Source organism: Artibeus jamaicensis, unplaced genomic scaffold (assembly GCF_021234435.1).
Source record: "Artibeus jamaicensis isolate MK-2021 breed Jamaican fruit bat unplaced genomic scaffold, CSHL_Jam_final contig_233, whole genome shotgun sequence".
Lineage (NCBI taxonomy): Eukaryota > Metazoa > Chordata > Mammalia > Chiroptera > Phyllostomidae > Artibeus > Artibeus jamaicensis.
The window spans coordinates 2,084,325-2,152,274 of NW_026521486.1; the positions used below are offsets into that span (position 1 = coordinate 2,084,325).

General features: G+C 65.0%; 1 protein-coding gene across 2 annotated transcripts; it reads left to right on the forward strand.

Moving 5' to 3' along the window:
- Positions 1 to 6,791: 6,791 nt before the first annotated feature.
- Positions 6,792 to 51,603, forward strand: WNT7B (Wnt family member 7B). Of its 2 annotated transcripts, none has more exons than XM_037160788.2 (4): positions 6,792 to 7,339; positions 29,607 to 29,833; positions 43,343 to 43,614; positions 49,168 to 51,603. In XM_037160788.2, exons 1-4 carry the CDS (start codon positions 7,269 to 7,271, stop codon positions 49,645 to 49,647), a joined length of 1,050 nt encoding a protein of 349 aa, XP_037016683.1. In that variant the 5' UTR covers positions 6,792 to 7,268; the 3' UTR covers positions 49,648 to 51,603. The 2 variants fall into 2 exon arrangements, with proteins under 2 accessions (XP_037016683.1, XP_037016682.1); XM_037160787.2 differs by lacking the exon at positions 6,792 to 7,339 and adding an exon at positions 11,254 to 11,603.
- The last annotated feature ends 16,347 nt before the right edge of the window (positions 51,604 to 67,950 follow it).

A 67,950-nucleotide genomic window follows, 5' to 3' on the forward strand; every position in this document is an offset into this window, starting at 1 on the left:
AGGTACAACGGCACACCTCTATCAGCCACCTTTCACTCTGAGGTGAAGAGACAGGTTCTGGAAAGGCAGAGCAATGAGCTGGCAGTCATGGATGACAGTGTGGCCTTTATACCAGCCCTGGTTTATCTATATTTAGACATCCCTTAAGGGAAGGAAAAATACACATGAATCTTATTTAACAACTGCTATTCTGAGTTTTACTATAAATATAGTCAAACCTAATCAGAACTAACGTATCGAGAAAAACACTTACGGAAGAGAAAACAGCAACCCATGTGAAAGCCAGAGGCACAGTCCTCTTGGGGGCCTGTGTGCCCTGCCAGCAGGACGCCTGGGCAGGATGCCCGGGAGGTGACCCTGGGGGCAAGGGCTCCCAACTAAGCTGAGGGGCCAGGGTCACCCCTCCAGACCAACAGCTGTGAAACTGAAGCCCTGGAGGGGCCCATAACAGTGTGACGAGTGGCGTAGGAGGGTGTCAGGCAGTGGGGGCGTGGGGAGGACGGGGACTAGAGTCTGAAGGGATGCGAGGAGCTGCCAGTTGTCCGCCACTGTCCCTGCTCCCCGGTCAGGGTCCACATGCCCACGTGTTCTGCAAGCTGGAAGCTGGTCCTGGCCATCAGCCCAGCCTGCACCGGGGGTTTTCAGCCCCCGTGCGTGGCCACAGGCCGGGCCGGCGCCGGTGGGACGCGGGAGGCAGCAGTGTCAGTGGGGCGCAGGCAGAGTGACGTGGATGCTGTGCCACAGGCTGGAGAGGAGACTGCTGTGCCTGTGACCCGCTAACCAGGGCCTGGCAGAGCAGGCCAAGCCTGGGGATGTCCAAGCCAGAGGGTGGGCTAGACCTGTCTGCCGCACGCCCAGAAGCCCCGTCCTAACAGCTCAGACCTGTGGTTCTCAAACAGCCAATTCTGCCCCCAGGGGACATTAGGCAACAGCTGGGGATGCTTTGGGTTGTCACGAGTTACCAGCATCTAGTGGGTAGAGGCCACACATGTCACAGTGCCCAGCAGGGGACAGCCCAGCTCCAAATGCCTCTGGTGCCACCAGCCCTTGAGGGGCCATGGCTCAGCCCGGCAGCCCGGGCATGACATCAGCCCTTGCCTAGAAGGACAAGTTCCAAGGCCTTGGCCTGGCTTGCAGCGTCCTTTGTGGCTGGTCCAGCCTAAGGGCTCAGAGGTCAGCAGTCAGAGTCGAGGTGTAAGTGGTAAAGGAAAGGAGAGGGAAAGGACTTCCAGGTGGGGAGGAATGAGGAAAAGGCACAGAGGTAGGACTGAACTGTGGACCAAAGGCCAGTGGCCCCTCCAACACTCCTGCCCTTCAGGGCGGGGCGGGTCCCCCGACTCAGCAGAGGAAGATCACGGGCTGGGCCGACGAGGAAGCGGCACCGTGAGCCGCGCTCTCCCTCTATCCCAGCAGGCACGTCCGAGGCCAGCCTCCCCGCCCCGAGCCTGAGTTGTTCTCTGCCTTCAGGGGCCGCCTCGGTCTGTGGGCGCGGGCCCACCCGCCATGAAAAGGAGGTCTGCTGGGTCCGGGGTCGGCTGCGCCAGCTGCTGCGACCGGCGTCTCCGTGGGTGGGCAGGACACAGCAAAGGTGGGCCTCTGTCTCCTGCAACACTTCGACAGTGGTTCCTGGGCTTCCTTCCGCTCCTCCGCCTTCCCAGCAGCGGCGATGGAGGCAATGTCGCCCACCTGAGTCTGAACACCACAAGATGGAAGCCCTGTCGCAACTGGCCGTCTTTCCTCCACAGGGGCCGACCCGGCCCCTGGCACCTTTGGGGCAAACAGCAAGTTCACTCACAAGGTGCCCCTGAGCCTCTGTCAAATGCTTCCCCTCCTGGATTCATAACCCCGCGGAGGTCAGAGGTCAGAGGTCAGAGGGTAGCCTGTGCATTGCATTCTTGGTGTACTGATGCCGACTGTAGCGCACTCCTGGTCCTCGGGGCTCCCCGACACCCGGTGGAACCTTGTTGGGCTCTGGGGGCTTCCCCACGGGGCTTCCCTTTCTCCCCGGCAGGGCCGAGCTCCATCTGCCCTTCTCTGGGGGAGGCTGCGGCTGCAGCCGGTGGTCGGTGGTCAGGAGGGCCCCCCGGGGGCTTTGTCTCAGGCTCCTCAGGAACTCCTCCATCTCCCACAGCCTCTGCTCCCAGGTGCGCTCTGGTTTCACTTCCCCAGGGGATGCTCTGCCCCTCCTGCCGTGAGCTGCCCCTCCCCCAAGGGCACTTCCTCTGCAGACAGGGCTGGGAACCTCCGGGGCGTGGGGCAAACTCGAGTGTGAGGAGGCTCTGGGATGTGGACTAGGTACGTCCCACCCCGAGTGCACCTGTCCGAGAGAGGCCGACCCACATGCTGGCTGCGGAGCCGGCAGGGCGTTTACCCAGCAGGTTCTTGGGTCTCCTCCCCAGGCACTTTGGAGAAACGCTCAGGGTCAGCTGGTCAGGCAAGCTTGAGACATTCCACCCAGGGCCGGCTATGGGAGCCCCGTCTCTCACGTCTTCCATCATTCCCTGGGGCCCGTAAAGTCAGGTCTGTACCCCTCGGCCCACCAGGCACTGGTCCTCTCTGTCCACGCCCCGCCCCTCTCTGTCTCATCTGTCTGCCCCACAACCACACAGAGCCCTGGTCTGCGTGTTCAAATGCTGCTGTATTTGTTCTATGTTGCCACGCAGGCACTACCGCTCACAGCTCAGAGCCATGTCCGCTCGCCACACCACCGCCCTGGGCGTCAGAAGTCCAGCGCGTCCCGGAGCTGAGTCCTCTGCTCGGGGCCTCACAGGTGGGCCCAGGTGGAGACAGGGCTGGAGCTCACCTGGGGCCCCGGAAGAGCCCAGGCTCGTTGGAGCAGAAGCTGGGTCCTTGCAGCCGCAGAACCGAGGTCCCCATTTATTTCCTCAATGGCTCTCAGCTCTGAGGTGCCGGCTGGGCTCCTTGACCTTCAAAACCGCCCGCCCTGCGCGTCCTGCCTCTTGGACCTGCCTCTGCCCCAACCAGGGAAACTCTACTGTCAAAGGGCCACCCGGTAATCCCCTTTCAGTGAAGTCAAAGTCAACTGCTCAGTCACTCAATCCCACCTTTTATCACCTAACAGGACACAGTCCCGGGCAGTCTATCCTCACAATCCGTCCCTGAAATCAGGGCAGGGCATCTCAGGGGCCTTCCTTGCCAGGCTCCCCCGGAGGCACCTCACTACCTGAGCGGCTTGCCCTGGGCAAACCCTTGTCCCCCAGCCTCTCCCCAACTCAGGGACCCCACTGAACTAGCACAGGCCCCTCTTCCGCAGAGCCCGCACCCGCGCCGAAAGAAGCCCGGCTCTGGGCCTGAGGGGTCTGGGCTCAGGTCCCAGCTCCACCGGCTGTGTGACCTCGGCCCAGCTACCTGTTCTGCCTCCCGGTTCTTGTGGGAGCCACGGGTCTAGCAGCGTCACTTCACGGGGCTGAGTGAGGTCCACTGGACAAACATGTGCTCTTTATCTGGGGGGGGGCTCCATACACAGAGTGGGAATTGGGGGGGGGCGCAGGAAAGGACTGTCAGTGACACCAGTGATGAGAAGCAAGGACGATGCAGGAGAAGGGCAGCAGGGATGGGGATGGAGGTGAATCTCAAGGCTCAAAGGGGTTGGGGTCAGACGCCTGGTCTCCATGGCCTTGCCACGCAGCAGGTCACGGATGCCAGCTGTCTCCTGGAAAACCATTTCTCCACTCAACAGCTGCTGACTGAGCCCTCACTAAGGGCCAGATTCAATCTTACCCTGGGGCTAGAGCAGGAGCCGAAGGGGACATGAGGGTCCCCACGGAGCTTAGAGACTGGTGACAGGCAGGACACCAACAATGACACATTGCTCTCTCGGGGTCCCAGAGGGAACAGCAAACTGTTACAATAGAGAATACCAGTACATGGGCGTTTGGGAGGAGGGATGCAAGGGCCCTTCTGATGTGGGACATTTGAGCCGGGGCCACACAGAACCAGGGACAGAGCCCTGCTCTCGAAGCCATAGTACCTGCGAAGGCCCTGGGGCAGGAACTAGCTCGATGGGTTTAAGTGACACAAGGAAAGACAAGGACTCTGGAGAGGAGAGGACAAGTGTGTGCCATGAGGTCGAGATGCCAGGTGGAACGAGCCCCAACTGATTGGTTCCCCGCCCGGTGCCAGAAACGTCCAAGCGCTTTCACGTAGAGTAACTCATTGTAAGACTCCAAGGCTGTGTGGGTGCCATTGTCACCCCTGCAGGGAGCTGGGGAACCCCGGGCTACAGACACAGAAAGCTCTGAGGTCACACAGGTAGGAAGTGGCTGGGCCCTGTTGAGCCCCACTGAACCCAGAGGTGGCTTAAGACCCATCGGGGCCCCTCGGGTGCCCTGACTCCGGACACTTCTACCCTTTGGGCATGGGCGGGTCTCCCCATTGAGTGGGAACCAGAGCCCCACCCCTGGCAGAAGGGTCCCCTACTCCCTCCCACCCAACCTTCCCCCCACCTTCAGCACATGCGGGACCCTTGGAGCCAGAGCCTGGCTCCGTCCTGTCAGGGAGACTGGGGCTGTGGTCCCATTTAGGAGGAAGGTCAGGTGGGGTCCCGCAGACCCCAGAGCCCTGGAATCAGCCCTGGGAACCCAGGCTGCGGAGAACCCAGGTAGAACCCCATGTGTGCACGTGCAGGGAGCATGTGCATGCATGTTTGAATGTGTGTACATGTGCGTGGAGCATGTAAGTGCATGCATGTGAGCACGTGTGTGCGCGTGTGTCAGACGCCTCTGGGAAAATGAACCTGGTGAGGGGGGCCAGAGTTCACCGGAGCTGTCCTTGAACCTAGCGGGAGACACCCCAGGCCTTTCTCGGCGTTGCGGTTCCCCTCCTCGGCCGGCAGAGGGCAGCAGGACACTGTGCAACTGCGTCCCGGGAGCGTGGCCCTGAGCGGCAGACTCGTGAGGGACCGACCCAGGCTTTCCGACCACAGACTGGGAGCCTCTCAACCGCCGGCCCCACCCGCTCACAGCCTGGCCGGAGCGGACCCGGTGGTGATGCGGGTCCCTGCGTCCCAGCCGGAGGTGGAAGCAGGCTACCACTGCGGTCACAGGTTATTTAAGCCCCGCCACACACCCACCGCTCCTGATGATTCGCCCCAGGAACTGACAGCGAGACTGAGGACGACAGCGGTGGGGTGCGGCGTGGCCGCCGGACGCGGCGACAGGGCGGGGACACGGCCCGCCCCGCAGCCCCGGCGCCGCGCCCGCAGTCCGCCGCCAGGTGGCAGCATCGGCCCGCGTCCCGAGTCCCGCGGAGGCTCCCCGCCCCCACGGCGGGCTCCAGCCCCGGCGGCCAGGGCTCAGCCCTGCCCGACCCGCCCGTTTCCAGAGTTCAGCTTTCTGTCGCCCAACTCCGGGCGCTGGGGAGCAGGGGACACTCGGCGATGAGGCTGCGGTTGTCACTTCACTTCTCTCTGCGCCTCAATTTCCCTGCCTGTGTTGATCTCCAGCGTCCCTTTCATCTGGGAGCGCTGCCCGTCCGCCCCACTCCGCACAGCTGCACCAGCCTCCGCCCCCCAACTCCGATCGGGGGCCAAGGAAAGGCCCGCGCCCGGGTCATGGCAAAGGTTCAGGGGATTGAAAGGATTAAGAGGGGATCAGAGGCAAGGGGTCGAGCCGGACCGCGGCGGTGGGGTGGGGGCGGGGTGGGCGGCAGGCTCTGAGCTCGAGGTCCCCTGAGTCCCGCTAGGTGGGAGCAAGGGTGACGGGCAGCAACACCCTCCCTCACCCCCATACTTCCCGGCTGGTCCTCCGGGACTAAGGTCCCCCCAGTTCCATGCACCCGCCCAAGAGCTGCTGCCCCGGAGGCCCGAGAGCCCACGCAGCCGGAGAGGACCCAGCCAGGACCGTGGCTAGGCGCCCCCGCGTCCTGCCCCCTCGGAACCGACAGGGCTTCAGGGGCGCAGGGTCTCCGGGGCCCTTGGCGGCCACTCCCTGCAGACGGAGCCAAGCCCGAGCGCTCCAGGTGTGTCGGGCGCCGCGGCCGTTGGACCTCGCGCTCTGGGCGCTGAACGTGAACACGGAGCCCGACCCTGCACAGGAGACGGACCCCACACGCCGCAGGGGCCAGGGGCGGGGGCAGGAGGGAGGCAGGGAACCCTCGCGGTCCAGGCGCTTCGCCCAGAAACTGGGAAGAGCCCTCAGCATCCTCCACTCGGCCTCTCTCGTGGCTCTTAGCCTCAGGGCTGCAGCAGGCCATCTGAGCCGCCCCCTGCATCTGGCGGGGCCTGCCCGCCCGTCCCTCCCCAGTCCCCACGCTGCGCTAGCAATGCTGGCAGGTGGAGGCGACCCTGGTGCTGAGGGAGGGCTCTGACCGAGGTCTCCGGGGAAGGCGCTGCAGCCTGGGCTGAGGGTGTGGCTCCGGAGGACCCCGTGTGGATCACTGCTGGGGGGAGGGGAAGCGCGCCAGAACCGCGATACGGCTGGGTGGTCTCTCCCTCCCCCACTAGAAACTGGAGGCCGAGTGGCCACCACGATCTGCATTGTCCATTCCCCAGCCCCCCCAGCCCCGCTCCCGCGGGTGCAGAGCAGCAGCCGCCCCCTCCGCAGGTGTCTCTTCCAAGCTGCACCCTCCCCCGAGCGCCCCCCCCCCCGCGAACCCAACCCCCCTCCCCCAGCCCAGTTTTAGTAGGACAATCGGAAGGGAGCCGGTCTGCAGAGGGGGGTCCGGGGGGTGGATGTGTCTGTGTGTCACGGGGGAGGGAGGAGAAAAGGGAGGGGAGAGCCGTGGAGCGAGGGAGAGAGAGAGCGCGCGCTGCGAGCGAGGAGGGCGGGCGGGAGGCGGATCCTCCTACCTGGGGCGCGCTCGCTCCCTCGCAGCTCGCTTGCCGGGGCCGCGAGTCACCTGGGGAGGCCGACAAGTGCGGACACATTGGCCGCCGCGGCGCTCGGCGAAGCGCGCACGGCCCCAGTCGGCTGCGCCCAGTACAGGCAGCGCCTGCCCAGCCACCGCGCTCGGGCCCGGTCCCTGTCCGAGCTCGTGGGGCCCCGCGACCGCTCAGCGGTGCTCCGAGGTTGCGGCCCCCAGCCTAGGTCACTCCCCCGGGCGCAAGCGGCGGCGGCAGCGGCGGCGGTGGCGACCCGGGCTCACCATGGTGGCAGCGCGCGCCGAGTGCCCGCGCGTCGCCAGTCGCCCTAGCCGCAGCGCCGGCTGAAAGCGGTCCGCCGAGGCCCCCCGCCCCTGCCCGTTCCCCGCCCCGCCTGCGCGTCCCCACCGGCCGCCGCTGTCTATGGCGCAGCCCCCCTCCCTGGATCATGCACAGAAACTTTCGCAAGTGGATTTTTTACGTGTTTCTCTGCTTTGGCGTCCTCTACGTGAAGCTCGGGTGAGTAACACCGTGGGTAGGGGCCGCCGCCGGGGGTCGGGCCGCCGGCAAGAGCCACCTTCAGGGCGTCCCCGCGGGAACGTGGAGACTGGATGGGGCCGTGGGCGGCCCTCGAGGACCTGGGGCCGGCCCGTGTGTTGGATCCTCGCTCAAGCCGGGCACAGACGCAGCCGAGACCCTCGAGCGTCAGGTTCTCCCGAGGGGCGCCCAGCTCGGGGCTGGAAGGGGGAGAGCAGGGCGCGCGGGCGGCCGCGGGCGGGCTGGCGGGTAGCGGGGAGCGTGCCCGGCGCGTACTTTCACCTGTTTGGGTTCCAGGCCCCGGGGGTGGGACGCGCCTTCCCTCCGCGGGCTGCGCTGGGCGCTGAGCCCGGCCGTTCGCTCGCCGCCTGGAGGGCGCGCCGGGGCGGGAGGCGGGGTGCCGCGGTCGGGGAGGCCCGGGCTGGCGGGGGGCGCGCTCCTCCGCCGCAGGCGCTCAGGCCGGTGCACCCGCCACGGCCCTTCGTCCCTATCCATCACTCGGACGTGTTGAAATTACCTTGACAACTTGTCCGGCTGGCTCGGGATGGGCTGCGGGGCCGGCCCGGCCGCCTCGGGCTCGGTCCGGGCCCCGAGCCCCCGCCCTCCCGGGACTCTCGGCCCGGCCCCCTCTCGCCGCGCTCCCTCTGGCGCGGCCCGGAGGGCGGGCGGGCGCCCGGCGGGCCGCGCTCACAGCAGTAGCTGCTCCGAGTCGTATTTCCACATTCCTGAACCCAGCCGAGTCCTTACCTGTTGAGCTGCGATCTCCTTTAGACAGAATCTGTCTCGGCCTCGCTCGAAGTGGGGGTGGGGGGGCGGCGTGACCGTAAGGGGATGAGGTGCACCTCGCCGAGGGCGCCCACGGCCCTGCACCCCGCCGCTCCCTGCGCGCCTACTGTGCGCCGCCAGCGACGGGAGGTAGGTGGATCCCGGGCCCGGGCAAAGCCGGAGGACAGCCCCGAGGGAGGGTCAGGCTGGTGCCGCGGGCAGAGACGCGGCTTCCTCCGCCGGGAGATCGAAGCTCCACCGGAGAATGATTTCGTGGACTGCCCCTCCGTCATTTCACTGTTGGAGAAACTGAGGCCGGAGACGTCAGGGCCAGGACTGGAAGCCCTCTGCCCCAGCCTCAGTTCTGCAGACCTGGCTGGCGCGCCTGCCGCTGCTGGTGGCTGTCTTTTGTGGGCCGCGAAGGCTGTGTCCCTGGCTGTTTGTTTCTGGGAGGTGAGAGCCTGCGCATCCAAGGCTGCTGGGGGCGGGGAGCGGGGAAGGCACTGCTTTCTGGGGCCTCCAGCAGCCCCTGCAGCTACCCTTCCTGTGCCCCCCAAAGTAGTGGGCACCCCCTCACCAGGCTCTCTCTGCAGCCTGGTTCTCAGCGCTGAGGCCTGGTCCCCTCCGGGTGACCCTGGAGTTAAGTGCCCTTTCTCTGCCCATTTTTAAGGACTAGGATACCCAGCAAGGCGGGCCAAGCCACTTGTCCACAGGCGTTGGCGGCAGAGCCGGGCTGGGGCCGGTTCTGGTCTCCGCCACGGACCACTCTCCCCAGGCCACACTCCTCAGTAAGAGCCCACCGTCTGGAAGCGGCTTGCAGGGGACTCTGGGAAGCAGCCCCAACACCCCACTCCCACACAGCAAAGGGAGAGGCAGTCAGGGCTCAGCCTAGACTCCGAGCGCCGCCTCCCACCCCCACCGTCAGCCTGCTCTTCCCAGTGAGGGGGCAGCAGCTCTGACCATCCTGGACTGCGAGGCAGCCAGTGTTCGAGTAGGGACAGCACCCACCCCGGGTGCCCAGGCTCGAGGGCCTGTCTTCTGGGGGCGCCTCCAAGAGCCAGCTGGTGGCCCAGGCTCTGCCCTCTGCTTCTGTCAAGGAACCCTGGAGTGGGGATTCTGTACCCCCTCACCCCCACGTTGTGCCCCTAAAGCACACTCTTATTTTGGAGGAGAGGAGGAATGAGGTCTCCACAAACACACCTGCAGAACCACACCCAGGAAACCCAGAGAGACATCATGGGAACTACTGGGGGGGGGGTGGTCAGCCTGGGCCACCACCTCAGCCCCACCCACCCTCGATCTTGTGAGAGGCAAGCAGCTTGCTCTCTCTGCTGTCCTGGCTGCACAGGCAGAAAGGGGAGGGGAAGCTGCATTCAGATGCCATCTTAAGGGGTTAAGTGGCCTGGAAGCTCAGTGCACTGAGGACAAGGTCTGGGTGGCCCTGCATGAACTCTGACCCTCCCAGCCCACCTTCCCCTGTTGGAAAAATGGGGTCACAGTGGTGCCTCCTTTACTAGGTGCTGTAAAGTTTGGGCCTGGGGGCCTTTGCCATGGGATTGGGGGGTCCCAATAAACACCTGTTCACACTGGTCCGACCTTTCTGATTGTCAAAAACCTCAGTATCATTACGGCCGCCACAGAGGCCTCCACATCGTGTGTTCTGGGGCCTCAGGAAAGGAGGGGGAATTGGGATTCAAGGGCCACCGAAGTCCCAACAGAATGTCAGAGATTGTGTGTTGGGGAGCTATTCTGTGATCACAGCCCACACCTGTGCACGTGCAGTGCCCCCCCCCCACACATGCCCCTCAGCCGGTACTACATGCGTGTGGCCCTCCGGGGGAGCTCCCAGACCAGCAGGAACGGAGAATTCAGCCCTCACAATTCCTATGGGGGTCGGGGTCCCCAAACTAGATGTCTTGGATTTTACACAATTTTAAAACAAATGGCTTTGGAGAGTCACAGTCCCTCATCTGGAAACTGAGCAGCCTCACAGCTCCAGCCCCAGAGGAGGCCAAGCCAGGCCCGAGGATTGTCTGGATTCTGGGCACGCTCTGTGTCCGGGAACAGGGAGCGTGAAGTTCCAAGACCAGCCCTGCTCCCGGCCTGCCTCCTGCCCTCGGAACCGGGAGAGCAGAGTGGCCCGGCAGCCCGGGACCTGGAGGAACGAAGGGGCCGAGGCAGCCCTGCCTCCTGAGCGCCAGGATTTCTCCACACCTGGCCAAGGAGCCCAGAAACCCACTTTCTCTGGGACCTCTGGCCACATTGCAGACACCTCTCTCTGCTTGTCATCTGAGCTGCTTTGTGCCTCTGCCCCAGCGGCAGGGTCACACGGCATCCAGAGGAGCACTGATGTGCGGCCGAGCTTGGCTGACAATAGGAGGTGGGACTCAAAGCCTGTGTTTCTGGGCTTCACAAAAAAAAATCACTGGAAGAAGGATTGCTGAGGAAAATGTGTCCCACACTTGTCACAACCAAAAGAAGGGAGGGGGAAGCCGGAGATGGGGCCTCTGTGCACCTGTTGGGGGTGCGTTCCTACGGTCGGCCTCTCAGAAGAGACTCCGAGGCAGACCTGTAGGGACACCAGTGCGCATGTGCACAGGTAAGCCCTGCCAGGCTGGGCCTGGTTGGCCAAAGTGGGTGAGCGCTGACGACCTACAGCCAGCTTCACCAAATGCAAGGGTGCGCGCGGGCAGAGACACGGCGCACAGGCGCACACCGTGCGTCTGTGTGCGCACACCTGCGCCCTGGCTGACGCTCCCACGCCCCCGAGGGCACACACAGGCACACGCCTGCACATGCATGCACACCAGAGCACACGTGGCCCAGCACAGCCCCCAGAGGAGCGCACGCCCCCCCCCCCACCGCGGTTACCCTGTGGTGCTCCCCCCAGGTGCACCCTCCAGCGCAGGCCAGAGCTGTGTGGTTCGCTGAAGTTGCGGGAAGGGGACCCAGCCAAGGCAGTATGGGCAAGCCCTGGGGGCGGCTCCCGCCGCGAGCTCGGGTCAGCCTCCCCTTTAAAAAAACCCGCCCGCGGAGGAGGCGGATGTAGGGGCGGCCCGGCCAATGGCAGCTGCGTGCCTCTGGAGACTTGGAGACGTGAGCCAGAGAGAGTGACAGAGCCGGTTCCGACCGATCGACCGACGGAGGTCCAGACGGCGGCTGAGGCGCACCCCCTGCTCCTTGCCGACCCTACCCCTCCCCGCACTCCAGCCGAAGCGCGATGCTTGGCCCTGGCGGCGGGGCACCGGCGACCACTGCGCCGGGACCCGTGCGCCCCGGTTCCTAGCGCCCGCTGCCGCCGCCCTACTTCGGGGAGAGCCGTGGGGACCCTGGCCACAGCTGGCTCAGGCGCCCTGAGCACGGGTCCTGCCCAGCCCCGCCAGGAGCGCCGGCTCACCATGCTCCTGCTGTCGCCGCGCAGCGCGCTCCTCTCCGTCTATTGCCCGCAGGTCTTTCTCATCTTGTCCAGCGGCAGCTACCTGTGAGTGCCGGGCCGCACGCGGGTTGGGTGGGCGGAGGCGAGGGGGCTCCCTCTCCACGGGTCAGCACTGGAGAGGGGCGGACAGAGAACCGGACAGTGAGGTGTCTGGGCGGGGCGCCCAGTGCGCGGCGCGCAAAAGCAGGGAGACTTTGGGTCGCCTGGCCGGCCTAAGCCACTGAGGTGGAGGACAGGGAGAAGTTGTGGAAGTGAATTCTGGCTTTGGGGTTAGAGAAAAGGTGGCTCCCTAGAGGCCTGACCGACCCTCAAAACCAGGCTGTGGACACCCAACGCCAAGGCCAGAGGGGGCGGGGGCGGGGCAGAAATTCCCTGCGCTTCCCAACCGAGTCCTAGACTGGCGGGATCCCCCTCCCAAAATAAATCCACGCGGCCGGCATGGTCGAGCCACATCTGGGTGAGCCGCACCCACGTATCCTCTGCCCCGTGTAAACACTGGCACACACGTGCACGCTGCACCCCAACAGGTCGCTCCCGGCTGTCCCAGGAGGTCGCTGCGGCTTCCCCCTCCTTCCTGCCGCGCTGCAGGCCTGACCCGGCCCCGGCGCCGACTCCTCACCTGAGGGCGAGGGGGTGCACAGAGCGCTGCGCGTGCTGCCGCCCCAGGTGCGCCGTGGTGTTCGGGCCAGGGCTGCGCCCGGAGCGTGGGCGCGCGCGTGCATCCGGCGGGCCAGCGCCCGCTGGGCTCCCGGCAGCTGCAAGCAAGGCCCGGCCTGGCCCAGCGAACCCAGGGGGCGCGTTGGCGCAGCGGTGGCTTCGCTGGATTCCTAATGGGACGCATATGCTCTGGCCTCCGATTTAAAAAGAAGTTTGATTTATGGAACCGCCGTTTGGGGGAATTTAAGCTGGATGCTACTGATTAAACCTCAGAGCCAGCTCTCCCTCCCTTTCTCTCCTCCTTTCGCCCTCCCCCTCCCTATACCCTTCCCCCTCCTCCCCCTCCTCCCCCTCCTTTGCACGCGGGCCACGTCCGGGGTCGCCTAACGCGGCCAGAGGGGGCAGCCTCTGCCTCCCCGCTCCCTGCGCCACCCCCTCCCTCCACGCGGCCGCAGTCCTAATAAATCGCCGCGCCCCCACCCCCTTTTAATAGGGACGCAGCCAATTTCTCCTCCAGCTCCTAGGAAATTACTATCCTACCAGTTTTCCTTCTATAAATAGTCGCGCATCTTGAAACAAAAGTTCGCAACCACAGCCAGATGCTGCGAGGCCCGCGGTTTCCCGGGCTGTGGGGCATAATTACAAGGTCCGGGCGCAGAGAGCGCTCCAGGCCCGGCGGGCAGCCCCGGCTGCGGAGGCATCGCTTGGGGGGGGGGGGGCGGGTGGTGATGGCTGCCCCGGGTAGGGCGCAGGGCGGGTGGGGACCGCCTGATCACTGGGGAGAGGGGCTAGGAAAGAGTCCTGCTTCTGGCGTCTCTCCTGGGGAATGGATGAGTTGAGGGGGCCTTGGAATCCCAGCCTCCTGTTCTCAGAGGGCAGGGGGTTCTCAGAGGTTGGCGGAGGTGGAGGTCCAGAGCCCGCCCCGCTCCCCAGAATCCCCGGCATCGCAATCTTAAATCTTGCCAGAGAATCTGCAGCTACTCCGCTTTAGAACTCATTCTGGAGCCAGCTGGCCAAGGCCTGGGTTATTGGGGAGGTGTGTGTGTGGGGGGGGGGGACCCTGGGCTCCGGGTGCCAATCGCAGTGAGACTCTGGGAGGAGGAGGTGGGCAGAGGGCTCAGAAGCTGGTGAGAGGAATCAGAGGGGTGCCAGGCAGTAGTGGAGGGGCTCTGGGGCAGGTGGTGACTAGTACACCTCCTGGGGCCCAAGTTTTCTTCGGGTCTGGCCCTCCGGTCTGGTCAGCAGTGACCGCCGTCTGTTCCCACGCAGACGTCCCCATGGGCATGCTCTGCCAGCTTTGTTGGTAGAGTTCTCCTGAGGCAACAGCTTTCCCCAGCGTCCCTGGGCCAGTGCTGGGGTCTGGAGCTGGTGGGGAGGGGGCACAAGTCAGGCTGCCCCTGGCCTGCCATCTGCAGCCCGCCCTGCGGCCGGCCCTGCCGGACCTGAAGTCCTGGGGGAAGGGAGTGCTGATGCTGGCCTTTCCTGCTCGGAGAAGAGCTCAACGTTCCCAGGAGCAAGGGAGGGGGGCCTCCCGCTTCTCCGGGCTGCCCTGCCCTGTCTGGGTGGGCACGGGCTGCCCACAAGAGGTGCTGTGGGTGGGAGCAGGGTTAGGGCGATGCAAATGAGAGTGGGCGTGGCGAGAAGACCCTCCCTGGCGGGCTGAGCTGTTCCCTGCAGGCAGGTGAGGCGGCCCCTGCGGAAGCCCCGTTGGGGTTGGGGACCAGCCCGCCTCATCATTACAGGAGTGAGGATGAAGGCTGGCCCCGTGGGATCTGAGGATGCCCCGGGGCAGGGAGCGCCCTAGACAGAGGCTTCTTTCTGCTCCAGAGAACTTTCCAGAAGGCATCCCATAGCCGGGATCACAGACACTGGCAGACAAGTTGATCCGGCCCCTGCATCTGGGCTGCTGTCCCAGCTCCCTGTCCTGGGCTGTGGCCGGTTGTGCACAGTGAATCCCAGATGCACGCCTGGGCCCCGCTGCTGATCGGGTCCGACGGGTGTGCTGGCCTGGAAGGGCCTGAGCCCCTGCCCTGTGCCCCCCCCCCCCCCCCCCCCCCGTGCTGAGCCTGGCCAGCAGAGCTTGTGTGAGGCAGCTCTGGCTGGTCACACCCTCCCCTGTGTCTTTGTTGTCCAAGCAGAAGCCCCCGGGGGCAGGCGGGGGGCAGGGAGGGCCCAAGGGAGGGCAGGTGGGGGGCTGTGGGCCAAAAGGGTGGCCTGTGGTGCCAGGTCAGCTGTCATGGGGGCCCTGGGGAGGCCTCAGGCCAGGACCAAGCTGGCCTCCTGCGCTGGGCAGGTCCCTTCCGGTCTTGGCTTCTCTCTCCCAGATGTGGGGGTTGGTGGCAATGATCCCCCAGGTCTTCCGGTACGAGCCTCTCATGGTGACCGCCTGCTCTGGGGAGCTGAGTGAGTCATGAGTGACAGGGTGGTTACTCACCGACCACCTGGCTGTGGGGGGTGGGGGGCACTCACCACTGCCCAGCCAGGGCTGGGCCTCTTCCCGGCTCCGCCGCTGTGGCTTTATTGGTGGTGTCCGCCGCAGCCCAGAGGCCCCGTGGGCATGCCCCTGGGGGGGCAGCTGAATCGGGTCTGCTCCTGTGGCATCACAGCCCCTGGGGGACAGAGTGGGGCCGGGGCTCCGGGGTGCACAGGTCGCCCTTGGGCAGAGCAGCTGGGGCGCGGCCCCCGGCTCACACTGGACAGATGGACAGATGGAGGAGAACCCCACGAGGTCCCTGACATGGGAGGGAGGCCACCAGGGGAAGAGGGGCTGGTGCGTTCCTGAATGGGGTCCCTGGGCTGCTCCTGAGCAGGGAGGGCGAGCCGGTGGGCGGGGCTGCCTCTGGGCCACAGCCGGCTCTGCCTGCCGCTGTGCGCTGGCCCTGCCGGAGAGTGGCCCCCTTTCCGACCAGGTTTCCCCCGAGTCCTTGTGAGGCTGCGGCCGCGGTGACCCAGATCCCATCCCTGTTCTCCCTCTGACTGCCTCAGGTGTGTCCTCTGCAGGGGGCGTCATGGGAACTGCAATCTCCCAGAGAGGGCATGCAAATTTAACAAGAAAACGCGCGGATGCACTCAGCCGGGCCCCTGGGGTGCAGTCAGGCTCAGGAGACAGGGTTCTTCTCCGCCATTAGGAGCGGGGAGGCCCCTCGGATGTGTCTGTTCAGGATAGGGTAAGGAACGTTCAAGGTATCTTGGAGGGCTTCCCGGAGGAGGTGACACCTAGGCCGGGTTTTGCAGGTTGGATAGGAGTTGCCCGGACTAGACAGGAACAGGAGAGAGAGCCCTAGACGGAAGCACGTTCACTGTCAAACCCACTCATTCACCCAGGGGTCCACTGGAGGGGGCCTCACAGCATCCTGCCCAGGTGAGCGGGCTGAATGCCAGGGTTCAGCAGAGGCCCTCTGCTGAGGTGCCCCAGAGCCCAGGGTGGCAGCCCTCCAAGGACGTGTTCCCTATGGTGGGCTCTGGGGCCTCAGGGGTGGGACAGGGAGCTGGCAGAGGGGCCCTGGGGGGCAGAGGCCACCGTGGACAGGGACGATTTCTGAGGCCTCACCACACATCGTTTGTTCCTTCACTGAGTCCCTGGGACGGAGGACACAGGCCTGGCAGGTGGCAGGTCCTGCCCCTCCCCCAGACCCCATCCCTTAGGGCCTGTGGAAGCCGGCGGGGAGCCCAGAAGCCCAGCTGGGGGTCCGGGGCAGCGCTCTGGGAGGAGGGTGGTGGCGGGGAGAGGGGCGAGATGCAGGTCTTGACTGTGGAACCCAGACCTCCTGTCAGCTCAGGATGGGGGTACCCACAGCAGGCCCCCCACGGCCTCCTGTGGCCCCTGTGCCCTCCAGAGCCTCTCTCCCTGGGGCAGTTGGAGGGGCTTCGGCTGGTTCTCCCAAGGCCTCCATTTTCACGGCCCTGGGTCCGGCCTAGATTGGGCTCGGCTCCCCCCACCCCCATCCCCTCAGCGAGGGGACAGGAGGCTGGGCGCCCTCCCTTGTCAGATGAAACCCCGGCCCAGGGCTCCCTCAGACTGATGAAAGGGTCATTGTGTGGCGCAGGCCGCCCGCTGGCCAAGGACAAAACCACCGTTTGTCCTCCTTCCCTGGCGCGGGGCTGGGGCCTCCCTCGGGCTGGCCGGCAGGGTGGGGGTGGGCACAGGTGCGCTCCCTGGTCCTTTCTCCTTCTTCAGAGCTGCTCTGGGCTTAGGCCCCTCCCAGGCCTGCCCCCACCCACGGTGTCCTCACTCCTGAGTGGGGAGCCTGAGTCTCCAGCCAGCCCAGCTGTTGGCAGGGAGGTAGTGAGCTCTCTGGCCCTGGAGGCATGCAAACAGGTGCAAGAGCGAGGGCCCAGGATGCTGGGAACAGCCTCACCTGGAAGCCAGCCAGCCCTCACCGGTCCTCCGTGCCAGCGGCTGTGTGGAGTGCACGACCCACTCCGTGGACGAGGCTGCTAAGGCCCCGAGGCAGCTACCAGACGGCCTCCGTGGTGGAGCACAGCCAGGGGCCTGTCCTCTGCCCACCGACGGGCTGGCACAGGGGCCTCAGGCCCTGGGGGTGGCACGGGGGGCCCTGTCTGAGCCTTTGAGTGGCTGGCAGCATAATTCGGCAGTGCCCAAGTAGCCATTGCCGCCCCTGCAGTGCCTCAGCCTTCCAGCACCCCGTCGGCGGTGGACTGGAAGGGCCTGAATTAGCTTCCTCTGGCTCCTATCCGATGACACCTGCGGGCCTCCCTCACTTTCAGACACCACCCTCCCCCCACGGCTGTCCCTGCTCCCTATGTCACTCTGCGTGCCTCCTGGGGCAGAGGTACCCCTGGTGCCCGCCGCCCGGCCCAGGCCCCTGGAGGGAAGGGTGGGTGGTGTCTCGGCTCACCGCTCTGTGGCAGATACTGCTGCTTTGGCCCTGGCTGCTCCAAGTGGTGGCCCAGACAGAGTGGGGACTCCTCTAGGGGGGGACTCCCTGACCCTGGACCCCTGCCTGCATGACACAGGGCTTTGTATTCCCCTCGGGAGGACTCAGGCGCTTCTGGGAAGGCCCCTCGAGGGACTGACCTGTGCACCGCAACCGGTGTTCACTTAGACTCTTCCCTCGCTGGCACCAGGGCGGGGCCACCCCCGGGGAGTGGTGAGGTGGGGTGCCTGAGGGTCCGGTACGGTCTGTGTGGTGGCCCGGGGGCTGAGCCCAGACACCAGCCTGGGTCCGGGCGGCCTCTCAGGCGTCTTGCCGATGCGGGCTTCCCCAGAACGCTGCTGGCTGTGGCTGCCCTGGCCGAGAAGCCAGTGCCTCCCGCCGGTCAGAGCCGTCTTCTGCGCAGGAGTCAGGGGAAGGCGGCTCCGATGGCTGGTGGTGGCCAAGGCTGGGTCAGCGTGTCTGGTGCTGTGGTGTGTGGACTTGGGGCAGCCTTGGATGTCGCCCGCCACTTTCCTGGACCTCAGTCCCTCCATCTGGGTGATGGGCCCGGGTGCTCTCTGGCCTGCCCCCCTTCCCGCCACCGACCACCCCTCTGTGCCCGCCCCTCACGCTGCAGCCTCGACAGCAGCCCCCGGAACACGACGGGCGGTGTGCACTCACTGGGTGCCCCTCCTTCCTTCCCCCGTGTCACCACCCTCAGCAGGAACCCCTAACCCCGTGGCAGTGAGGGTGGACCAGGGAAAGTGACCTCTGACCTGGTGCTGAAGAGTGTGATGGAGGAGGGATGTCTTTGCTGGTGGGGGATGACGGTGGGCATGGTGGGGGCCGGGGCGTGGCTGGCCCCCCGATGAGAGTGGGGTGGGTGGTGGGAGGCGAGGGCGGCGTGGTAGTGGGGCAGCTGCCCCAGGCCTGGCGGCCGAGGGAGGGCAGGATGGGCAACTTTATCCTGGGTACGGGGTGGACGACGGGAGGCAGAGAAGGCTGCTCCTGCCTCTGGCTTCAGATGGAGGGGCTTCGGGGAGGGGGCAAGGCCCCCCGGGCAGGATCTGTGGGCTTTGGGGAGGAAGGCGGGCTCTCCGAGGTCGGCAGCTGCCCCCAGCTCCCAGCATGGCACCTGGCGCCTGGTCTGTGCCCAATGAACACGTGTCAGATGGTCACTCCTGCCCAGGGCCCAATAAAGCCCCCTGCTATGGTCAGGGCCCCTGCCTGGGGTGTCCGGGTGGGCCCAGGGGTGGGCCGAGGGCTGGTGACTTCCGGACTCCCCCGACTCAGGCCTTCCCAGGGTGACTTCACTGCTGGCGGGGAGCACTGGGAATTTCCAGGTGCCACGGCCACGCCCCTTCGGAAGGAGCTGCGTCCACTCCCTTGAAGTCCCCACCTTCCCCGGCCCACCCTGGGTGCCCGCAGTGGGCTGAGGTGGTGGCTTGGCCACATCCATGGGAAAAGCCCCAGCAGGTCACCCGCTCTGGTGGCACTGTCCCGGGGGGAGTACAGTGCCTGACATTCCCAGGTCCTCAGGGTGTCCTTCCTGCACCTCAGGCCCATGAAATGGGACCACTCAGGGAGGGCGCCCGAAAGGTGTGCCTGGGGGTTGCCCTGGCAGACGGGTGTCAAGAGGTCAGCAGCCTCAGGCTCTGGAAGCTCACCCTGTCCCCAGTAGCTCAGAGCACACAGGGCCTCCGGGCTCATCACGCAGGGCATGGGGACCCCAGGGACATGGCCCTGGACGTGCCAGGTGGGGGCTGCAGTCGGTTAGGACCCAGGGCCGGTGCTGGGCTGTGGGCCGGAAGCTGCTGGAGAGCTCCACCTGCCCTTTGTCGGACCCCAGCCGGTGGCCCTGTGTTGGGCTGGGGCTGCACTCCGGGCTGTGACCCCCGGGGGTGGACCAGGGTGGACCCCGGGCCCGGCTCGTCCTCATTTCCTTTCCAGCAGCTCCAGGGGCAAAGCGGGGTATGAGGTATGGTAAGGAAGTCCTCCTCGTTGTCTAGCTTCTGCCCCACGAGTGGGCATTGCAGGGGCTCCTGCTGCCCTCAGAGTGCCCACCGCCACGCGCTTGGTTCCCACCCTCCCCACAGAGGTGCTGAGAACCAGGGTTTGCAGCCGGGTCTGAGTGTGCACCCAGAGGACCCCGGGCTCCCCCTCCCCGCCTTCCCTTCAGCAGGGAGATTCCTGCAGGGGGAAGGGGGGCGGGAGGGCGGCCGGCAGGGAAGAAGGCTAAGGAAACAGGAAGTGGGGAGAAAGGGCCAGGGCCTGGCAGGCCCTTGGCTCTGGTACCCGAACCCTGCCAGGTGGTTGCATGGCCTTAGCGAGATACTCACCTCTCCAGCTCGGGGCTGGCCATAGGAGGTGGGGCACGCTCAGGTCCCCAGGCCACCACCTTGGGCAAGGCCCCGGGGCCCTGAAGGTGGGGGTGTTCTGAAGGTGCTGGCCTCATTAAGCACTCAGCACCTTGGCAGGCCTTCACCGCCCGATGCCCAGCGGGGAGCAGGCCGCTCCTGAGGGAGTGAGCACCCTGTCCCTCAAGGCATGCAAGCTAAGATGGTTGGCTAAGGAAGCCCTGGTGGCCCAGCAATTCTCAGAAGGAAAAGCCCAGGACAGCGGGCTGCTTAAAGAGCAAGGCAGGTGGTGGGGGCTGAGCCCTGGAGACTCTGGCCCAGAGGGGGTTCCCAGGTTTGGTGGGAGCAGGTGCGGGGGCCATAGACCCGGGAGGGTGGGGGCTGCACAGGTGTGTCTGCTCCCTGTCGACTGCCCACACACCTGCCTCTCGGACCCTGGCCAGAGTAGCCAGGAGGGCTGAGGCCGGGCCAGCCCATGAGGCGCCCAGACTCTGGGCCTGGCCATGGACCAGTGGGCCCTGCCGGCTCCTTCCCACCCGTTCCGCCCACCTGGCCACCCATCGTCCGTGCTGAAGTTGCAGGCTGGCACCCTGGTCACCCAGGCCTGCAAGGCACCCCCGAGTCCAGCAGATCTGGGGTGTCGGGGCCGAGGCTGAGGACAGGATTGGGGTCTCATGCCTTAGCTCACCGTGCACCTGTGCTACGGGGGCGCCCATGGTCCCTCCTGTACTCTGAGGAGTGAGGAGGGAGGAGGCCTCAGGAAGGTGTCGGGCACGGCCAGGGCTTCAGGGGGTGCGGTCGCTGGCTCTCTGCCCTCAACAGCCTCTGCAAGAGCCGGCCTTGAAGGCACTCGTGCTGGGAGGGAGGGTGCAGGGGAGACCTGGGTGGGCTTCTTGGAGGGGGAGGCATCGGGCCGGGCCCGGAATTTTGTCTTGTTGCTGGAGGGAGCAGGAAACCTCTGAAGGGAGAATTGCAGATGCAGTATGGCCTGAACCCAGGCATGTCACTGTGGGCCCCGAATGCCCAGCAGACGTCTGGAAGTGTCTGAGGTCAGGGATCAATGTCTTGGGGTCACGGCGACAGAGAGGTTCTGATTTCACAGATTTGGCAGGTGTGGGGGCTGCTCAGGGGGGTGGGGGGCCCTCTCGGCTCACCTCCAGCAGGTTCAGCCCTGCCCCAGAGTCCTGCTGGCTGCCTGCTGTCGCCCAGGTGGCCTGGTTTCTCTCCAGGGTGGGGCCCCAGGAGGCCAGGCCAGGAATGCCAGCTCCGTGGGGAGGGCGGCTGCCCGCCTGGCTGCTAGGGGTGGGAGGGAGCAGGTGACGGGCTCCTCTCTTCCCCCGGGACACTGAGGGCATCGAGCTGAGCAGAACAGTGGCCTGGAAGGCTGCCGCAGGCAGGACTCACGGAGCAGGGGCCCCACCTGGGGGCTGTCCTCTCCATGGGACGGTTGGGCAAACTGAGGCTCAGAGGGGCCAGTGGGAGTCAGCGGCTGAGCAGAGCCCGAACTCAGGGTGCCAACCCCAGAGGATTCTCTTTAGGGTATAGCTACAGAGACCTAGGTTGTCACCTCCGCCTCCCGCTTCACAGATGGGAAACTGAGGCCCAGGTGGGGCGGGGTTGGGGGGAGGGGGATGGCCTCACGGATCAGCGGTGCCCTTCCCCGCCTCCAGGCCCCTCTGTGCCTGCTCTGGGGACACCCTCATCCCTACCCACCCCCCCAACGCCCGCCCGCTTCTGGGTGTGTGTCCCCACCATCCCATCGCCCAGCCCAGGGCCAGTGCAGGGAGAGGCCAACCACCAGCTGATGGTTCTGTACTTTCAGATGAAGAAACTGAGGTTCGGACAGCCTTGGGTGCTTCCTGGCACCTGGGGATGTCCCCAAACCCCATGCTCCCCGCTGACCTGGGTCTTGAACTCCAGCAGGGGAAGGACATGAGCAGACTCAAGAAGACTGGAGGAAGGACAGGGGACCTGAGTGCCACTGGGCCTTTGCACCAGCCATGTATGACTGGGCCTGGTCTGTTCCTTTCTGTCCTGTTCTGTTCCATGGAGGAGGGCTGGGGGACCCATCTGGAGCCGAGCCCTGGCACTACGAAGGTGCCTGGGGCTTCTGCAGAGTGACCCCAGGCCTGGAAGATGTTCATGTCCCCGCCGAAGCCACCCTCAGCCCCCACAGGCTCCAGAGCTGGCCCACCTGTGGTTGGAAAGTTCTGGGCCAAGCCCTGCTCACCTGAGAGGCTGACGGGAAGTGGCCTTGGGTGGGCGTGAGGGCCGGGTGCCGCCCTCTCAGGTATTTGTCGAGTACTTCCTGGACCAGTGGGTCCAGGCTCCCCTCCCGGCTGATCTCAGATAATTAGAACATTCCTCAAATATTTTGCGGGAGGATGCCTGAGGAGGAAGAATTACAAGGCTCCCCAGGCCAGGAGCGTGGGCTGGAGGTGCCCTGGGCAGCTGGGCAGCCAGTGCTGGGCCAGGAGTGGGGGCTCGGAAGGGGCCGGGGATGGATGGACCCAACTGGGCCAGCTTGCCCCCACCTCCCAGGGAGCTGGGGCTGGGGTCAGGGCTCACAGTCAAAGCCGGCTCCGAGCCCAGCTGTGGTCCAAGTTGGGGATCCCCGCCCTGGGGAGCCCACAGGAGGTGGGGGTGGACAGTCCACCCCAAATGGTGTTAGGAAAAGCCCAGGGGGTCCAGTGCAGGGTCCTACTCCCTGGGGAAGACAGTGGGTCTGGAAGACAAATCAGCCTGGGGCCCGTGGGACCCAGTTGCAGGTGCACCGTCCACTGAGGGGTAAGGGGAGCGACACGGGCTGTGCTGGCGGCCAACCTGGTGACCGTGCCAGCTCAGGCCCCGAGGCCACCGTCCTGCCGGTGTGGGTGGGGCGGCCCCAGAGGGCGGAGGGGGCTGGGCGGGCTGTCTCCCCAACACAGGCCACCTCGGGGTGCGGAGGCAGGGGCAGGGACAGGTGTTCCCCTGGGGCCCCCTTCTGGCTCTAGGGGGAGGGGCCAGCCTGGGGGCTTGAGGCCCAGAGGGTTCAGTCCAGGAAGAACTTGGGCCATGCTGTCCCCTGTGAGTGCCGCCCTGGGCCGAGCCTCCGGAGCACTCCCAGGCTCCTGGGGCTGGGCCTCTGAGTCCAGGGACAGAGCCCGGAGGGGGCGCTGGGGCCAGTGGGCTCCCCCTGCTGCCATGGGCTGCGGTCTGTGTGGTTGGTGCCTGGTCCCTGTGGCCTCCTGGTGACATGCTGCGGCCGTGTCTGGGACCCCTGTTTGAGGGCCCCGTGGTCAGATCCGCCAGCCCTGGGCCTGCAGGTTGCTCTGGCACGTGTCCTGGGCCGGCAATGACACCTCCTCCCTCTGGCTTTTTAAACAGAAAGGCACATCCCGTCTGACCACAGCCATGCGGGGAACCCATGCCCATTGGGTCAAAGCCCCCCAGGGCACTCGGGGTGGCTCCATCCCCGAGACCCCTTCGCCTGCCCCCCTCCCACGCCTGGAAGTCCCAGGCCTTCTGGGGAAGGTGGGTGTTTTCTCAACCATATGTGAAGTGGGAATAAAAACTGTTTTTTATAGACCTAAGTGAAAATGGGCCATGCCCACCCCCAGCCCCCAACTGCATCCCACCCAGGGTGTCTGGTTGTGGTGCCCTGCTCTCTGCATGAGCCCAGGGACCGTCCCTGCAAGGCGCCCCAGCTGGTGGGTCTGAGGCGTCCCCACGTGCTCCACTTGTAGGCTCGCTGTGGGTCTGTCATTCCCATGAGTTTTCCCATGAGGACCCAGTGCCCGGTGCAGTGCTCAGTGGGCTGTGGGACAGGGACCCCCGTCCTGAGCCTGCCTGTCTTGGGGGGAAGGTCTGTGACTCAGCCCCTGGCCTGAGAAGCTCCTTCCAGCCCGGAGACAGTTGGACCTCCTTCAGGGCACCCCGAGGGTCCCCAGCGCATCAGGGCCCCCAGGTGCAGCCTCCTGCTAGAGACCAGTGGGGGAGGGTGGCTCTCCCGGTGGACGAGTGACCACCCCGAACTGTCTCAGAGGGCCAGGGACCGGGGTGATGAGGCTCTGACCAGTCTGGAGCAGGAGGTGGGGGTTGCAGCCCTGCCCCCCGCCCTTTTGAGCCACTCGGCAGGCAGCTGGACCCCTGGGACCTCTGGTCTCTGTGCCTGTTCTGTGGGAAAGGATGATGATTACTTCGAACACTTGCCACTCCTCTCAGCCGGAATCCAGCACGCTGCACCTTGAGCCACTAAGAACTGAACGGGGTGAGGGCCTTGGGCTAGACTCCCGGGGAAGGGACACCCGTGGGCGGGCAGCTCAGCACACGGGAGGAGGTGGGCTCCGCCTGTCGCAGCCCCCCAAGGAAGGGCCCCCTGCACCCCAGGGCCTCCTGTCCCCACCCCCTCACTGGCCCCGGAGCCACTGAAAGCGGCCTGTCTCCACTACTCGGGGTTCTCGGAGGCCGCATCTGTGGACGGAGTGCAGGCCGGGGTGAGGGCGGGTGGGCGTGCAGCCCCCAAAGGAGCAGGCTGTGGTCACGGGCTGTTGGTGAGCCCCCGGGGCCCCAGGCCGGCCACACGCAGGAAAGGCAGACGGCAGTTTTTAACGCTCACCGTGTAGGTCTTAAGCATCTTTTCCTTTAGTTTTTGTGAAAAAACTTGGCCTTTCATTCTTGTTAGTGCTCTAAGTAAGGTGTGCACTGGGTCTCTTCAGTTTTTTGTTGAGGCACAACTTATAGAACGCTGAGTGCAGCAGTGTCAAGAGCACAGTTGGATGCATTTTTACACCCGGGGGGCACCTGTGTGGCCACTGCCACCCAGCTCAGGATGGAGAACATTCCGGAACACAGCATGCTTCCAGGGCCCCTCCCAGTGAGCACCTCCCACCCACGTCAGCTCTGGTCGGACTCCGGCTCAGGGGGCAGCCCTGGCCCTGTCTGGTTTCTTCTGCCCGCCGTGCTGGGTGGGGGGGTTACCCACGGGACGTGCCGCCATGTGTCCGTCCTTCTCCTGGGACGGACACAGGATGACTGGCCCCGGCTCATGAGGGGCAGGTGCGCTCGTCCTTGGGGACCACAGAGCTCACTTCCCAGGGGCAGGTGCGGGGTGGCGAGCAGACCCGGCTCTGGCACCGCCGGGGCCGGCATCAGGCCCCATCACGGGCACGGCTGGCCCCAGATCCCCATGAGAGAGCTCAGGCCACGAGGGTCAACACCGACGACCCTGACTGCGGCTCCGTAGGCTGTGCCCTTCAAGCCCTGTCCTCTTGGCAGCACCAGGGTCTGTCAGGCTCATCACACCTCCGTTTCCCAGATGTGGAAACTGAGGCACAGAAAGGTGAAGAAACCTGTCTGCAGCCTCTCAGCTGAGGATAGGCAAGCGGGCCGGCGCCCGTGCCCTTGCTCCTGCCCCCTGCCCCACGGGGCTGCCCGCTGGGTAGGCTGGTGCCTGGCTACTGCCATAGCGGAGGTCCCCCCCCCCGCCCACTGGCCACTTCATGCCTTTCTGTCACCTGGGAGCTGCTGCCTCCCCCCTCACCCCACTGGAGCCACCTGGAGCGGACCCTTGGGGCCTCCCTGATGTCCAGCCGTGGCTGCCTCCTGGCACGGTGCCCAGCTCGAACCCAGTGCTAGGCCCTCGGCTGGCCTCACTGCCCTCTGGACTGAGACTGGAGTTCCTGTCCATAGTCCCCAGAGCTTCTCGTCTGCAGGGCCCGGGACCCCCTCTCCGAGCCCCTCCTCCGACCGGCCCTGGCCAGGGATGGGAGGATTCCCAGGCTCTGCCCCCTCCTCCTGGCGCCTCGCCCATGTCCTGAGGCCCCTGAGCAGTGCGGGGGGTGAGCCCAGAGCAGAGTTTTCCATGGAAAAATTACAGACTGAAACCGGAGTGCCCGCCTGGCTTCTCTGCGCACACGCCCGGCACCTGAGTGAGCTGCTGCGGGCCAGGAGGGTGCCCAGAGGGCTCTTCCCACTTGAGGGTGAGAGCCCCCTGTGGGCAGCCTGGTGAGAGTGTCCTAGCCCCCCTCAGCCAGGCCGCCCCCCGTCCGGGTGCTCCCTTCCCGAGCGCCAGTTACGTGGTTAGCCTGTATCCTTATCCTTACCTGGATGGCCGAGTGGGTCACTGTCATCGGCAGCACCCTCCCTTCCAGGCCGAAGGAAGACTGGGGGCAAGTCTGGGGGGTGGCAGGGCCGGGCCTGCTGGAGGGGGTGGGGGCTCGGGAGGTGGGGCTGACGGGGTGGCCGACAGGGCCCCATCCTCAAGCGCCAGGCGTGGAGGTGCCCGTGAAGCCGGGGGAGTGAAGGGGGGACGTGGAGCGTCCCCCCAGGGGAGCACGCAAGCTGTTTTGAGAATGGAAAGTGGGCATGACGTCCCCTCTCGGCCGCCTCTGGTGTTTGTGCTACACCCCCAGTACAGCACAAACACCCGAGCCACAGATCTGCCCGGCTGTGTGGCCTTGGGCAGCTCCCCCGGCCTCTCTGAGCTCCAGTCCACACCCCCGAGACTCGGGGCGAGGGGAGCCTGGCCAGAGAAGACTGAGACGTGGCTAAGGCCCCGTGGTCAAGGTCAGCGCTCAGAGCAGGGGTTTTAGTGTCTTGGGGGCAAACCCCACTTCCCAAGGAAGACGGTTTTGAAGTTGTTCTGAATTGTCAGCCATATCCGATCACTCACACTCCCGGTGCAAAATGCAGTGTGACTCTCCCCCACGATGCCGTATTTCACCAGGAGCCCAGGCACTGGCTGGGGGTGGCTGGGGACCCCCACCTCCCTGCGCAGCAGCCCCTCGTACCCTGGGGTGGCCCACAGGGAGTCCAGGTGGGGTGTCAACTGGGCAAGACCTGCCCCTGTCTTCTCCTCCCATCCCACCTGTGGCCAGGGCTTAGGCGTCCCGTGTATAGACGGCATTTTTAAAAATTGTGGTCAAAACACATGTGACGTAACCTTTGCCTCTTTAACCGTTTTTCAGTGTACAAGTCCGTGGCGTTTGGTACATGCATAAGGTTGTGTAACCATCACCTCCATTTAGTTCTAGAACTTTTCTCGTCACCCAGATGGAAAGGCCTCACCTATTAAGCAGGTGCTGCCCACCCCGCCCCCAGCCTCCCCCGAAGCCACGGACATTTCCTTGCCGAGTTTCCTTCGCTGGACATTTCACATAAACGGGAACAGGCAGGACGCGGCCCTTCACCGGGCACTACGCTCTGGAGGCCCGTGCACCTCGTGCCCGCGCTCCCTCTTTAGGACCAGCGCACCCCTGCGCGGACAGGCCACACCGACACGGTGGGGCTGCTGGCTTGTTCCCCCCTCCTGGTCGCTGGGAGTCGTGCCGCTCTCGACATGTGGGCTCACGTTCTTGTTTAAACACCTGTCTTCAGCTCCCTTGGATGGAGACCACGGCGCGGAGGCGTGGGCCCCCGGGCTGCACGGTTGTGCATTCCTGCCAGCGATGCCCAAGGGCTCCGGGGCCCCCGAGAGCGCAGCCGTGCCAGCGGGTGTGAGGTGGCCTCCCCGAGGTCCTGGCTGGCACTTCCCTAGTGTGAGTGATCTTTCCACCCACTCGTGGCTGTTTGCAGGTCTTCTTCGGAGACCTGTCTCTTCAAACCCTTTGCCACTTTTCAAGTTGGATTATCTTTTCGGGACTGAGTTGCAGACGCTCTTGTGGACGTCACCTTCCAGTGCTCGCTCGCTCGTTCGTTGGTTCACTTGTCCACTTCACAAACACTTACAGGCAGCAATCCGGGGCAGCTCCTAAGGCCCCAGATGCAGCTCGGACTGGACACCGCCCTCGAGGTGGGGACACCGGGCACGGGCCAGGGCTGAGGTCGGTGCTGAAGGGACACGTGCCTGCTGTGAGAGTCCTCGATGTCTGGGGCCGATGGGTTTGAACCCAGCAGGGCTCGTGCTTGGCCCCCGAAGGGAAGTAGCATCTGCTGGCCAGAAAAAGGAAGCTAGTGACACCCTGGGCAGAGGGACCAGCACGAGTGTAGAGGAGGGTCCTGGGAGGCCAGGTCCCAGGAGACCTCCGATTCTAGGCAAAGGAACCCAGGGAAACTATGGAGCGTTGTGGTGAGATCTGGGTGCTGGCAGCAGCAGGGCTGGGGGGCCTGCCTGGAGGTGGAGGACCAGGGATGCAACGACTGCTTTCAGCCACCCCAAGTGCCCCTGGAGACCCCAATCATACCCCATCTGTCCGCATTCCTGCCCCCAGCGGGGTTTTTACCCTGGGCCTGGGGCCTTGCAGCCTGACCACGGGAAGAAGTCGGGCAAGGGAGGCACGTGTCCAGCGTGCAGGACCCAGAGCGGGCGCTGACCGGTGGCCTGGAGCCTGGTGCCCGGCAGGGTTCCCATCCGTCTCATTTCCCCGGGTCGGGTCGGTTTTCTGAGCCTCTACAATTACTCTGGGCCGAATTCCCCAGATTCCAGCCCGCTCCCAGCCCCACCCGCCCGAGGCTCTTCCTCCACAACAGCCTCTGAGTTTCTGCCCATTGTGCCCATGGGAGGCCCGGGGGGGTCTCGCCCAGATTAGCAGGTGGGCTGGGCCGCGGTGGGGATTGGGTATCGGCCGGGTGTCCCGGTCTCAGCACGTGCTGCGGGCTCACGCCCCACGGGGACTTTCCCAGCCGGTGGAGGGCGCTTGGCCGCCCTGGAAAAACACTGGCCACTTTCTCTCCTGAAATGGGCAGGCGGGCAGTGGCCACAGGAGGGGCTCCCTGTGCAGCAGGCCAGGGCCGTGGGCTTGGGGAGCCCCTCAGGGTCTCCCCCACTGCCACCCTTCAGCCCTCACTAAGCAGCTGGGTGCCGTTTTGACACCCAGCTGTGGGCTGTCGTTCTGCCAAAACCATCCTCCTGCCTCCAGCCTGCGGCCCCTTCGCCTCTGGGCGCTTAAAACCAACCAGCGCAGTTTTGGTAGAAAGCAGTTTGGGGGTTCATCAAAAGACTTAAACAAGCTACTGTGTGACCCAGCAAGTCCACTCCTGGGTACACACCCAAAGGAAGTGAGAGCAGGGCTCCGGCGGCCGCTGGAGGACGCGGCCCTGAGGCCCATGGGGATGAATGGTCAACAGAATGTGGTCCCTCCAGACGGCGGAATATTACTTGGCCTTGAAAAGGGTCAGAGCACTGACACGACCGGCCACAACGTGGGGGACCCTTGAGGACATACATGATACTCAGTGAGAGCAGCTGGACACGAAAGGCCACATGTCCGTGGGTCTGAGAAGCCTGGGCAGGGCCACAGGAGCAGAGAGCCGCTTCTCACTGGCCAGGCGCTGCGGGGAGGGAGTGGAGAGGGGCTGCTGAGGTGAGCGGCGTCCTTTTGGGGCAGCGACACTCTTGGAGCTCAGTGGAGGTGGTGGCTGTCCACCGCTCGGAATGTACTAAATGGTGCGGGACTCCACCCTCTACAGTGTTTCCGGTTGAGTCGGGTGAACTGCACCTCACCAAACAGACGCTCACGCCGACCGCGGCTCCAGAAAAGGGAGGCTGAGGCTGGCGACACCCTCTGGTCTTGGCTCCTGGGGGAGGCCGGGAGAGTCGCTACAGGGCACCCTCAGGGGCGGGCGCCGAGGACATGATATGGGGCAGCGCCCCGCCAGCTCCACTTCCCATGAGCTCCCGTTTCGTCCTCGGAGGGCACCGGCCACCCAAAAACGAGTGGACAATAGCAGCAGCCGAGCACAGCCTGCCCGGTGCTCCAGTCCGAGCTTGCGTGGTGAGGGGCACCGGCATCTTGCCCCCATTCCACGGATCTGAAGACGGGGGCTCAGCGAGGCACGGTGCCCACCTGAGGTCATGCACGGGCTGCAGCTGCAGCCGGGACCTGGTGAGCTCGGCTCCCAGCCGGCCGCTTGGTCAGCAGCCTGCCCGGCCCAGGCACGCCTCCTGGGGAGCTGGGTCCACCACGACGGGGAAGCCCAGTTCCGGTGCTGTGGTGTGCTGCTCCGGGCAGCTGTGTCCAGCCCCAGGTTGATGGTTGTTGAATCCACCAGGGGGTCTGTGCAGCCAAAGCAGAGGCATGGGCAGCCATGTGGGACTCTCGACGTGTGATTCCGTGTCCCACATTCCCGTGGTCCGTGTGATGTGGAGGTCCAGGGGGCACGGGCACACGTGGAGGGAAGCAGCCCCAGGGGATGGGCCCCGCCAGCCGCTCACCTGCCCTGTCCCCTGCCATCTGCAGAGCGCTGTCATCAGTCGTGGCCCTGGGAGCCAACATCATCTGCAACAAGATCCCCGGTCTGGCCCCGCGGCAGCGCGCCATCTGCCAGAGCCGGCCCGACGCCATCATCGTGATCGGCGAGGGTGCGCAGATGGGCGTCAATGAGTGCCAGTACCAGTTCCGCTTCGGGCGCTGGAACTGCTCCGCCCTCGGCGAGAAGACGGTCTTCGGGCAAGAGCTCCGAGTAGGTAAGGGCGCCTCTGGGCTCTCGGGACCCTGCCCCCCCCCCCGGGCTTCGGGGGCCCAGAGGCCAGGCCGTCTGCCCACCTGCCCGCCCACTGAAGGTCAGGCCGGGCCCCCCACTGACCAATTCTGCACCATGGCACCTCCCTGAGCCCTTCTCCATGCCTGGCCTGGGTTGGGGCTGGGGCCCCAGCGAGTCCCAGACCTGGCCCGGCCCTCCGGGACACTGCCATGTCCGGGCCAAGGGAGGTGTCAGTGGGAGCCAGCCTGTGTGAGTGGACGAGGGTCTTCACTCTGGGCTGCAGGGCCGGGGAACATGGAGCAGGTCTGGGTGTGAGCCTGGCAGGCTGGTGGCGAGCAGTGCGATGCAGCGGTCAGAGGCGTGCCCTGGTGTTGCTGTGTGTGCCCAGGACCCCGTCACCCCCCGCGCCTGTGCTGCTGTAGCTGGACATGGGAAGACAGGAGTCGAGTCTCATGGGGCGGGGGGGGGGGGGCCGAGATGAGGAGGGTGCCCTGCCCCAGCAAGTGTCGTGTCGATGCTGCTGTGACCCTGAGAGCGGAGCGGGTTCCAGGGAGAGGGAGTGGCTCGGGCACACGGGGAGTCCGCCCAGCTGGAGGGCGGCGTGCAGGGTGCACGTGTGGGGTCAGGATGGGGTGGGGGAGGGGCGCGCCTCAAATTCCACGGGCAGTGGCCGCCGCCGCAGCCCTTTGGGCAGGGGTGGCAAGGTCTCTTCTGGCTGTGCCCCGCTGTGCTGTGCATGGTCCCCGGGGCCACACGCGGTGTCTCCAAGTCCTCCCAGCCCTGGGAGTCTCCGCCGTGCCCATTGCTTAGGCACGGAGACTGAGGCCCAGGGAGGGGCTCAGAGGGAAGAGTGGGACTTCCAGAGTCTGACCAGGACCTGAATCCAGCTGTGTGACTTCCGGCCACACGAGCTGCTCAGGGCTTCAGTTTCATTTGTAAAACTCACTCCAAGTGACGGGGCCCTCAGCTGGGGGCCTTTCCTAGTGTCTGCACACAGTAGGTGCCCAATAAACTGCCGTTGAACGAGTAAGGGTGGAAACAGTCACACAACCTGCCCCTCCAGGCTGTCTGAGTGTCAGATGGGGGAGTGACAACTCGGGGTGCGGCACGGAGCATGTGGGGGGTGCCTTGTTATCTCAGACCCCAGCCTGTGGGCACAGGTGGGCCTCTGACTGTGTGGGCACAGCGTGCCTTTCCGGTCCCAGAGAGCCGCAGCTACCGGGACCCAGGCCAGAGCCAGAGCTCTGCAGGGCTTGGAATGCCTGGCATGGGGCTGGGGTGGCACAGGGGAAAGCCCCCAGGGGCCCCTTTGCGGTGAGCAGCCTGTGGGTGGCACCTGGCGCAGCCAGAAAGATGGTCCCACCCCTCCCTGGGGCCCCACCACCCAAGTGCAGCTCTTCCCTCCAGGTACCACCTGGGGAGGCGGGGCTGCCCGGCTGTCCAGCGCAGTTCAGAGGCCCACCTGCCTGCCTGGGCCCTGGCAACCTCGCCCCTGGGACCCCGGGCTCTGAGACAGCGGTGAGCACCGTGTTGCACAGCTGAGGACGCCTGGACTCGGGGCAGGTGTGCCGGTGCCCGTGGCCACAGGGCTTGCGCACGGCTGGGCTGCGTTCAGATCCAGGTCTCCTTTCTGCGACATCTCCCCATGTACCGAGAGACAGGCATGGACATGGCCCCATGGCCGAACAGACGGCTGGGGTCTGGGACTTCATTTGTGATCACAAGACAGGCACTGGGGGTGACGGGGCCCTTTCCAGAATTGGGCCCCAGGCATGGGATTTACAGTTAGTTCCCCGGGAAATACCGGATTCCTGTGGGCCATCTAGAGCCTAGGGTAGTGTGGATCCCCGCCAGTGACCTTCCCCCTGGCAGGCACTGTCAGTGCCCGCCCAGGTCGCCTTCGCTGAAAGTCACGCCACCCCTGGGGGCTGTGAGGATCATGGCAATCAGCTCACCCTGATCCTTCTTGGAAACCAGTCCTCGGCCCCACAGCAGCCTGGGAGGGCCTGCAGCCCCGCCTGCGGGAAGGGCAGCCACAGCCAAGGAAAGACTGAAGTGGGGCATGAGGGGCAAAGGGGGCCATAAGGCCCCCCCCCCTCAAGGCAGGTTTGCACCAGGTGCTTAGCACGCCCCCACTTGGACGCGCATTTTGGAGGTGAACTCTCAGCCAGAGCCGTCCACACCCGTGGTCCCTGTTCCTCAGCTTCTCTTGCTCCCCGTTAGTGGCCAGGCCATTACTGACTTTCATGGGGCTGAGGGACCCCTCTTCCTTGGCTGGGCCCCCACGCACTGGGGCTTCCTCTTTTGTCTCCTGCTGCCCTTTCCCAGCCCACTCCGATCAGCTTCCCCCGGGGCTCAGCCCAGTCCGGTCACTCCCTGCGGACAGCTCAGCAGGCCAACCCACGGGAACCCCCGGCTCAGCAGGCTCAAACGGCCGGTGCCCAGCCTCCCCCACCCCACCCCCTGCCCGGCCTGACCGCTCCATCGGCTCAGGGCCACCTGGTGCTGCTCCCCCATCCATCTTAGCACTCTGCCCCGTGGTCGCTGCAGGGCCTGCCTCTCTAGCCCTCCCCCGGCAGCTGTCCCTGGCTCCTCCTGTCTCCCTCTCAGTCCCAGCCAGGCCATGCTCCCCCCCTTCCTACAAAACCTGCAGTAGCTCCCTATTGCTCAGGACGAAGTTAACTCCTCAGCTTGGAGTCTGAGTAGCCCTGCCTGACGTCACGCCTGCCTTCCTCAGCCAGGAGGGCTCTGGTGAGACTGGGCTGCATTCATCCACGCGGGCAGCAGGCATCCTGCGGGGTGCTCAGTGCTGGCAAGTGGGAGTCAGGGGCAGGCCGTGGGGCTGGGCAGTGTGGCCCGTCCTTGTCAGAGGCATGCGGGTGCCCCAGGCACCGGATGGGAGCTGGGCCATGAGCTGGCAGGCAGCCGGGGCCGCTTGCGGGAGCAGCCACTCAATTAATGATTGGCCCCAAGAGGGGGAATGGCCTGGGTGGGTGGGAGGGTCCCTTCAGGCCTTGCCTGTGACCTTGGGCCATGCCTGAGTCTTGAGAGCATAAGGGAAACCACTTAAAGGGGCACATCAACCCTGTGTACTGTCACAACCCCTTTTCCAGCACTCGATGCTGTTGCTTGCATGCTTCCAGGGGTGGGGAGCTCACTACTCCACTTGAGCTAGAGCATTCTTTTGCTGGGCCTGTGTGGGCTTTGCCCTTGGGCCCTCTGGGTGCTAGCTGCTCCGTCCCTCAGGAAGTTGAGGCCCATGCTGGCCTCCCTCCACCTATCTGGTCTCCCCTCATGCCTGGTGGCTCTGCCCCTCTGGCCAGCGGAGCCTGCCCCAGGCCTATGTCCTCATCTATTGAACGCAGCTTGTGGTGCAGGCCCCTCCTGACCTGTCTCTTCTGCTACCTGGAAATGAACTTGTGTGTTGGGGGGTGAATGTGTCGACAACTCAACTGTCTTCTGTAGTGAAGTGGGGGAGGGCAGGGCCAGGCGTGGAGATGCGTTGGGGGTGAAGTTTGTATCCCAAGGCAGCCTGTTGGAAACTCGGCCCCAGAGACCCCGAGCAGAGCAGGGCACTTCTCACAGGCTTCGTATTCCATCCAGGACTGCTGGCCACGGCTTCCTGGGCAGGGGGACAGGTGAGCTGAGACCCGAGGGAGGGTCGGAGTGACTCAGACTGGCCTGGCGGTGAGCGCAGGGAAGGGGCTCCAGGTGGGGGGAACGGCATGCGCCAAGGCCCAGAGGCCAGAAAGCAGATGGTATTTCTCAGGAACTGCAGGAGCATTTAGGGTGAGTGAGGGGAGGGAGACCTGTGGCCGGAGGAGGGGCAGGGCTGCAGCTCTGTGACCCGCGGTGGGAGGCTGTGCAGGCCCAGGAGGCGGGGAAGGAACGGAGACTCTGCTCTCCAGCCCCGGCCCTGCCCCCCGGAGCCCCCGTGCGGGGTGCCCATATGGAACTCCACCGGGCCGGGCACAGGGGTCGCCCCAATCCTGGCTCCCGGGGCCGCTGTCTCCATCCCGTTTGCTCCGTGGGTGAGATGTGTGTTGGGAGCCAGCCCTGAGCCCACCAGCCGCATGCAGGTAGGGTCTCAGCAAAGGCCACCAGGTCCTGGACAATCCAAGGTAGTGGAGTGACTGCCCTCTGGGGTCTCAGAGGCAGGGGTGGTGGCTCCAGGCCTTGTGCACCTACTGCGCGCAGGGCTCCTGCCCGGAGCCTTGCAGACCAAGTCCAGGGAGGTCCCCAGGAGGGAAAATGGCTCGGGGCCTGCACTGCCCCCTTGGGGGGGCCACAGGCCACCACAGGCAGGGGAACACCTGACGCACGGGACGTGCAAACTGACCTGTGCCAGGAGTGTAGGAGACACGACAGGTCTCGGAGACTGAAAGAGTAGAGCAGGTGAAATATCTCTTCAGCGATCTGTACGTTGCTTACTCGTGGAAACGGTGACACTGGGTAGGTTGGCGTTACTGAACAAACTTCACCTGGTTATTGTCACGTTCTTGGGACTTCTGTTGGGTCGCTGTCCGTGGGGTCAGAGCGGCCCAGAGGCAGCCTGGACAGGGTCGGAGTGGACATTTGAACCCAAACCTGACCGTGTCCTCCCAAGACTTGGTCCTGCAGCTCAGCTGAGGGCTGGGGGTCACTACACGCCGCTTCCTGGGCAGCTCAGGGCTGTGAGGCGGCTCCCTTGGGCAGCCCCTGTTGTTGCTCAGTCTGCATGCATTGAGCGCCTGCTGTGTGCCAGGCCTGGGCAGGGCGCTGGGAGGGGTTGCGAGGGCCACCCAGCCCTGCTCTTGGAGCCTTGCACCCAGGATGCCCTGAGGAGCGGACGTGGCTGGGCTCTCAGGCCCCAGACTTAAAGGAGGCACATTCGAGGGAGGGGCTCTGCTGCCATTCTGTCTGCACACACAGGCAGTGGCTGATTTTGCCAAAAGACAAGTCGAGGGAGCATTCACGAGGGTGGGCTGCCTGAGAGAGCAGGGGGCTTCTGGGAGGTCGGCCCCCTCAGGACACAGACCCAGGCCTCCAGCCCACGCTGCCCCCTTGCCGTATGGCTCCAGGCCAGCCTCTGCCCACTCTGGGGTGGCGCTCCCCTGCCCCAGCTGGAGCCCGACCCAGCTGCAGGGCTGCGCGGCGTGTGAGGGCCTCGCTGGGTCAGAACAAAGGCCCGGGGTGCAGGCGCGCCGGCGTGCTCGGACCTGGCGCGAGTTTTTCCAAGGCTCTGTTTATGGCAACGGCAGGGAAGAGCTTAGCGTGGAGACACTGACTCAGCCGGCGCTGAGCTGGGTGGGGGCCGGGGCGGGGCCGGGGCGAGACAGGGACAGAGAAGGACAGAGACGTAGAGAGAGAGTCAGGAACCGACAGGGAAGGACGGACAGAGACCGGCAGCACCCACGCAGTCTCACAGGCACACACGTGCAGCCCCGTTCTGGCCGGTCCCCGGGAGGGCCCCCTGATCACCACTCCTGCTGTGGAGGTTGGGGACCCGGTGTGTGGGCCTCAGCCCGGCATGGCCTGGGGAAGCTGGGGCCTGGAGAGTGAGGGCCTGGCCGGGGTCACCCTGCAGCCCCAGGCGCGTCTGGAGCTGGCCCCTGGTGATGGTGATTGGGCAGGGCTGTGGGTCTCCCAGGCAGGGCTTGGTGCCCGGCTGGCCCCGCCTCCCTTCCTCTGTCCCTGGTCACCCCAAACCGCCTGTGGCAGGGCAGCTCCTTGGTTTCCCCAAGCCTGACCCTGTCCCACCCAGGGGCCCATCTGGGCTCCTCTCTCCCTGAACCCCTCCCCCAGCCCACTGGCTGGTCTCATTGGCTCCACCCTCAGACTGTGTTGGGGCCTGACCCCTCCTCACCTCCTCCTCCTGGAAGGCCACCAGCATTTCTTATTTTGACCCTTGTCGCAGCCTCTTGGAGGGCCCCCTGCCTCCACCATGCCCTGCCATCAGCCTGAGGGTCCTTCCCCACGTCAGTCACGGCAGCAGAATGAGGTCTGGAAACCTCCCATGGGCTCCCAGAGTCCACACCGTGGGGACCACTTTGCCTCCCACTGCTCTTGGTGGCTGGACTGAGCCTTTTACCTGCAGAGGTGACCCGCACCACACACGGGCTCTCGTGGCTGTTCACCTGCTTGGGCATCTGTGCCCGTGGACCCAGCTCATTCCCTCCTCAGGGCCGTCGTACGGCTGTTCTGTCTGCCGAACACTGTTCCCTGTGCCCGTGTACCGCCCACTTCTCCCACCACTCAGGACCGTCTGCAGCATCCCGAGAGGGGCCCTCCCGGTCACCCTCTGCCCCGGCCCCTCCACGGCTCTGACCGTGGCCCTGGCCTCGAGCTCTGTGAGCCCCTCCCAGCCCATCAGCCCCCAGGGCTGCTGTGGGTCAGCCTCGCCCTGCTGTATGGGTGGGGCCGAGGGCCGTGTCCTGGACTCTGGGGTTTGGCCAGGACAGTGCGGGGGTGCTTGGTGCTGGGAGACGTTTGGACGGCGGCAGAGTGAGGAAAGGAAGAGGTGACCGAGAGCAGGGTGCCAGGGCTGACGCTGGCAGGCCCGGGGCCCAGGCCTGGTCGTGAGTGGGGGGCAGGACTACGTGGTTCCCATGTCCTGGCAGGTGGGGAGTGGTCTGGGCAGGGACCTTGGGTCCTGGGTCAGATCCCAGCTCTCTGGCTGGCCCGCCGTGTGACCTCGGCCGGTCACCTGCCACCTCTGAGCCGAGCACCCTCCCCGTGAGGTGGGGCCCCTTCGAGGGCTTGAATGCAGTGGGACAGGTCTCGAGCAGTAGCCCCCAAACCATCAACTGCTGGTTTTATAACAGCTTCCTGGAGATAGAGTTCTCACACCATACAACTGCTCTATTTCAAGTGGACAATGTATAGGATTTAGCGGATTTTTGTGGAGTGTGCCACGGTCCGGCAGTCAGTGTCAGGGTATTTTCATCGCCTTCGAAGCAAGCCCGGCCCCCTTAGTGATGGCCCTCGGCTCCCTGGCCCTCGGCAGCCGCACCTGCTTCCGACGCCAAGTGTTGGGGCGTCGGAGAACACGCGGCCTCTCGTGTCCGCCGCCCTTCTCCAAGCGTGGCGCGCTCCAAGCCCGTCCCTGCCGCAGCTGCTTCCAGAGGTTGCGTCCCTTTGACGGCGAGGAGGGTTCCATTCTGTGAACGGATCACACTTTCTTTATTTGATCTCCCGTTCACGGACACCTGGGGTGTCCCTGCCTTGGCTTCTGTGAGTAACGCTGCCGGGGTGTTTGCGTGCAAGGTCTTACATGGACACCCGTGTGCGTTTCTCTTGAGCGTGTGCCTCACAGAGGGCTGCTGGGCCACAGAGGACTGTGCCGAGAGCTCTGGGGACCCGCCGAGCTGTTTCTGTGGCTCCGCGTGGACCCCGCCCCCGCGGCGTGTGAAGGCTCTGACTGCGTCATGTCCTCCCGGCACTTCCTGCGGCCCACCTAACATTTTACTCTGCCCCCGCTCGTGGGGCAAAGCGCCCTTGCACGCTGGTTTTGGTTCAGATCTCCCTGACGGCTGACGGTGTCGACCATCTCGCCCGGTGCTTATTGCTCCAGTGCCGGGGGCCACAAGCGTGGGGACACGTGCAGGGGTCCGCACACAGGGATGCCCAGGCGTGTGTGCACTCACGGAGCACCCGTGTGTGGTGCACACGATGGGAGTGGGGGTGGAGCTCTCAGTTCAGCCCCCTGTGCGGGGGCCAGGCCTGCCCCCCAGGACCACACAGGGACCCGTCTGGCACGGGGACCTGGCCAGGTCAGAGCCATTGTCCTTACTTTTCAGGTGGGGAAACTGAGACCCTGGAAGGCCCCTGCACTGGTCTGCGGTCACCCAGCCGGCTAGTGTTAGGGTCTGGACTTGAACTCCAGGTGTCAGGCTCCGAGTCCCCTCCTGGGAACATGTGTGTCCTGTGCACACCTGTCATTTCAGAATGTCAGGCCCGGAGTTCCTCACTTTATGAGCCACTGGGTGGCCTCAGGCCTCTCGTGGGGCAGCACTGGCTGGTGTCCCCAAGGCCCTCTTCAGCACCGAGGTCCCCGGCCCCCCTTCGCAAAGGGGACCAGAGGCCTTTCCACCTCCCTCCCTGGCCTGCACATAATGGGGTCATTATAGACTCAGCAGTGACAACTTTCTAAAGTCAGTGGGCCTGTCCCCGTGGACGCTAAGCAGTGGCAAGTAGCCTTGAGTGGGCAGTGAGGGGAGTCCCTGGCCTGGGGGTAGGCACAGCTGTGCCCAGGAGGGCAGGGGGCTCTGTCCCACCCGGGTCCCTGGCCTTGCTCAGGAGGCCCATCTGTCCCCTCCAGGACCTGCTCATAGAGGTCTTCCCGGTCCCCAGCCTCCCTTGGGGTCAGGTGAGGGGGTGACGGGAAGACGAGGCCCCTCTCCCCGGGTGCCGGGTCTGGCTGGCATCGCTGAGGGCTTGGAGCAGGGTGGGGGCTGCGTCTGCTCCCTCTGAGCCTGGGGCACGGGTGGGGGGCTTGATGTGGAATAGCCCACGGAAAAGAGGGGGCAGAGCCGCAAGGTCACTGGCTGGGTGGCCTGGCAGCCTCAGGTTACCCACAGGGCAGGGGGCTCCAAGGGCCCGGCCATCCCGACGTTCTGGGTTTATCTGGAATGTGGTGGAGGGGTGGTCAGGAAAGGGGGCTCAGAACGGCCTCAGAGAGGGGCCTGGCCTGTGCTGGAGGCCCAGGCTGTGCCCGGCGGCCCGCGGCCCGGCTGCCCTGACGGGCCTGCCGCTTGGGTCGGGGGCTCTGTCGGGTTTGCTCTCACAGCCGCTCCTGGGGTGCGGGGTGGGCTGAGGACTTGCAGCCCAGCTTGGCAGTTGGGGACGCGGCCTCAGAGAGGGTGTGTGCCTCGCATGGGGCCAGACCCAGGCGTCAGATGCCAGGTCCCTTCCTCTTTCGCCTTGAGCTCCAGCACCCTGCTCTTTAAGGTCTCTCACCCTCAGGCCGGGGCCTTCAGAACTAACGCTTCTCACCTTGACCTGCTGCCGCTCAGCCGGCTTCCTACCCCCCACCAGACCCTGTCACCGCACCTGCTGCCGCCTGGAGCCAATCCCTCCCAGCCCTCAGTCTCGGGGTTCCCATCTGCAACACGGGTCTCATCAAGAGGGTCTGTCTCATGGGGGTGGAAGAAGGCGATGAGTGTAAGGCTCCCACCCCACCCGTGTTTGGGGCCCAAGGAACAGCATCTGGGGGATCCTGCCCACCATCTCTGTAGCCACTGAGGCACCTGGCAAGAGCCCAGAGGGGGTCACTGCACCCCACAGGGCTGCTGGGAGCAGGAGGCGTCCCAGGTGCGTCCAGTTCTCGGTCAGCTGCGGGCACATGGGAGGGCGAGCCGGCGTGTGCTCGGGGGCGGCTGCCCCTGCCCACAGGTGGGCCGGCTGTTCACCCTGGCCGAGCTAGGCTGCAGGTGGTGGTGCGTGGGGACAGGTGGGGTCGGGCCTCCGGAGTTCACGGTCATCGCAGAGTCTGGGAGCTAGACAGGTGCTGAGTGCAGCCCACGCAGGTCTGAGGGGCTTCCTTCTGGACCTAAGCCTCACCCTGGAGCAAGATGCAGGCAGCTTTCGGGGCACTGGCCAGGCAGCCCCGGAGCGATGTTGGGAGGGGACCCTGTCCCCGCTCCACCCCCGAGCACACTTTGACCTGTGCAAGTTCCGAAGCCCTCGGAGCCCGAGTCCAGGTCTGCCCAGTGGGGAGGGGCCCCTCCCTCATCCCCGGCTGTCATGAGAAGTAAACCAGATGCGTGCGCAGAGTGCGGGTGCACGGGAACCCCTCGTCCAGGGCCTGATGCCAGCCTCCTGGTTCTCCCCAACAGCTGCCCCCTGTCTCCCTGGTGAGACAAGAGGGTTTGGCTCATTAAAACCAAATAAGAAAGGAATTAGCGGGAGTGGCGGCCGGTGAGTAACAGATGAGTAACTGCGTCTGAGCTGGGCATGGCCGAGACCAGGTGGGAGCCCAAACTCACAGGAAGGATGGAGTGAGGTTTCCGTGAAATATGCTGCTGGGTGCCTTCGGCCTGTCTGGGGGCTCCAGGATGGAGTCTCCCTGCCCCCCGACTCCTTTGGGGAGGGTGGGCTTTTAGGGAAGAGAAGGGTCACGGGCAGGTTCCAGGCCTCCGAGGGAACACCCACTCCGCCCGCTCCCGCCGGGGCAGGGCTTGGTGGTGCGGGCTCATAACTGCCCTGGCCTGGCCTCTTGGCAGGACCGCACAATTGTCAGAGGCTTGTCCGCCCACCCCCTTTGCCGGGTGCCTAGCTGGTGACATGTCCCTTTCTGAGGCTGGCTGGGTCCCCCTGAGCTCTCCACCCAGCAGTCACCTGTTGGCTAGCCGCCAGCCCCCACCCGGCGCCCCAAGACTCTCTTTGGACAGAGACTGTCCAAAAGTAGCATCCCCTCCCCCAGGGCTGCGCAAGCTGTTCTCCTGTCTCCTGCCCAGGTCCCTTAGTTGCAAAAGAGCCAAGCTGGGGGCAGGGCAGGATTGCCCCCAGTGACCCACGACCCTGGTCCCAAGTCCCTGCCCCTGCTTCTCGGGGCTCTGGTCTCACTGCCTGGGTTTAAATACTGGCTTGGCCACTAACACTTTCATCGCCTCTCCCTCAGCATCCTCCCCTGTGAGGTAGGAGCAGTGTAATGAAACCTGACTCGCAGGGGAAGGGGTCAGGGCGTGCTGAGCATGTTACTACAGCTGGTGAGTGACAGCAGTGGTGACCATGTGGGCACCGCACTGCAGACCGGCTATCTTTCTAAACAGTTCGAGACTCCCCCTTCCTCGAGTGGCCAGTGGGCTCTCAAGTCCTAAGGCCACAGCGTCTGACCCCAGCACCTGCACAGAAAGTGCCATCTGCTTCACAGAACATCGCTGCCCTGCCATAGCCGGGCTCCCCTGGGCCTCAGCCACCTCTTTCCTTATTACTCTTGACCTCACAGTGCACACACCAGACACACCCTGCATACACACACTATGCACAAACACTCACACCACTCACAGGGAGTTAACACATACTTCTTATTAAGACTTCCTTTAAGATGTCACCTCCTCCAGGAAGCCTTCCCAGACTCCACCCCCCACAGAGACAGGTAGGGAATCCTTTGAAGTTCCATGACTCCCTGTGGCCCCTTCTTGCAGAGTTCTGTGGTCCCCTCTTTCCTGGAACCCCCCGCCTAGTTTATGACCCCTGCCTGGGGGTGTCCGTGTGCGAGCTTGTTGGCAGGCTCTGCTGGGCGTGGACGGAACAAGCCAGGAGTTCAGTATCCACTTCACCCCCACCAGACTTCCCTTCAGATCGTAGTGACCTAATTCAGAGCCGAGGAGGTCGATTCCCAACTTCGACCCGTCCCTGTTCCTATGTCTGTCTGGGAGTCCCTGGTCAGCCAGCCTCAGTGGCCCAGGGACTCGGGCGCCTCCGTGCTCTGCAGAGAGCTACTTACTGTGCTGAGAGAGACTCTACGGGGTGGTGTGGGGAGGCGAAGGCCTGTGGCCGGTTGCTTCCCAGGGGGCCGTGCACCGACCAGGCTGTGAGGGAAACGCCCTGCGGCAGGGGAGGCTGGACCCCCGCAAGGCCCTGGGAGGGTATCGGTGGCCCTGTGCCCTCTCCGGACCCCGAGGCTTCTGGGGAGGAAGGGAGGCCTGAAACCACCTGCCCCTCAGCTCTACTCAGAAGGAAATTTCCAGGAAGCTGTGGCCCCCTCCACGACGGCGGAGGCCAACCAAAGCCTCCTCTGTCCTGGGCCCCCAGACCTACGGGGCCCGCCGTGGCTGGTCTCCACCCTGGATGTAAGGGATCCTGAGGACAGAGACCCACATACATGAGCCCCCTGGGAACAGGGACCCCTGCCGAGGGTGAAGACCACCCTGGGGAACAAGGACTTCACCAAGAGTGAGCCCCCCAGGAGAACGGGGGCCCATCTCAGGGAGCCCCGCAGGTGGCTGGTGCGTGAGGAGGTGGACCCCAGAGTACACAGGGAGCTCTAAGCACGAGGCAGGGCATATAGCCAGTGCTCAATGGATGTTCGCAGCCTGAGCCTGGCTCAATTCTTGTCCCTCTCTTAGTCTGGAGGTCCGTCCCAGCCTCCAACAGCAGGCATGGAAGTCGGGTGAGCAGTGGGCCTGCTGGTAGTCCTGGATGCAGGCTTGGGGCTTGTGTAAGGAGAGGGCCGGGGGTTTCCAGATGCGCCCCCTGCCCTGAGCCTGAAGCTGGGCTTGCTCCGTTACTGCCCAGTTGGGCAGTGAGGTCCCGGCCCATCAGAGCTGGACTGTGGTTGGGGCAGCATCACTGAGCCGCACAGACCTGACTCAGCTCATAGGGCACCTCCGTGCTCATGGATGAGGTGAGAGGGGTCCGAGAGACTGGGGCCAGCATGGCCGGAGTGCACGGGGCCCAGCCAAGGGCTGTGCAAAATAAGGAAGAGCTGGACTTGTCCGTCAAAGGGGCCTTGGGACCCACGCGTAGCCAGGAAGTCCCAGTGGGGGGCTGACCGGGTGGACAGTGTCAAGAGCAATGAGAGGGTGAGATCTGCCGTGGGGGAGGTCAGGCAGCAAGGGTTCACTCTGGCGGGTGGTCTGGGAAGGCTGCCTGGAGGAGGAGGCCTGGAAACTGGCTTTGGAAGGTGGTTAGGATCTGGGCAGGAAGAGGAAGGGAATTCCACCAAAGAGACCTGGTAATCTCCAGGGGCATGTGAGCAGCACTGGAAGGAGACTTGCTGTTTTGGGTGGAGTAAGGCTAGAGGGCTGAGGGGGGCGGGCAGCTGTGTTTGGGCTACTGGCCAAGACTTCGGATGTGGACTGTGGGCCTTCCCTTCCCAGCTCAGGTAGAGGAGAGCCATGGGGGGTGCTGGGGGGAGATGCCCGGAGCTGCACTCTGGTTCCCCTTTGGCAGTGGCTAGGGGGTGAGGGGTGCAGGGAGGACCGGCACCCTAGTCTGGGCAGTTCGGGGGCCCTGAGGCAGGCTGGGGTGTTGGAGAAGGACGACTCAAGAGGCTGGGGCCTGGTGACAGGGTGACAGGGGTGGTCAGAGGGAGGGAGGCGGCAGCAAAGAGGTGGGGTGGGCTCTGAGCTGCACGGATTCTGCCCTGCTCCCTGCTGGTGGGCGCTCCCCCACCCCCTGGCAGAGGTCTGCAGTGGGTGCTGGTCCATGAGGAGCAGTGCTGGGAGTCTGGTGGAGGGGAGAGGGGGCTGCCCAGTGCCGTGTACATGGGTGGGAAGACTGGGCCCCTCCAGCCCAGAATCTTGGGCCAGGGAGAGACGGGTGCCATATGCTGGTGGCAGGGATAGGACATGCAACATGCATAGAGCGCTCGCAGGACACCAGGCACCGTCCTGGCCACAGCTCTGCCAGGCAGGTTCCCTCAGTCTCACTTGGCTGAGTCAGAAGCTCAGAGAGGACAAGGGCGAGCCCAGGGCCACACAGCAGGCTGGGAGCCGGCCTGGGTCCCCGGAGCCCAGGGCGCAGAGACCCGTGACGCCTCACCGGCTGCACTGTCCCCTTCCCGCAGGGAGCCGTGAGGCCGCCTTCACCTACGCCATCACTGCAGCTGGCGTGGCCCACGCGGTCACTGCCGCCTGCAGCCAGGGCAACCTGAGCAACTGCGGCTGTGACCGCGAGAAGCAGGGCTACTACAACCAGGCCGAGGGCTGGAAGTGGGGCGGCTGCTCGGCCGACGTGCGCTACGGCATCGACTTCTCCCGGCGCTTCGTGGACGCGCGTGAGATCAAGAAGAACGCGCGTCGCCTCATGAACCTGCACAACAACGAGGCAGGCAGGAAGGTAAGAGGGCAAGGGGCGTGGTGTGGCGAGCGCTGGGCGGGGCTGGCGGGCAAGGGGTGGGCGGGGCGAGTGCAGGGCGGGGCTGGCGTGGTGGGCGTCTAGCTGGGCGGTGCTAGGTGTGGTCGCTGGGTCCCTGGGGTCTCGACCTCCCTAGCGCTTCCCTCTGGGAACCCGGACCCCAAAGGTGCAGTGTGGGTGCGCTGGGCGGGACAGTCACCACGATGGACCCAGCAGGTGTAAGATGCGGGCCTTCCCATTTCCATCCCAGAGGCGTGAAAACTGAGTCTGGGAGGGATGAAGTGAGGCGCCCGCAGCTTCCTCCCAGCAGGGGAAGAAGGCGGGCCTGAGGTTTGCACCAGGATGGGAGCCGGACCTGGCTGAGGACCTGAGGGTGGGGGGAGGTCTGGTCCCAGAGGGGTCGTGCCAACATACCAGGAAAGGCTCAGAGGTGGCCTTCAGCTCAGTTTGCCATGAGAGAGGCCTGAGGAAAGGATGTTCCCAGGAGGGACGGGCAGCCTGGGGAGTGGGGAACCCGAGCTGGGGGCTCCAGATAAGCGGCCTGCCACACGCACGGGCCGGTGCCGTGTGTCCGGTGATTGTGGAGGACGTTCCGGCGGGGCACACTGGGGAAGAAGTCAGGGCGGGCCTGGCCTTGCCTCAGGGAGATGAGGGCCCCAGATACCGGGCTGGGAGGAGCGGCCACCATGGCGGCAAGATGGCCAGAGATAGGACCGGCAGCGGAGCAGAACGCCTCTCCAGTCTGGTCCCCCAGCCTGGGGCTGCACCCAGGGCGCCAGGGCCTGAGGGGCTACAGGGGCCTGGGGCAGACTTGCCTTTCCAGGCAAAGAGGAGTCAAAATTTCTCCACAATACTCATTCATTCAACAAACGCTCCTTGCCCCTCCTCTGTGCCCGGACCTGGTTGGGCATGGGGCGAAGAGAGGAGTTAAGCAGGAGCCTGGCCATGGGAGCTCCCCCAGGGTCCACGTGAGGGGAGCAAAGGCCACACCGGGGACGGTGAGAGCCCAGGGGGCTGGTGGGAAGGGGAGCAGAAGGCCCCTGGGGGTGGGGAGGTCCAAGGGGAGCCTTGAAGGACATGCCAGAGCTGAGACAAGCAGAGGCAGAAGGAGCTGGCACTTGGGTGGGGGGCGGGGCTGCACATGGTTCAGGCTGGCAGGAGCAGGAAGGGTGGGCAAGACAGGGCTGGAGAAGTGAGCAGGGGCCAGCCAGAACAGGCCCTGGACACCAGGCCAAGCGTTTGATCTTGTAGATGTAGAAGCTGCCGTGCGGTGGGGTGGTGATCACATTTTGGTCAAATGAACAAATGAAGGAAGGAACAAGTGACCATCTTTGCCTCAAAGGAGCCCACAGACAGCATGCGGGCACTATTCCCTAGGGACGGGCAGGTCGAGGTCTGTGCCTAAGGGTGGAGAGGAAGGCGAGATTCACTTAGCTGCAGGCATCTGGAGGGCTTCCTGCAGGAGGAGGCATAGCTGAGCTCTCCGTGGAACCACTGCCCTCTGAGCTTGTGCAGGGGCTTGGGTCCTGATCAGGGGCTTTCCCACAGCCCTGGGAGGGAGGTCTCACTGTACCCTTGTTACCTAGGAGGACAGAGGGGCCCAGAGTGAGCTGCAGAGCTGCTGGTGGCCCGAGACTGGGCTTTGGTCCCTGCTCCATGGGGGTGGGTGGACAAGTAGCAGAGTTGTGGGGAGGGGACTCGCAGCAGAGGGACCAGTACAGACAAAGGCGTGGTGTGGAGCAGCAAGGCTGCCGCCTGGCTCCGGGTGTCCAGGCGGGTGAGGAAACTGGCAGGTTGGACAGGCCTTGTGGTGAAGGGCTCCGACAGCCAGGTTGGATTTTGGCTCCTTGGGCACAGGTGGCACTGCAGGTCCCTGAGGGAGAGCAGTGCTGAGCCACTCGAGGGCCAAGGTCGCGTCTGATTCGGCCCTGAGGTCCTGTGTGAACCCCAGGGCTGGCCTGGCGTGGGGCTTGGAGATGCTTGGGGACTTTCAGATGGTAAAAGGCACTGGGCAGGAGGCAGTCAGGCTTGGGCCCTGGGGAGATGGGGGTGGGAGAGCTGGGGGCCTGGGAGGGGCCCCAGGCCTGGCCGGGGAGACGAGGATCAGGAGGGTGAGCATGCAGCAGGGTTTGCACAGGATGAAGCCCTGAACCGAGAAGCTGTCACCTGGGGAGGAGGAGGTTATTGGGGGGGCAGTGTCAGCAGTTTGAGAGCCCAGCGGGGACAGGGTGCCCCCTGGGGCTATAAAGGGGTCAGCAGCCAGGATTCCAGGGGCCAGCGCCGCCCCTGACTCTCTCAAGGCACTGGCTGACCCCATTCCTCTACTGAGCCTCAGTTTCCTCATCGGTACCGAGGGCATGATGGTGCTTGTCCCACCAATCTGAGCCCTTGGGCAGGTGACCCGGGGGACGAGGCAGCAGGGGAGGGTTTCTCTCAGCCTCACCGCGCTTATCAAGATGGTGGGTGGGGGCGGGGCTGCTTTCGGGTTCCCACCAGAACCGGGTCCAGATCTTTGTGGTCAGCCCGGGTTGCTGCGATGCCCTGGCCCCCACCACAGACCCATTGGGCCTGCCCCTGCTTCCGCACCCGTTCTCAGGGCTGCGGCTTCAGCAAGTGCAGTAGGAAGTGAGCTCACCTGTTGCCGTAGCCAGTCCCACAGACTGGTCGCTAAAGCAACAGACGCCCATTCGCGCTCAGTCTGGAGCCAGAAGTCCAGAATCCAGGAACAGGAGGGGCTGGGCCCCCCCCCCCATGGCTCCGGGGCAGGTCCTTCCTGCCTCTTCCGCACTGGGAGCTCCAGGGCTCCTTGGCTTGTGGCCCCATCATGCAGCCTCTGCCTCCGTCTCCACGTGGCCTCTCCCCTGTGTATTTCCCCCTCTTCAGCCTCTTAGAAGGACATGGTGGGTGTCCTCGGATTCAGGGCCCACCCTTGCCTAGGACGATCTCATCTCGAGTCTTACTTACCCTCATACATTGGCAAAGTCCCTGCTTCCAAATACGGTCACATTGTGGGTTCCGAGTGGACATTCGTGGAGGGAAACACTCTGCAGTCCACCCCAGCCATGGCATGTGGCTGACCACAACCCGGTGGGCCGGTGTTGGACAGGCTGAGCGTGGAGACCTGCTCTGCATTCTTTCACCGGACTCCAGGTTCCCCGGGACTTCAGTGCATCAAACCTGTGACCCCCCCAACCTGGCCATAACTGAGCACTGCTCCTGGAGTGGGGGCACCCCTTGTTCCAGAAAGAACTCAAGTCGGTTCTTTCCTGGAGCCCCATCTGTCCCCACACTACTGGGGGGGGGCGAGGCCGGGGAAGGGGCCCCCCTTGGCCCCTGCCCTTCTGGGTAGGGCAGGTTACTTTGCGCCCTCCCAGGTGGTCTCTGGGCCGGGGGCTGGCGCCGCCTTCGCCGTCGCTCTTATCTCAAGAGCGCCGGAGACAGAAGCGGCACATTCTTCAGTCCTGTGATCACTTCCCAGGAGAGGCTGGGCGGGCTGGGCCAAGCGCGGATGTGGCCCCTCACTCTGCCAATGGCTGCCCGGTGGGCTCCGTCTGCCTGCTGTTGCTGGCCTGGCCACACAGGGTCCCCAGACGGGGGGCGGGGGCTGGGCTGTTGGGCCTCGGTGAGGACTGGGAGAGGGGGTGGAGGGAAGGGGTGTGGGCAGGCGGCCCAGCGAGGTGTGGCCAGCTGCTCAGTCGGCCGAAGGGGAGGTGCAGACGGTGGTGAGGCCCGGGCCACCCGGTCAGCACAGCCTTCAGCTTGGACACCTCCACCAGGCCGCTGGCCATCACCGCCCGTCTAGGAGAAGTCTCCTGGGCCAGCAGCCTGGGGTGGACTGTTCTCCAGGCTGGCGGTTCTGAGACGGGCATTCGCCTGGTCAGCTCCTGGCCCGAGGGACATACACAGCGGCAGTGAGGCCCAAGTGTGGAAGCTTTGGCGAAGGGAGGGGCTTTTAGGAGAGGGGAGGGTTCAAGCAAAGATGAGCACGGGGAGGGCATAGAGGAGGGGAAGGAGGTGTCTGACCTTGATGGACATGGGGGTGGGGAGAGGCAGAGAGGGGGCCCAGAGTCACTTTTCCCCGGGTGGTGGGGTCCCACCAAGGTCGCACACTTTACCCAGACCCTCAGACCAGTCTTGTGGCCTGTGCCCTGGACCCAGACACTCCGTGGCCCTGCAATCCCAATTCTGAGTCTCCCCTGGGACAGGCCACCCCCTAACTCCAGGCCACCAGCCTGCAGGCCCACCCAACAACTGTGACGTTCATTTGGGCCATACCTGCCCTTGGTGGGGACGGTGACACTCTCCAGGCCTTGCTCCTGCTGCACCCCTCCTGGAATGCCCCTCCGCTAAAGCTAAGGGGCTCCTCCCCCATAAGCAGGGGGTGCACACACCTCCTCCTCCAGGAAGCCCCCTGCCCCAGGCACTCTCACCCTGGCAGCCCCTGCAGCCCCTGCACTTGGCCGTCCTACAAGTCCATTTCCTCCTGTTCCCACACTGCATATACTCACCCAGGTCCTGGGCCCCAGGCCGCCGGGCGGGGGAGGGAGGTCGGGATGGGAGCAGGTGTGGGATGTTCCCCTTGCCCCTTCTCATCCCTGGGGTCCTGTGGGTCTCCCGCTCTGGCCCCAGGGACTGGGGGTAGCCAGTGTCCTCCAGGGCTGGGCTTCGGAAGCGCAGCTGGGAAAGTGAGGACAGCTGACAAATGGCCCCTCAGCCGCCGGGGGGCCGCAGCTAATGATTCCCATCTTTAATCAGCCGGCTGGCAGGGCCCTTTCGATCCGGGTAAATGAGTGCCCGGGGGTCAGGGCTGGCTCTGGGAATCGGCCTTCCAGGGCCAGCGAGGGAGGCCCAAGGAAAACACAGCTCGGAGCCGGGGAGAAGGAACAACAGGGGTCGGGGACGCCTTCCCAGCAGGCGACACACCTGGGCCTCTTGGCCGCGTGCGCTTCCCCCCCTCCCGCCCCTCCGTCCCCCTGCACAGGTGGTGCGCAGAACTCCGTGAGCACACGGGGCTTTCAGCCAGCGGCTGTTCATTATGTGGGGATGGCGTGTTAGGCCCGAGGGCAGGGGTGGGAGACACGGAGTGGGGGGTCTGCGCCTATTAAGCGCTCACTGTTGCCGGGCCCGGTACCACGGTGAGGAACCTGCCCGCAGCCTGGCTGCACGCCCCGGTGCCCTGTGACCTACACGACACACCGAGCCTCAGTTTTCCCATGGCGCACTGACCCCCAGCTCCCTAGAGGGTAGTGATAAGAACTTACTGAGCAGTGTGGGCGACCGCGTGCCCAGCCCTGCCGAGTTCTGAATATTCTCCTGGGCCCCTCACCAGGCCCTGCACAGTGGGGGCCTGTGGCCCACAGCCCTCTTCAGCCCAGGAGGAGACTGAGGCTCGGAGGGGAGACGCGTCCCTGTGGTGACACAGTGGGAAGCTTGGGGAGCCGGCTCTCGTCAGGTGGAGGCGTGGGGGGCGCAGGGGAAGGGGTCCTCCCCGCCTGGACCGCGCGCCCTCAGCCCTGCCCTGTGGCCCGCCCGCAGGTCCTGGAGGAGCGCATGAAGCTGGAGTGCAAGTGTCACGGGGTGTCGGGCTCCTGCACCACCAAGACCTGCTGGACCACGCTGCCCAAGTTCCGCGAGGTGGGCCACCTGCTCAAGGAGAAGTACAACTCGGCCGTGCAGGTGGAGGTGGTGCGGGCCAGCCGCCTGCGGCAGCCCACCTTCCTGCGCATCAAGCAGCTGCGCAGCTACCAGAAGCCCATGGAGACGGACCTGGTGTACATCGAGAAGTCGCCCAACTACTGTGAGGAGGACGCGGCCACGGGCAGCGTGGGCACCCAGGGCCGCCTGTGCAACCGCACCTCGCCTGGCGCGGACGGCTGCGACACCATGTGTTGCGGCCGCGGCTACAACACGCACCAGTACACCAAGGTCTGGCAGTGCAACTGCAAGTTCCACTGGTGCTGCTTTGTCAAGTGCAACACCTGCAGCGAGCGCACCGAGGTCTTCACCTGCAAGTGAAGTGGGCGGCCGAGCAGGCTGCCCCCGCCGCGTTTGCACATGGGCTCCCCACCTTCCCCGCTCTGCGCGGCGGCTGGGGCAGAGGGGGCTGCGGAAGGTGGAGCTCCCGCTGGGCTGTCGCCCTCTGCCTGTTGTCAGCAGCTCCTTCCTGCCATTCCCGTCACTTCCTGCGGCAGAACAGGGCCCAGGACCCAGCTGCCGCGTCCTGGACGGGGCCGAGTGAATTGCCTTTTTTTTCTTCGGGACAATGACACGTATCCCCAGAAAGCAAAGCAACGAGGAGACTCTGAGAGTGTGTCCCTCCCTGCCAGCCCCCTCCCCCACCCCCCAGCCCGGAGACTGTTTCCCAGCCGCTGGGCCCTGGGGCGGTCTGGGCAGATGCTGAGAAAGATTATTTATGTTTCCATAGTATCAGAAGAGGGCTCTCAGCGTTAAGGCTTGGCTGGTCCTAACTCTGCGCTTTCTGTCAGCACCCCCTCTGCCTGCCGCCTCCTCTCCGGACCCAAGGGGACATCCCTGTGCTTGGCACCCTCCTGGCCCGGCCCCGGGTCCCCGGGAGAGCTGGGGCGGGGGGTAGCTTTGTGACCAACATGGCCCTGAGAGGGCCCCCGAGGACAGCTCTGGACAGGGACCTCCGGTTCCCTTTCTCTTTTAGAAAACCTTGTCAAACAGATCAAAGCGTTGTCTGTGTTAGGCCCTGGGAGGGCGGTGTCCCCTCCCGAATGATGTGCCCTCCCAGCCCCTCGCCAGCCTGCCTGGCACCTCACAGTTTACAGAGCCCCCGCCCCCTGCAACCAGCCAGACCCCAGGACAGAGCTGAACTGGGAGTAGCTCAGGGTGTTTGCCCCATCTGACAGATGGGCACACTGAGGCCCAGAGCAGAGCGCTAGCCAGAGTCCCCCACAGGAGCCTCTACTCCTTGAGAACCCAACTGTGCCTCTTCCCCGTGCCAGCCTCCCTGGGGTCTGCACAACCCCCCTCCAAGAGGTGCCTTGGAGGGTTGTTGGTGGACTCCTTGCCTGTCCTGGCCCTTTCACCTTTCACCCTTCACCCTGACCCCAGTGCGGAGGACACTTGGATCCAGATGTCACCGGGCAAGGCCCTCTGGACACCACCCGCAGCGTGCCCACACCGTGCAGACCCGCCCTTGAAATCCAGCTCACCCCCAAATCTGGAAGACAGGAGCGAGAAGGGGGCCAGCCCAGCTCTAAACCACCTGTGGGACGGGAGAGGCTGGCGCCCGCTCTGTGCACCCTCCCACCTTTTCCTGGGGGGACAGAGGCCCAGAGGCGTGACTTGCCAGGAAGCCTGGTGTGTGCTGACTTCTGGTGCACCCTCTACTGCCCACATACTCCCACCCCCAGTTTAGGGTATTTTCTCACAGAAACCCAAGGAAATGTGCCCCCAGGTGCTGACCAGCCGAGTGGGCTGGACGCTGGCCTGGGGCGAGTAACACTGTCTGGGCCCTGGCTCCCCGCCGCGCACCCCCAGCGACGCCAGGACACTCCAGAGCTGCTGTCCTGGGACCTTCGCGGCCAACGTGAATGCCCCCTCCTCCCCCGGGTCCCAGGACACCCCAAGTCCACAGGCCCAATGCCCTCTGCCAAGGGACCTGGTTAACTTATATTGTTATATAGTGTCAAAATGTCTATAATGTCCTTTAAATTATTGTGACCTACACTGGGTACTGGGGTGGGTGGCCGAGTGCCATCCCCTGAGACAAGCTCCTCCTGCTGGAAACAGACTCTCGGGGCCCCCGACACCACCGAATCCGGGGCACTGTCCTTCAGCGTCCAGTGCCCCTGCCGAGACCCCGCCCCCCTCACGCCCATCAACAGCGGCCCGCCCCTTGGGAGTGGGCGCCGGGCGGCCGCAGTGCCCACTGGAGGAGAGCCTGCGGGTTTTTGACGGGCAGTGTCCCCCCTGGAGGGAGCAGTGGCCCCAATAAAGCTGGAATCGAAGACACCGGTGTGTGTGGGGTCTGTGCGGCGCCCCGGAGGGCAGAGACGGGCTGTCATCTGAGGACCAGCTCCTGGCCCGGGCCTGTCCTTATACCTGGCCCAGGTCCCGGGTGAGACCGTGGTCACACTTTCCTCCAGGTACCTCTGGACCTGCCCCACCCAGCAGGGGCCACCCTACTGCCTGTCCTCCTCCCTGGACACCCTGGACTCAGGCTCGGGGACTGGGCTGTGGCCTGGTACTGGAGCTGACCCGTGAGCTGGTGGGCGCTGTTCTCAGGAGAGTGGGGGCTGGGGGTGGGGAACTCCCAGCCAGGAGACCCTGGCCCCATCTGCCTCCTTCCATGCCTCCCTCTCTGACCCCAGCCGGCCTCATTGTCCCTGGGAGGGTCCAGCTATGTCTGGTGGGTTTTGTCTCAAGGGCCGCCCCCCACCCCTGCCACCCCGGGGACGCTCCCTGCCCTCTCCGGCGAGGGAAGGCATCCAAGGCCCCTGGGCAGCTAGCTACCAGGCCTGCTCTTCCGCCCGCGGTAACCATGCACCAGGACAGTGAATGGCATTCCTGCCGAGGGCCGGAAGGCATGCGGTGGGGCCGGTTTGGCCACTGCCCGCCATCCCAGCAGCCTGGCATCGGGCGGAACCGCTGATCAAACAGCCCCCGTCTGCACTGTGCCCGCCTGGGCACCCGAGGAGTTTGGCCCCAGCCCTGGGTAGGTCTCCACGGAGGGGCCACCAGGTGGGCTTGCCTACGGCGTCTTGGCCTCAAGGGTGTGCAGAGGGGTGACGGCTGGGAGAGAGGCCCCCCTGACCCCAGGCTCGGGCAGCCTGTGGGTGGCCCTCCCTGGTGTATGGCCTCAGTTTCCCCATCCGAGAGCAGGGGGGGGCTGGGCTGGGCGGTGGTGGTCAGAGAGGCCCACGGGCCTGGGCGAGGTCCGGGCAGTTTGGCAGGAGTCCCGCTTCCCTGGGAGACGGTAAGCAGATCCGTGGTGGCGGCTGCGGGGAACGCTGGGGTCCAACTACTCCCCCGGGGCCAGGAATGAGGAAGGAGCTCGAGAACGCCAAGGCCCGGGTGCTCCGGCGGCGCTCATTTCTTGGCCGCAGTTCAACCCCGGCCCCAGCCTTCCTGGGCCTCCAGCAAACCCTCCGGTGCCCCGCCTAAGGCGAGAAGCCCACACCGTTGGCCTGGCCTGGCGGGGGGACCGCCCCGCCCCCAGTCCCATGCCCCGACTCTGAGGCTAATATTCCAGAAGCGTTTCCCCGGGCAGCCCAGTGGCCCGCACACAGTGGATCATTATCCCTGAGGGAGCCCCTCGGCTCTGGCTCTCGGCTCTCAGCCAGCCTCTGGGCATGCAGGGGCCTAGGTGTCCCTTCCCCAGGCTGCCCTGGCCCTGCCCTGCCAAGCACAAGACCCCCGAGGCAGGATCGAGCCCCGTGGCCTCTGCTGGGCAGGATGTGGGGACACTGGCCAGAGGGCTGGACCGCCGGGCCCACGCTACCACCCACTCACCCTTCCTCTGCCGGCTCACTAGTTTGCGCAGCCCCGCCGGACACCGCGCCCTGGGCAGCTCCCTGGGGACAAGGCGCTCTGAGCCTGGCCCCTGTCTCAGGGGCTTCAGCGCTTCACCCCACTCTCCTGCCCCAGAAGGCGGCCTGTTCTGGGAGCATGACCTCTGAGTGAGGCAGCCTGAGAGACAGGCAAGGGCTCAGACTGGCCCCTCCACCCCCGGAGCCTCGGCTGCCTGGTCTGCAGAACGGGTGCAGGAGCGGCAGTGCCCCTGCAGCGCCCGCCTCGGTCTGGAGAAACCCAGGCCCGCGTGGGCCTCCTGCGCCACCCCCCACAGGGCTGTCCCCTCAGCTCTGGTCTGGCAGCCAAGCTCGCAGGGTCCCTTCGGCCCTGGTGGGCAGAGGCCTGCTTCTTGGTGTGGCCTTTGGAGTGCTTCCCGACCCTTGGCTCCCCTCCGACAGCCCACCAGTGAGCGGGTCCTCCCGCACCTGCTCGTCCGCCTCCCCGCACACTCCCGTCTGCTCCCGCTGTGCCCTCTGCCTGGGGTCCTTTCTCCTACCGTCCCTGCCCACCTTCCCCAGCAAGCTTGCCTGGGTTCCTGCTCCCCTCACCCCCGTCCTGACTGGCAGGGGCTTTCCCGCTGTGACTGCCCCACCTGCCCCCCAGCAGGGTGGGGAGTGAGGGGGCGAGGAGGGGGCCTTGCCAGTGTGTAGGTACATGGAACACCCTGCCCCGCGCCAGGCACTGGGTCTGGTCCACAGTCACCACCACCTGCACAACACCCTCCCCCAAAAAGGTCAGAGCCGGCTCTGTTTTATAGGTGGGAAAATCGAGGCACAGGCATAAAGGGTCTGTCCAAGGTCACAGGCGCAAGAGACGGAACTGGGATTTGATCTTGGGTCCAGTGGGGCCCTCCTTCTGCCTGGCTCACACACCTCCTCCCAGGAGGGGGACAGAGGCCCCCAGTCGGTCCAAGGCAGCACAGAGACACGTGGAAGAGGATGGGGAGGGCGCGTCTCAGGGTGGAGATGACAGCAGCCATCTGTCCTCACCAAGGACAGAACAGGAAAGACCGGGTTACAAAACAAGAATCTGGGTTAGACATCTGGATGAACTTCTGGGTGAACCAGAGCTGGGGAAGGGGTCAGAGGGCAGGGCGGGGTGAAGGAGGAGAGGGAGGTGGCCGGGGCTGAGGCCGGCCTGGGATGGGCCCCAGGGGCCGGAAAGGCAAGACGAGGGGAGCCAGAGGGCAGGGGGACCCGCGCGGCAGGGGCCCGGGAGCAGGAAGTCACCCTGGGGCTGGCCTGCTGCGGTCCTGTCTGGCCTCCTTCCTTGGGGTCTGAGTGGGCCCCCACCTTCCCCTCTGCAATGCCACCGGCCTGCCCAGCAGGTCCAGGTCAGGCAGGACTTGAAGACACAGGTCACCGAGCCTGGGCCTCCCAGGACGCTTGGGAATCAGAAGGTGTGTGTTGGTGGCCCGGGAGTGGCAGAACTGGTGCCCCCAGTGGTGCCCGCTCAGTGGCCCGGGCACTGGACAGCTGAGGGGAGCCTAGAGCCCACCCGCAGCCTGTCCTGGGCAGCTCAGTGCCCAGGCTGGACCCGCCTGGCCAGCTCCCCAGGCTGGTCTGGGCTCCATGCCTCTTGGAGCCCGGCTGGAGTCCCTTGGCCGCCCGCACCCTCCTGGCCTCGCCAGGAAGCAGACGCAGGCCTCGCAGGCCTGGCCAGAGGCGTCCTCTTACTCCACCTGCAGGCGGCGGCCCGAGACAGGGCTGGGACACCTCCGGGTGCCAGCCCCAGGTGTCCTTCCCGGGGCCGTGCTAGTCTGCCTGGGGCTGCCAGGCCACCCACCCTGGGGCCTGAGGGTGGCCGACAGGACTTCAGTCCTTCCAGGACTAGCCCAATGGGGGGGTTTGGCTACCCACTCTGGGGGGTACCCCTGGGAAGGCTTTTGTCTGGAAGCCCCCTGCCTGAGCCACTGGGGCTGGGCCATGGCTGGGCCGTTTGCTGGTTCTGCCTGAGTATCCCACCCCACCACCCCGAGTGGGCTAGGGGGCTTTGCCTAAGGCCCCTCCCCTGTCCGGGGCTCAGCCCTGCTCTGGAGCCCCTGCTTTCCCAAGAGCAGGACAGGATCTTGCATCTGTCCCTTCACCAGCCCCTTTGCTCATCACCCATCGTTGCGGAATTCCTCCATGCCTGGAGCTGGGCTGGGCACTGCAGGGCAGAGTAGGGCTTGAGGCGAGGTCGTCCCCGAATGAGCCCCAGGCCAGGATGGGGGCAGAATAAAGGACAGACTGGCCCTCTGCTCCCCTTCCCCCCGACACCTGAGGCTGCAGTGGAGGGCAATGGGGCTGGGAGACCAGAGGGGGATGGAACCTGGCTTGGGCAGTGGTGGTCAGGGAAGGCTTCCTGGAGGAGTGGGCACCTAGGCTGGGGTCTAGAAGGCAAGGATAAAAAAGAGAGGCATTGGGAGGAGGCAGGAGGGGGAGCTGCTTCAGGACCAAGAATGGAGGTGAGCGAGGGTTGGGGCGGGCCCCAGGGTGAATGGAAGGGTTGGGAGCTTGGAGTTTGGGGGACTGGAGGAGGGAGTGCAGTTTGGAGAGCTGCCCTACAGCTGGCAAGGTTCCAGAAGGTTCCAGAAGGACAGAGGGGAACCTTGCACTTGAGTCTCGGGGTTTCCAGCATTTGGCAGGGCCTCTCCTGGCCCCCGCCCCCCACCTTGTGACCACACAGTCCCGTTCTTTCCGGGCAGAGGGCTGAGCGCCAGCTGGCTTTCCCCTCCCGGCCTTGCTGACCTCAGGCTGCCATCTGGGGCCCTTGCTTTCCAGTGGAAGAGTCAGTCACTAAGAGTCGCAAGCTGGGCACCAGGGCCCCTTCTGAGGCTGCTCCTGGCCCATCCCTATCCTTCTACCGGGCCTTAGACAAGGGTGTGCCGGACCTTGGTCCCACCAGCCCAGCACAAACCTCGGAGGAAGGGCCTCTCCGGTCCTCCTCTGGGCCTCCGTGGCCCTGTTTGGACCGGCTGCTCCCAGGGTCCTCATCAGACCGGGGACCATCCCAGCCCAGGGGCTCACCGAGCAGGCTGCCCAGGCTCCCCGGTCCAACCCCCTTGAGCTCACCCAGCCAAGCCCTGGACTTTGAGCTTCTCCTTGTTGCCCAATCCCTGGGGTGGGGCCCGGCCTGCTGAGAGAGTGGGATGGCCTTGTGGATGGGTCGGGACACTGGCGGGGTGGCTGTCTCCTGCTTCCCCACCTAGGTTCCCAGCAGAGAAAGATTGATTGCCAATCAATGACAAACACTCTGGGGAGGGAAGGCAGCCAGCGGCAGCAGATCTGAGTCACGAGGACTGTCCCCGGTGGCCTGGGGAGTGCTCACGGCAGGGGGTGGCGCCCTATCTCAAGCACCCTCGGGACTGGGCCTGCAGGCCACACGCAGCTTCAGGAGACTTGGGGGCATCTCTAAGAGGCCCAGCAGGGGACATCGCAAGGCCTCGGCCACAGGACAAAGCTCCTGGAAGGAGGCTGTTTCTGGCCACTAGAGAAATTCCAGTGCGGCTCGGTCTCCGACTAATGGAGAGAGAGGTGTGCAGCCCCTCGGGGTTCGGACCCCATGATTCTCAGGGGCCGAGAGGCTATTGCGTTGTACCTGCGGGCTCAGCAGTCTCGGAGAGCTGCGGCTCCGGGCCAGGGCAGGGGCGGGCCTCGTCAGGTCCTGTGGGACCTTCCTACCTGCACCCTCTCCCCCTGCACCTGACGCCCAGCTGCCTCTGGACGTGGGAAGCGTTGCCTCACGCTGATGCGTTCAATTCACAAATGTGCGCATCTCCTGTGTCAGGTGCTGGGGTGCAGCAGAAGTCACGTCCGTGGGGGGCTGGCAGTCAGAGGGGGCACGAGACAACCGGCGTCCGTGAGGAAGGGAATAGGTGTCATGAGTCACAGACAGTTGGGAACAGAAGAAGGGGACCGGGGCTAAGGAAACTAAGGCAGGTCAGGGAGGCCGGGCGGGATCAGGGTGGGCCACAGCAAGATGGACGAGCTGAGGCTTGAGGGCGACATGGGAAGAAGGAGCGAAGGGGGCTCCAGGCCTGGGGACCAGCCCGGCCAGTGCCCCAGAGGGGAGAGATGGCTGAGGGGTTGGGGGAGCTTCAGGGGACGGGTGCGGCTGGACAGAGGGAGGGAAGGGGGAGCGGGAGGTGGCTGGACAGGCAGCAGGCTTCGGCCCACCGGGAGGGTGAGGCGGGCCTGCAGGGATTTTCGCAGGCAGCGCCGTGGCCGCCTTCCTCCCGCTCAGGTGTGTGCTGCTGCACCGGGCGGGTGACGGGCTGCTGTTCGGGGCGGGGCCAGATGTGACCCTGGGGAAGCAGGGGCTCCACATGCATCTGGCTTGGTAATCAGAGAGGGGGTGTTCGCTGAGGGGACCTCAGGCCCTGGGCAGGAATCCCCAGGGAGGCGAAGGCTGCAGTGAGCCTGGCCCAGGCTGAGCACCCCCGGTGTCCCTCCGGTGCAGGGGGCCATGGGGAGGGTCCCGGATGCAGGCCCTGCTCCTGAAACAGCCCCCACCCCTCCTGGGCCCCGTGTGGCCAGGGTGGAGCAGGCCGGGTCCAGGGCAGGCTGAGCACAGGGGCTCCGTGCCTGCCCATTCCTGCCGGCCTGCCTGTGGCCTGTACTGCCTCAGTTTCCCCTCTGTAAGGTGGGAGATGGGGTGAGAGAGCCCCCTTAGGGGTGGGAGGAAGGTCAATTGGACTCACCAGCCTCTCCCACCCTCCTACTCTGCCCACTTCAAGCTCAGCCCAGCAAAGACCCTGGAAGCCCCTCTCCCTGGGGCGCCCTGCCTACGGGCAGGTCCCTTGCCCGGCCCTGGCAGCCAGGCCAGAGCAGACGCCACGGGCGTGGGGCTGCTGGGAAAGCCGGGGCTCCGGGAAGGTGCCGAGAGCCCGACCCTCATGCGCTCCGAGTGCTGTCCAGGGACTGTTCCCACGACCACTGTCTGGCGCGGCCTCGGGGCCAGGAGCCCCACCCGGGGCTCAGATTCATTGGCCGGCCCCTGACCGCGGCTGGGTCTCGGGGCCCCCTGAGTCCTCTCCTGTCCCCTCCCACGGCCGTCTGGTTCCGACTCTCTGCCCACCTTTGACTCTCCGGCTCCCACAGGTGCTGTCAGCTCACCCCCAACTGCTCTGCCCCTCCGGGGACTCCCGGGAATCATCACCCCGGACTCCTCCCCACAGCCTAAGAGACGGCCCTCCCTGAAGACCCCTGGGTTCGTGGGCCACCTGCATCCGGGACGCAGGGGCACCTGGGCCTCAGTGTGACCAGGCCACCTGACGTGTCCCCGGCTTTCTCAGGCCAATCGCATTCCCCTCCTCGCCCCTCCCCAGCAGGGGCTGCCCTGCCCCCCCCCCCCACTGGCACTCGCTCCCTCCGGCTGACACTCCCCCTCCCACTCCCCCACCTCCCACCACCCACTTGTTCCTGGTCACCCCTCAGCTGGGACAGGGCTTCTTCCAGGGCACCTAGTCAGCGCCACCCCGGGCCTGTGTAAGTAGTCTGTTTGCTCTTAAATGGGGGGGGGTTGCTATTACCGTGGGGCTGGTGTCCAAGCCCCTCCGGGGGCACCCACCGGGCCTGAGGCGGGCTCGCCTGGGCGAGGCCGGCCCCGCTGAGGTGCCTCCCTCACGGCGGTAATGGGCACCTTAATCCCGTAATTATTTTCTGATACCTTCACGCTTCAGTCGCCGGCGGTTCAGTCAAAACTTGGCAGGAGCCCCGAGCTCCAGACCAGGCCTTGCACAACAGCGGGCCAGGCGGGCGGGGGGGATGCAGGGGTGGGGGGAGCCCTGCAGGGACGAGGAGATGCACTTATTTTTAGCCTTGAGAAGAAAGCTAAACCCCAACACATACGACATGCAACACAAATATTTGTTTTTCTTCTTAAAAGGGCTTGGGTGGTGGGTCTGGGGCTCCCAGCACACGCTTGGTTGAGCCGTGCTGGCTCCAAGGGAGCCTGGCCTGTCCCCACACGCCCCACCCAGCGCTCCCTCCCGGAGGCCGCCACCCTGCTACTCCCAGAGCCTCCCGGGGCCCCCACCCACCGTCCTTCGGGGAAGGAGCTGGGCCACTTCCCCCTCCCACCATGCTCGGACCCCTGCCCCCTGCCCCTGACCTGCTCCCCCTCTGTCTGGGCAGCGATGGAAATCAGCCTCCCAAGAACCCCTTCTCCGTGGAGGTCTTCCTTCCAGTGTCCCCTGTGCCCGCGGATTGGCCACCGCCAGCAACTTCGGGAGCAGATGTCCCTATTTGTGGGTGCTGTGCTGACTGCTCTGTGTCAATGCCTGAGCTTTGCCCGGCAGAAGCAGATATGGGGAAGACACCCCTGAAGTGTTCCCAGCTTCCCGGGGTGCTGGGGGTGGGGGCACCCGGGCACGCTCTCCTACGGCCACTGGAGCGAATGACCACGACTGCTAACTGGGCAGCTTCGAGGGCAGACGTTCATTCTCTCACAGCTCTGAGGTCGGAAGTCCCCCGAGGGGAGAGCCCTGCCAGCTCCTGGTGGCTGCCGGCATCCTTGGCTTGTGGTCACGTCACTCCGGCCCTTAAGGCCAGTGCCTTCCAATCTTTCTGTCCTGTCTACAAGTGGCCCAGTCCTCTGCGGGCGAAATCCCCTCCACCCCCGTCGGCAGGAAGCCTCTGGCCGCCCGGGGACACCCCAGGACAGTCCCTCACCTCAAGGTCCTGACCTCCGAGGCAGTTACGCAGCCCACCACGGCCTGGGCGGCAGGCCATGGGCAGCCCCCCGGGCAGGTCCTTCTGCGGGGCGGCGTCCCCGGCGCCTGCGGGGGCCCAGCGCTGGGGCATCTGGAATGCGTGGTGGGGGACAGATGCAGGGCTCCCAGCCACTCCCCAGCCCACTGGGCTGACTGGGTGGGTGTCTTGCGCCAGCCAAGAAGCATCCGGGCGCATGAAGACTTTGAGAACAGGAAGATGGGCCTGCTCCTGGCTCAGGGTCTGCAGAGAGCACTTCCCGGCCTATGCACTCGGGGAGCGAGACGGGAGGCCGCCCGCAGCCCAGCAGAGTTCTGGGCGGTGTTCTCTGTCGTCTGTCTGGAGAGAAGGGGGTTTGGACTCCAAATCACTGGCTCAGGCGAGCCAGGGGCGGCCCTGGGCCGGGGCCTCAGTCGGACGGAGTGCGTGGCGGGGCAGACTCGGTGGACGTCGGCGCGCTGCGCCCAGGGCAGGCGTGCCTCCTCCCAAAGCAACTCTGCTGGGACCGGGGTTCCAAAAAAGGGCCAGTTTGACAAACAGGCTCTGCTGCTAAAAGTGTTTAAAAACCCACAAAGGGAGTTCAAACCCACAGCTTCATGAGGCTCAGAGAGGGCCCAGCGTGCCGTGGGCCACACAGGCTGTGGGGGTCACCTGTCTGTGCCTGGGGCTCCGCTCCAAACACAGGGTTCCTGAAGCCAGCTCTTGGCTCCTGTGGGCCTGTAGGGGTGGCCTGGGGACGGAGTGGGCTGGCCCATTCCCTCCTCGCATCTGGTCCCCTCCCCGCACTCAGCCAGGTCCTGAAGAAAAGTCCAGGTGGACAGCCAGAGCCCGGAGAGTCTCAGATGTTCCCAAGTGGAACTGTCCCGTGAAAAGTAAGTGTCAGAAATGCTTCGAGAGCCTTAGGCATGCTAATCGGTCCTGTGAGGTCAGGGACAGTGGCACAAGGAGCTCTTGTCACCAGGTTGGCTTACCTGGGGCTACAGCGCATGGCCCACCTGCCTTGTCCCAGGAGGCCAGGCTGCTGCGGTGCACAGGGAGTCAGCCTGTGCAGAGCGGAGGTCAGAGAGCAGGGCGTGTGGGCTGCACCGCCTGTGCCCTGTGGGTGGGGGGCTCAGGGCAGCTTAGGGCAGCCCACCACCCGGGGACCCCAGGCTTCCCAGGCACACCCCATGGGGTGAGCAGGGTGCAGCCCTGCGGGGGGGGGGGGGGCTGCCCAGTGAGGAGAGCCAGAGCAGCTCCTGGGCGGGGGGGGGGGGGGGGTTGGGGGGGGCCTTGGCTCCCAGGGGACGGACCACCCCGCCTTCCAAGGCAGACTTCAACCTTCTGATGTGACTGGCAGGGAGGGAGGGCCCGAAGGGAAGGCCCCAGTGCCCCGTGAGTAAGCAGAAGCCCAGGGGTTGGCAGGGGCTGGGCCCGGAGTGTGCGGGGCCAGGGACCACAGCAACACTAGGCTGTGTGCTGCTCGAGAATGATGGCCGTGATCAGGGCAGTTAGCCCCCAAGACATTGAACTTGAGAGTGTGGACGAGCCGGGGTCGGTGCCCCACCCCAAATCCCTCAGCACCAGGCTCCCTGTCCGCAGGGCCCAAGCCCTATGGGTGGGGCAGGGTCTCAAGCAGCCTGGAGTCTGGGGACACCCCTGGTGACACAGAGCAATAGGGGCTGCACCCCCACAGGACCGTTTCTTCACCTGTGACAGGGCTTGTGCTTGCCTGGCACGGTGACATCAGGGGCACATGACATCCTGAGTGCCCCGCACTGGTGGCAGCAGTTGGAATGGTGTTAACGGAAGTGATTTGACCTCTGTGGCCTCATGTCATTCGCCTCGAAGCTGTAACAGTTCTCAGACGCTCTGGGTGCCCAGGAGCGCTGGGGATGGGGCGTGTGTGGGGCTCCCAGGCTGGACCAGAGTCCTGCCCCGCCCCTCGGGTTGCCATGGGCCTGGGAGAGTCCCTGGGTCCTCCCTGTGAGGCCTCACGGTTGTCACGGCCACAGCTCCCATGAGCCACCGGGACCTCCCTCCCTTTCCCACGGGGCCTGGAGCTGGGAGGGCTGGACCCGGTCAGCCACTGGGGAGCGGGGGAGCCTCTGGTCTCCAGACAGCAGCTCCCTCTGAGTCCTGGGCTGCAGGCAGAGCTGGCCAGCACCCCCACCTGCTCTGTGGGAGCCGGGCCCTGGGAAGACGCCCCGGTCCCTCTGCTTGGGCCTGGAGGGCGACCCCTGGGGTTTTCACTGGTAGCTCCACCCTCGGGGTAATTGAGAAAGCGGCTTCCTTTTAATTAAAGATCCGCAAAGGGCCTGCGCTCCCCAGGAGAGGAACAGCGGAGAAGCAGAAGAATTAGCCAGACAGAAGGCAAATCCTCTTAGCATCTCCCTGGGCGATTGCAGGTTAATTGGCTGGTGCTCCGGCCTCCCCGTCTGGGCCAGACACCCCGCCTTTCCCCAGCCCCCCACTGCTCACTGACCTCGGGGCCACACCTGCCCCTGCTGCCTGGCGTGGGAACCCAGCGGGGCTCCCTTGCCCTCTGCTCTGCCCCTGCCCTGCCAGGCCCTCCGCTAGGCCTCCCGGCCCTTGTCGCCTGGGTGAAGCGCTGGCCCATCGGCCTGCTTGGCACGCCTGCCGCCCTGGCGAGGGCCCTAGCCGGCCTGGAGGGCACGCTTTCAAGTGGCCATGGTCCAGCCTTGCACACCTCTGAACGGTGCCCCAGCTGCCCTCTGCCTGGTATGCCCCTCACCCGCCAAACCACCCCCCCGACTCTGGGGGAGGCCCTCTGGGCGCAGGACCGGCCGAGACCGCCCTGAGACAAAACTGAGACAGGTCCCCCTGTTAGGTGCCCCACCAGGACACTCCCAGCAGGCAGCAGAACCGGCCACGAGTGCCAGCTGCCTCACCTGTCCGGTCCTCGTCTGCCCCCAGGGAGAGTTGAGGTCCCCTCTGGGGACTCGGGGCCCAGCCCAGGCCTGGCACAAGGCAGGCACCCAGCAAAACTTGAATGCAGATTATAACCAAGGGGCCGTGGGGTGAGGGCTTGCCCAGCAGCCCGGCCCTGCCCCCACCCCGGGGGACAGGCCGCTGCCCCGCACACAGCCAGGGGACCTGGGAGCTCCAACCTCACTGTGGGTGGGACAGGAGGGCGGGGCCAGGGCCGGGGCAGCGTCAGGGTCCTGGGACAGGGTCAGGGACTGGGCCAGGCTCTCTCAAGGAGGCCTGTCTCACTTCCACCTGCTGTGTCAGACCTTCCGCTGGGTGGGCCGGAGCCTCACCCTCCACCACCACCATCCTCCGCCGTCACAGAGAGAGGCCCTGGGCCTGCCTCTGCTTCAGGTGATGAGGCCACCGAGGCCGGGAGGTCAGGGCCAAAGGCCGCACGCTGGGCTGTGGGACAGCAGGGACGCAGTGGGTTGGGTGAGTCCCTGTCTTCCTGGCCCCACCAGGGGTGGGCTTGGCCTGGGGTCACCGCAGGGCTCCTGGGGGCAGCCCCGGGCCCCTCTCTTGGCCGCCCGCCTGAGGTGGGTGAGTCAGCCCACAGCCGGCCTGAGGCCGGTGGTGGTGTTTCCAGGCGCAGGGAGTGGAGGACGGCTGTTTGTTTTTCTTGCAGTTACGGGTGGTGGGGAGGAGGGCAGAGCCAGGGAGAGAGGCGGCTGACCCTGCTGGTTCTCACACTGGCGCAGGCTCCCTGGGAGCCCCGAAGGCAAGGGGGGCCCCGGGGACAGGCCACTGTGGGGGGGCAGGCTGGGGCCTCCCCACCGCACTCCTGGGGCCGCCGGCCAAAGCCAACTCCACAGGCCGATTCCTGGAGCGGGATGTTGGGGTTTCCGAGGTCGGGAAGGAGCTGGCAGCACTTAGTTCATGATGTCACCGGCCCAGGCCTGGCCTTGCCGCTGCCTCGCAAGTGAAGGGCTCCCCCCTGCCCCGGGGGGCTGCTCAGAGACGAGGGAGGGGGTGCCCAGGGACTCAGGTGCCTGTCTCAGAGTGGCCATGGGCATCTGAGCCCCTCCAAACCCAGTTTCCGACAACTGGGGCTGCCAACCTGGGAACCCCTCGGAGGCAGGGCGAGCCCGGCATCGGTGGCGGGCATCGAGGGGGTGTTTTCTGAATCACAACAAACGCCCGTCCACACACAGCGATTCCCCCGTCCTGGGAGGCCCCCCACCCCCAAGACTGCTGACCCTCCTGCCGCAGGCCCAGAGACTGGGGCCTGGGTGGGGGGCCCCCTCCCAGTGGGAAGCATATGGACAAGAGAAACCACCTTTCTTCTCCTTTTCTGGGATTTCCAGTTTTCATGCCGCAAACACTATTTTTTCTGGAACTTTTTAATGAAGTATAACCCACAGGAAAGTGGACACAGAAGTGTACAGCTCGACAAATTTTCACAAACCAAACCCTGTGCGTAACCGGCACCGGATCGGAAGGAGGATGCGGCGGCTCCCAAGGGCCCCGGGAGCCCTGGCCACGGTCCCCCCCACCCGGGGGCCACGCGCCCGACCCGCCACGGCTGAGTCCAGGGCCTGTCTCCTTCCACGAACGGACGGTTGCCCGGCCTGTCCTCTTGGCTGGCTGGCGTCTTTCCTCAACACTGTGTTTACAGCAAAGTAAAACGGGCACGTGAGGCCAGGGCCGTGTTAATTAGTGCGACTGCATGGGTGTTACCAAAGGTTCGATGTGCCTCTTACACACGCACACTCGATGCATGTCCGTCGGGTCATGAAGCCGGAGATGAAACGCACGCACAAACAGACACACAAGATTTGTGCTTGTGGGACTCCCCCACATTGCTGTGTGTGGTTGTAATTCATGTAATACTCTTTTTTAAAAAAAGCTTCTTAAGAGCAGTTTTGGTTTGCGAAAACCATGTGGGAAAGTACAGCGTTCCCATATACCCCCTGACCACCCCCTATAACTTCCCCTGTTATTAACTTCTTCTCGCCAATATCGATACGTTATTATTCATCGAGTCCACGGTTTAAAGGTCGCTCTCGGTGTGGTGCGTTCTCTGGGTTTGGACAGATGTGTGATGACGTGTGTCCACCATTACAGGACCTTACAGAGGCGTTTCGCTGCCCGAGAACCCCCACTGCTCCGACCCTTCTCGTTCCCCGCCCCCCCCCTGGCGGCCACCGGCCTTTATGTCGTCTCCAGGGTGTTGCCTCCTCCACAGTGTCATTGCGCTGGGGTCACACAGGTGCAGCCTGTTCAGACCAGCTTCTCTCACTCAGTCAGAGGCATTCGAGGTCCCGCGCGTGTTTCCCTGGCGGACAACTTGCTGCTTCTTTCAGCTCTGAATGCCGTCCCGCTGTCTGGCTGTGCCACAGTCTGCCCCTCACCTGCTGAGGACACCTCGGCCACTTCCACGTTTTGTCAGTTACAAATCTGGGTGCAGCTCTTTGTGTGCAGATGAGTTGCAGCTCCTGTGGGTGACGCCAAGGAGCAAGTGTGCGGGACCTTTTGAGGAACACCAGCCACCCTCTGCCACCCGCGTCCCCACCGGCAGCGGGCAAGTCCCTGCTGCCCCTCACCCGGTCAGGGCCTGCTGTCAGCGCTCTGGGTTCCACCCTCCTGCTAGGGACACAGCACCGTCTCCCTGCTGTTTCAACCTGCACGTCCCCAATGGTGCGGGATGCGGGGCTGGTTTCCGCACGACTACTGACCATACGTGGGTTAGGACAAGAGCCAATGCGTGTGCTTATTTCTCCTCTTTGGTGAGGTATCTTCCCAGATCTCTGGCCCACTTTAAAATTGGGTTGTTTGTTTTCATGTTCCTGAGGGTTAAGGGCCCTTGTGTGTTTTGGACGCCACCAGCCCTTCATCAGACACTGGGGACGAAGACTGGCTCCCAGCCTGCGGCCCCTGTTCCCACCCTCCTCACAGCACCTCTCACGGGGCCGGAGTTCGAGTCTAATGAAGCCCAGCTGACAGCGTATCTTCCCTCCCGGGGCCTGTCCGCGGCATTGTGTCCGACACAGGCAGCACCGTGCCCGAGGCCGTCCGGATTTTCTGCAGTGTTGTCTTCTAAGAGGGACTTGAATGGGTTTGTGGTTCCGGTTTAGGTCTGTGGTCCATTCTAGTGCAGGGCGTCAGGTCCGAGTGCAGGTCACTCGGCTGCACGTGGCCGCCCGCTGTCCCAGTGGTTGGCTGGCGTGGCTGTCTCCGCTCCGAGGCACTGCCTGCCCTCCTTCGACCAGGACCCACTGGCGGGACACGCGGGGTCCGCGTCGGCTTTCTCCTCTGCCCTCGGCCTGTCCGCCTGCTCTCATCAGCGCCACCCTGCGTTGGTGGCTGTAGCTTTACAGTCCTGAGCGACTGTGAATTACCTTCGCTTTGGTGTCAGACTCATGTTTTAAAAAAGAAACTAATTTCCAAATGAATTGTAAGCGATGCTGCTATAAACGAGCCCTGCCTGCAGCTGACCCGCTGCTCCGGGCACCTCCCTGGCTGGCCTGTGGTCCTGGGTAGCGTCTCCCAGGTCCCACCCAGCAGGCCTCTGGGAGGCAAGGTCCGTAGGAAGGGACCCGCTTTGTTTCTGGGCCTACGAGCTTGACTTTGCTGTTCAGGCTGTGTTGGGGGTGGGGGTGGGACTTCCTTGCTGTGGTTTGAACATTAACCATTTCGTCCACAGACCAGGCTGGTGGCGGTGACGGTGGGAGCCCCAAGTGCCCCAGGGGGACATTTCCTGCCGCTGGCTTCCCAGAGCCATCTTAGAGAGAAGTTGCCCTCGATGCCGTTGCCGGGAAGAAGGGGTGGGGAGGGGAGGAGGGCCCCTGTGGGCCCCTTTCTTCTCTGAGGCCCTGTATTCTCACGTGCCCACTGCGTCCCCGCCCTGCCAGGGCCCGAGGCAGAAAGCCCTTTGCAAAACGGGAAGCTCTGGGTCCCAGCTGACCTGGGAAGCCATGCACGTCCAGGTCAGCTGGGTCATGAGCCTGGGCTGGGCCGGCTGGCTCCTTGCAGAGGGAGCTTCCCAGGCACCTTTGTCCCCGGCTTACAGGTGCAGGGACCAGGGCTGCTGAGAGGCGTGTCTTCCAAGCACAGGGCACCAGCTGGCTCCAGGCCACCCACCTGGTAAAGGCTGTCACTGACCAGATGGTGCCAACCATTAGACCCCCTCTGCCCACCCCCGGTCCCAGTCCCTCCACCAGGAACACCCAGCAGCTGGTGACAAAGGCCGACCCCACTGCCTCTCCACAGTGGCTCCCCTGTCACCCTGCTCCAGAGGAAGAAATGGAGGCACAGACAGGGAGTGAGAGGAGAAGCGGCCTCGCCCGGGCTGCCTGACCAGGGCCCAGCTCCTCACCTTCCCCCTCCCACCTCAGCTCCTGTGACCTCCTGACCCCGTGACCTGGTGCCACACCGGTATGGCGTGTGACCCAGACAGCCCCGAGCAGCCCGGTTCCCAGGATGACTGGAAAACTATCTGTTTGCCTCCTGTCTATTTTTTTGGTTGTCTATTCATGCCCTTTAAGAATATTTCACGGGCCCTGGCTGGCATAGCTCAGTGGATTGAGCGCAGGCCTGCGAACCAGAGGATCGCGGTTCGATTCCCAGTCAGGGCACATGCCTGGGTTGCAGGCCAGTTCCCAGCAGGGGACACATGAGAGGCAACCATACATTGATGTTTCTCTCCCACTCTTTCTCCTTCCCTTCCCCTCTCTCGAAAAATAAATAAATAAAATATTTAAAGAAAAAAAAAAGAATATTCCACCGGCCTTGTGGGGAGTGGCTGGGCCTAGATCTGGGTAAAGCGCTGAGGCTCAGAGCCCGGGAGTGGCCTTTCCAGGGCCACTTGGTCAGAAAGGGGCGGCGTGTGTGGACCTAGGGCCCCTGCCCCCAGGGTGTGGCTCTGTCTGACGGGCCCGACCCTACTGGGGCTGAGGGCTCCCCTGCCCGGCCTCCTGTCCCCCGGGGCCCGCAGTCCCCTCCCGGGCCCCCGAGTGGCCACCTGCCTGCCAGTCCCTAGGCAGTCATTTACTCTCTGCAGATGCTCCGGGGCCACCGAGCCCCGCCCTGGCCCGAGTGGGGGCCCAGGCAGCCTGGCGGCCTATTGAGGAAACCGCAGGGAATAAGATGGAGAAGGGGGTGTGGGCACATCCTG

Bases quoted from the DNA above. Each gene is read 5' to 3' on its own strand.
- WNT7B (XM_037160787.2), top strand. From the start codon at position 11,521: ATGCTCCTGCTGTCGCCGCGCAGCGCGCTCCTCTCCGTCTATTGCCCG. The intron at 11,604-29,606 runs GTGAGTGCCGGG...TGCCATCTGCAG, and splicing joins TTGTCCAGCGGCAGCTACCT to AGCGCTGTCATCAGTCGTGG. The intron at 43,615-49,167 runs GTAAGAGGGCAA...GCCCGCCCGCAG, and splicing joins ACAACGAGGCAGGCAGGAAG to GTCCTGGAGGAGCGCATGAA.